The 72,089-nt window shown below is 34.5% G+C and overlaps 5 protein-coding genes across 7 annotated transcripts; 3 read left to right on the top strand and 2 right to left on the bottom strand.

Annotated features, from left to right (window-relative positions):
• Positions 1-2,229: 2,229 nt before the first annotated feature.
• Positions 2,230-7,415, bottom strand: LOC112033152 (protein WVD2-like 3). 2 transcript variants are annotated; one of them, XM_024065935.2, is made up of 7 exons: positions 7,257-7,415; positions 4,222-4,789; positions 3,931-4,019; positions 3,718-3,811; positions 3,529-3,600; positions 3,218-3,328; positions 2,230-2,721 (listed from the first exon to the last, which is right to left on the bottom strand). In XM_024065935.2, exons 2-7 carry the CDS (start codon positions 4,783-4,785, stop codon positions 2,416-2,418), a joined length of 1,236 nt encoding a protein of 411 aa, XP_023921703.2. In that variant the 5' UTR covers positions 4,786-4,789; positions 7,257-7,415; the 3' UTR covers positions 2,230-2,415. The 2 variants fall into 2 exon arrangements, with proteins under 2 accessions (XP_023921703.2, XP_065633370.1); XM_065777298.1 differs by lacking the exon at positions 7,257-7,415 and adding an exon at positions 5,786-6,310.
• Positions 7,416-24,927: 17,512 nt separating this feature from the next.
• LOC112033140 (uncharacterized mitochondrial protein AtMg00810-like) lies at positions 24,928-25,971 on the top strand. The gene has a single exon (XM_024065920.2). The coding sequence runs from the start codon at positions 24,928-24,930 to the stop codon at positions 25,969-25,971; it is 1,044 nt and encodes a 347-aa protein (XP_023921688.2).
• A 1,650-nt stretch (positions 25,972-27,621) lies between these two features.
• Positions 27,622-37,877, bottom strand: LOC112033150 (ureidoglycolate hydrolase). Of its 2 annotated transcripts, XM_024065931.2 has the most exons (12): positions 37,523-37,875; positions 37,251-37,336; positions 35,694-35,768; positions 34,752-34,880; positions 33,488-33,574; positions 33,097-33,299; positions 32,911-33,013; positions 32,345-32,436; positions 32,118-32,180; positions 31,654-31,894; positions 31,158-31,198; positions 27,622-28,022 (listed from the first exon to the last, which is right to left on the bottom strand). In XM_024065931.2, the coding sequence occupies exons 1-12, from the start codon at positions 37,727-37,729 to the stop codon at positions 27,925-27,927; spliced, it is 1,425 nt and encodes a 474-aa protein (XP_023921699.2). In that variant the 5' UTR covers positions 37,730-37,875; the 3' UTR covers positions 27,622-27,924. The 2 variants fall into 2 exon arrangements, with proteins under 2 accessions (XP_023921699.2, XP_065633369.1); XM_065777297.1 differs by lacking the exon at positions 33,488-33,574 and having other exon boundaries at positions 37,523-37,877.
• A 1,825-nt stretch (positions 37,878-39,702) lies between these two features.
• On the top strand, positions 39,703-55,262 carry LOC112033145 (DNA repair protein XRCC4). The gene is made up of 4 exons (XM_024065927.2): positions 39,703-40,128; positions 51,331-51,459; positions 53,263-53,385; positions 54,740-55,262. The coding sequence occupies exons 1-4, from the start codon at positions 39,853-39,855 to the stop codon at positions 54,983-54,985; spliced, it is 774 nt and encodes a 257-aa protein (XP_023921695.2). The 5' UTR covers positions 39,703-39,852; the 3' UTR covers positions 54,986-55,262.
• Positions 55,263-63,972: 8,710 nt separating this feature from the next.
• LOC112033155 (glu S.griseus protease inhibitor) lies at positions 63,973-64,565 on the top strand. Its single transcript, XM_024065936.2, has 2 exons — positions 63,973-64,065; positions 64,172-64,565. The coding sequence occupies exons 1-2, from the start codon at positions 64,050-64,052 to the stop codon at positions 64,363-64,365; spliced, it is 210 nt and encodes a 69-aa protein (XP_023921704.1). The 5' UTR covers positions 63,973-64,049; the 3' UTR covers positions 64,366-64,565.
• The last annotated feature ends 7,524 nt before the right edge of the window (positions 64,566-72,089 follow it).

Genomic DNA, 72,089 nt, shown 5'->3' with positions numbered 1-72,089 from the left:
AAAATGTTGAATTGGTTTTCTTTGGGTCACCATATTATGTGCTATTTCTTTGCTGTTATTTATTTTGGTGCACAATATTGGTTGTTTTACTCTAACCAAAAGTTGTTCATAATTGGATTAATTAATTACTTGGCCTTAAAATTGGTTAACCATTGCTTCAAAGGACTAAAAAAACTAACAACATACTTCACTTAAATTACATCTTAACTTTAGGCTTCATTTGGGAGTTTATAAGGGAATGGAATGGAAATGAATAATCATAAAAAAATAGAATGGAATGAAATATATTTAAGTAAGGGAAAGGAATGTAAAAGAAATAAATGAAATGGAATTAAGTAACCTTATTTAGATGTTTTAAAATAAATGAATGAAATGTAAGTAATCTTATTTGAGAGTAACATCGAGAGAAATTAATAAAATTATTTTATAACAATATTACTATTAAGCTCCTATTTTAAAATAAATGGCTAAATATATAAAAGTATTTTGAGAGTTTTAGTAAAAAAAAATTAATTTAATTTCATTCCCTCCTATTTCTCCCACTTTTAGAGGGAATAAAAATTTGAGATTTTAAAGGAATAAGGAGAATGAGTATTCTATCCTACTCATTCAATTCCATCCACTTAAACGCTCAAACAAGGGAATGAATTTTTTATTCCCTCCATTAAAACTCTCAAACATGGGAATGAAAGAGTATTCTAATTTTTTTTTTTTTTTTTTTCCATTCTCTCCTCCCAAACGAGGGTTAAGAAAAAATTGAATTCCAATTATTAATCCATTTTACATTGACTCCCTAAAAGCTGGCAATCTGCTGGCTTCGTAGCCAGTACTGGCGATGTTGATGGTAGGTGAGCATACAGGGAGTTAGGACAGGCAGTAAACTAGTGATGGAGGCTTGCTACAGCCTTTTGAGGGTGGGGTAGTTAACTATAGGCCATGCCTGCACTTCGTCTAGAGCCTTTCCCTTTCCCAAAGGTCGGTCCAGGGAGTTTAATAAGTCACTCATGCAGTGCCAAGTCGAATTATGGGTGCAGAGTCAGTTTTTTTTTCCATTCTCTCCTCCCAAACGAGGGTTAAGAAAAAATTGAATTCCAATTATTAATCCATTTTACATTGACTCCCTAAAAGCTGGCAATCTGCTGGCTTCGTAGCCAGTACTGGCGATGTTGATGGTAGGTGAGCATACAGGGAGTTAGGACAGGCAGTAAACTAGTGATGGAGGCTTGCTACAGCCTTTTGAGGGTGGGGTAGTTAACTATAGGCCATGCCTGCACTTCGTCTAGAGCCTTTCCCTTTCCCAAAGGTCGGTCCAGGGAGTTTAATAAGTCACTCATGCAGTGCCAAGTCGAATTATGGGTGCAGAGTCAGCTAAAGAGGAGGAGAAAGTAGGCTAAACGGCAAAATCGCTGCCATTCTCCAATCATCAAACTGTCATTTTTAAACAATTTAGCATCATGCACAACAGCACAACTCGGTTTCCATCTAATATTTAAAAATATATATATACATATATATATTTAAAAATTCCAAGATAATTGATTAGATTTAGCAAATTGGAGTTCCAAAATGTATTAAAAACATTAGAATCAAACACACCTTATCGGTGGGAATCAAGAGCTTAAAGTAGAGCGTATTTTGGAACCAGCATCCTTTTTGACCAACAATTTTGCTTCCACAAATAGGACATGGTCGGCTCAGAAAGTAATCTTTTGCTGTGTGATTGACCGATAGTAACTTAGAAGCTTTAAGTCTTAAACACTAGGCGCTTTACGCTCCATGGCATCTTTGTTTTTTTCTTTTGCTTTAAGACCTTTTCATAATGGGGCTTACCATAATTACGCAAAATAAGGATTTCCAACCCAGCAAAGCACAACTTTTTAAAGGGTCCCTTAACCTTAACTTTAAATCCCTCTTTCAATCATGGAACATTAAGCTAACATCACTTCTCGCACACTACCAAGCAAATTGCTTACACAATCTTCATTGAAAACAAAAAAATTCATCATTATGTTACAAGTACTATTTTGTACAATATCCCAAACCACCAAAAGAAAAAATTTCGAATCCTAGTCAGACCATCCCTTCTGTCCAGAAAAAAATAATTACACCACTCAGGGGGCCTATGTACGTAATGCCCTTGGCTGTTGTTTTTGGTGGATAGCCATTTGTACAATAACACTTTCATTTCCACTCAGGCAAATGAAAATTCAATAATTTTTACAGCCAAAATGAGGAATAACTCTTTATATATATAAATGGACATAACTTACAGAATTTACACATCATACATTAAAAGCACCGCAACAAGTCCTTGCAAGTTGAAGGAAATAAATTACACATTTTTGAGAGCAGTCACAAGAAAACTAGAGAAAATGAAGTCCATTTCCTCTTATAAATTATAAACTCACCAGAAACTCAAGACTGGACAGCAATGTCCACATTTCCCTGACCATTTATCTTGGTCACAATTGATTCTTTTATCTCTTCCACTTTGTTGGATTCATCTTTGAATTTGTAAATGGCATTACCATTGTGGATGTTGCTCTGATCCTTAATAATGCTGGAACCGTTGGTGGTGGTCTCTTGTTTGTAAATACCAAGACTTCGACGACTTCCCAGAGCACCTGCTGTTTTAACCTTGTCTCCCTGGGATGAATTGACCGCATCACCAAAGCTCTTCCTTCGGCCCAACTTTGGTGATTTTGCACGAGTTGGTGGCAGCTATCATTCATGCAAAGCAACAAAATCAAATTTTAAGCTGCCATAAAATACTCATTTTCTGTCTTCCTCTTTTTTTTTTTTTTTTTTTAAAAGTAAGGCTGGCCCCAAGGGAAGGGGGAATGTAAGATTCAAACTAGTAACCTCCACTTTATGAGCTGTGGTCCCTAGCCAATTATGTTACCCCTTAGGGTTTCATTTTCTGTCATTTTTATCCACTGAGAGTTTAGAGGTTCAAATCCTAGCTTAAAATCCTATATTTTCATGTTGTGACAAGTAAATTTCATTAGAACTGAACCAAGGTGACACCACTCAAAGAACAGAAGAGAGAAGAGCCAAGGACAAACCAAGAACAAAAATAAAGGAGCAATGAAAATTAAACACGTAGAGAATCTAGAGATTCTTATGAAATTCAAGAGGCCAATCTACATTCTGGACAAGAGCCGTACTTCTTTAGTTCTTTAGGACAGCATAAGAATGAGAAAGGTCTATGAAGTACCTTTTTGAGTTCAACCTTTGGTGGAGGTCCCTCATGGTAGAAGCTTGGCATTGGATTTGCCTTAAACGTTAAACTCTTCCTCAGTTGTTTAATAGCTGCCTCTTTCTCTTCCTTAAAATTTCAAAATTGATGAAGAGGACAAAGGCAAAGTAAATAATTTTAGACTTCAATGTCATAGCCATACAACATTAATAGCCAAAAACGAGTTGAGAGAAGCAATGGAAGAAGAAACACTATCAATTCACCATCATGAGAGAGGGGGAGAGAGTACTATATATTCTGGTAGACAGATACTTGAGAAAGTATCCTACCTTTGTTCTTGCTTCACTTTGAGATTTCTGAGCCTCCAATGCTTGGTGTTTCTCCTCTAATTTTGTATAAAACTGAAATGTGGCAACATGATAGGGGCATGCAGTTTTGCATTTAGGTTATGTCATCGACACAATACTTAAAAAATCAAACATAGAAGGAACTTCACATAGATATTTTTCATGAACTACCTCCTTCCGTTTTTCTGCACGTTCAGTGCATCTAAATGTTGGAGCTGATGAAGCAGTTGCCTTGGACTTAATTGCCTGCGTAGAAGCTGCAGTGCTGTGCATAGGCAAGGGAGAAATCAAATTCAAATACTGAGAGTGAGGGAGACAGTAGACAACTAAGAAAGAAATCAAAGTAAAACGAGTAACTCAAGACTGCAGGGTGTAAGAGCATACGAGGAAGCAACAGAACAAGAATCTTCTTCATCAGGATGTTTCTTGTTATCAGGCTGCAGTGGCTTCCTTGATACCATATGAGATATTTGCTGCATAAACATACAGAAGTTTCAAGATCATATAAAAACAAATTCTAAGCCTATTGTATAAAATCTATGTTTTACCAACCAGAGAACTACAATTTATTTATAATTTGAGGCTTGTGATCCTATGAGATTCCTTTTTTCAAATCCTTGGTGAAAAAGGAGAATCAAGAATTTTACAAGAAAACCAGAATCAGTCAGCAGTTACCTGACTGGGCTTTGCGGTATTTGGATGTCGCACATTGTTTGCACTAGACAATTTATTCACACCAGTGCTTGCATCAGGTTGAATGCCAGTAGGACGAGTTCCAATGGAGGCACGCTTTTCAGTTGCTAGGGCAAATGGCTGTGGAACAGTGTGTTTTGTTCGAACATTTGCAGCAACAGGTCTAGATGCTTGCTTGATAGAAACTCGTGACTTATTATTGTCCTTTTTATTTTGGGTTTCTGATTTTTCCTTTTCCTTAGGCAGGCAAGCCTTTAAGTGTGAGTTTACCGCATTCTCCTCTTCCTCATATTTCTCATTTTGATGGAGTTCAGATACCTCAACTGTATTTTCAGTGGTACATTCCTTCACTTCATATTCCTTTGCTTCAGTGCTCTCTTCTGAACTTTGGATTTCAGGAGCCTCATTAATATGCTCATATGTGTCTGAACCATCATGATGATTGGGAGCAGTTTCATGATTTGAATCATTGGAAATACCATTTGAATAAAATGTGATACAATCTGGCTCCTTGTCCATACAAACATCTGAAACTTCTACCCCCATTGCACTGCAATAAAGAAACATAAGTATTATATTCTCATTCATTTGGTCATGCTATTCAGTGACACAAATATCTCTGCACACCAAAACTCCCAATTATTTCTTTTCCTAATTCAATTTTGTTTTGATTTCCAAGTTACTATCTCAAGCCTATTTAGATCATAACATTTTATATCATTTCTTTTATATGCTATCAAAAAAATTAATCCTACTGACCGAGAAAAAACTTATGTTATAGAGACTGTAATTACAGGAAGTAGAAGCTATACTCAAAAGTTGTGATATAATTTATAAGATTACAAATTACAAGAACATACAAGGTGCACATCAAGTAATACACCAAGAAATTTAAGAAGGTTTTGGATTTCCATTTTTAGTTTAAATGACTTGAATAGAGCAGGAAATGACATTTTTTTTCGTTGATGAAATTTGTGGATGTATTTGAGCTTTATTAACATGGACTAGGTGTAACATGTCAACTCAAATCCATAACATGACTAGTGTTTTTGTTTGAGTAAAATCTTCAAAAATCATATAATTGTTAAATTTATATAAAATAATATACAAATTATTGTTCTTCAAATCCTTCCCCCCCAAACCAAAACCAAAGGTAAAGAAAGCAATCTACAAAGCATTATGTCTCCAGTTGATGCTTATGCACTAACTGAGGTTTTTTCTTTTATTTTTTATAGGTAAGTTACACTCATACTCTACACGATCCAAGGAGGTATTCTTGACAGCTCACTTCCCATGGGCTCTACTAAAGCCGTTACCATGGAGGAAGCTAACTCTTGCTAATACCACCCTCATTGCTAGCCCAGAGGAAAGAGAAGTAAAAAAGAAACTTAAGAATTAAAGCAAATCTTAAGAATTAAAGCCTCATAATGGAAAGTGGAGTTTAGAACATTCTTAAGCAAGATTCAGCACAAATAACAGACAACAGGCACACAATGAATTTTAAAAGCTAATGTGTACAGAGATAATAGGAAAATATGATATTCACCCAAGGCAACGAATTAGTGAGGTCAAAGGACCGTGTAGACAAAGAGAGTCTTGTGGCCCAATTGCCATATTGTGGTGTTTCCAACGAAGATGTCCAGGTTCAAATCCCCCCTACCCAAACTATTGACTTATAAAAAATAAAATAAAAAAGACTGTAGGAAAAAAAAGACTGTAGGCCACTGTCTTTATAAGATAAAAATCTGAAATCAGATTGCAAAATTGGAAAGAATGTACAAAGAAAGGACACGAGGAAACTCTATGCATAAGTAACCAAAACACAAAGACAGGGACGCCAAACTACAGACAACAGGCACCGAAATCCCAAAACAGTAGGAAAATCTTATACTGTTTAATTGTTTCTTGCTAATGTTGCCTGCATGGGCAATTGCGTGTGCATCTGTGATAAGGAAGATAAGAATGGGCTATTCACCTTGACAAAAGAGAATAGCATTGAGGAAAAAAAAAAAACAGATTATTGTAGAGGTGAAAATATTAAGAACCATCATGGCTTTACAAAACACAAAAAAAAAAAAAAACAAAAAAAAAATCCCCCCCCAAAGCTAAGGCAGATCATGGAGGTGAGTATGCTCAAACCAAAACTTCTATAATGAGTCTAATATAAGACTCGGCAGAGCATCAATATCCAATTATCCGCATGTGCCATCATGATCCAAAGTTATGATAATGAGTCTAATATAGATTCAACGGAGTATCAATGTCCAATTATCCAGGAACACCATCAAGAAGAAGTCAAAATTTTTGAATTTTGACAAGGTCAATGACTACGAGAAGCACTAATAGCTTAAAATATAGTCACAGCAACAAAGAAATTGCCGTATTACTGAATCCAATCTTTCACCAATTCTATAACTGACTAATTAAGAAATAGCAATCACCCATCCACTAAGTGCAACTTTAAATAAATCAATCTAGAAACTAATAAAAGCCACAGCTCAAATTTGTACCCGAATCTGAATCTCTACAAAATACACAACTAAACCAAATAGATGCATTTTCTTTTTTCCAAATCCAAGATTGATTAACAAACTTAATCAGAATTTAGAAACTTGCATTAGTTTCCCAATAATAGAAAATCGAATCACAAATCTTATATTATGTTAATAATTTAAAAATAATTAAAACCCACATACATTAAGAAAAATCTCAATACAACTAAAGCTAAAAAGCTTGCTCTCTTAGCCCCTAAACAATTCAAAATTTTTTTTTTAAAATTCACAATCTTTTTTCTCAGCAACCAAACAAAGCAATAAATAAACGTTTTTTTTTTTTCAAAACGAGAGCATTACAGATCGAACAGGCATTGAGGTTTGAATTTATAGTAAATTGAATTTAGAGCTACATTATTAGTAGTAGTAGTAGTGCATGCAAAGAAGATATCAGATCGGTAAAGCAGATCGAGAGGCAGAGGTAGAAGAAGAAGAAGCAGCAGAATGTAGTAAAAAACAACTCACGATTTCGGTTTCGGTATCGGTCGGATCTGTGAAGAGATGAGGTTTGTTCGAGTCTCTGACTCTCTTGTTGTTGTTGCTGCCTTATCGAGCTGTGTGAGAGAGTGTTTGTTTGTTTGTATCTCTCTTTCTCTGTGTCTTTTGTGTAAGTTATACTTTAATAATGTTTCTGTTTCTGGGTTTTATATGTGTGCACAGTACCTCGTCGGTGTTTCACGCCGTTACTTCACGGCCTAACCATAGCGCAATTATTTTCAAATTATATACAGAAATCGCTATACGGTAAAAAGAGAGGGATTTTCCGAGGGACGCATAAAATATGATTTTTTTTTTTTTTTTAACTGAAAAAATATGATGGTGATTAATAACTGTCCCCCTTGATTTTTTTTTTTTTTTAATTTAATTTGTTCTAGAATTTTTTTAAAATAAAAAATTGAATAAAAATATATTTGTAGCTTATAATTTGTAAAATCATAAGATTCTATATTCTCTTTTATGATGAAACCAAATTGGTTCAAGATTCTGTTTTATATATTTAGTTACAACAATAAAAGAAGTGGGAGATTTAAATTTTCAATATTCCTGTTGAATTACAGTGGTGACTCCAGAAATCTTTCTCAAGGTGAACCTTAAGAAATATAAATTATACAATCTAATAAAAAGAAAAATTCATATATTAACAACAACAACAACAATAAAAAAACACGTAAATACATAAAGTTTACAATTACCTTCTACGAGTTTTCATATTTTGAAATAATTGCATGATAGTCTCATTATCATTTATCAATATTATAAGCTACATCTTTTTCAATGTACATAATCAAGCAATCATTCATCCATTGAATGTAGAACAAATTATGGAGCAAAATTTGATTTTATTGGTATAAAAAAAATTTTTTTTTTTTTAAGGTCAGGGTGGTCTTGGGGTCCCAGGACCACCCTGACCTTAAGGTGGCATCGCCCATGTGTTGAAAATACTAAAAGATATCAGTTAATTTACAAAATTTGTTATGCTTCAAGACTCATTTTGATAAATGAAATAGAACTATAATGGACTAAAGGAGAGATCCTACAAATAATAGTTTCAAGTAATTTATATATGTTATTTATCAAACTAAGTCCCCCCTTATATAAAACAATAGTCTTTAAAGGTTAGTAGTATCTCATAAAAAAGATTAAAAATGTATCAAACAAATTTTATAAAGTCAATTGAATTTTTTTTGTTTGTAGAATTTAATAGTAAAATAATTTTCTAGTAATTCTTACACAATTATATTTATGATATTTGGCTTAAGAAAATTATTTTTTAAAATCCAAAATAAAATGATAATTTTTCATAGGTGCAAAGTCGTATGAGATGTTTTCTTTTTCTTTTTCTTTTTTCTTTTTTTTTTTTAAGGAAAAGTCGTATGAGATTTTTTTTTTTTTTGGAGGTCGTATGATATGTTAATTGAGAAAGAAGATCAAGTTTTGTCGGGGAAAAAAATCTTGAATTATATTAATTTTTTTAAATGACTCATAATTGGTGCATTGATTGTTATTTGTGGGGTCGAATGATTTGATTTTTTTTTTTTTGGGGGTAAAAAGAGGCTTTTCATTAACTAAACAAAATCGAAGGAGTTTACAAAACAATCATACAAAACATCTCCAGAATTTAAACTTAGCCGCAGAGAGACCTAAGAAGGAGGGTCACGAGCTCATGATAAATCACAAAATCTTGGGAAAGAAGAGCTCCACGTCTAACTAGTACGCCTCCGCTTGGATACCAATGAAAAATGAAAAATAAAAATTATTTTATTATTTAACTTATTTTTGCTATTATCCATATGTCATATTGCACTTTTTAGTATTATTCATAAGTTTCACTGTACTATTTTAGCTAACTTTTACTTTTATCTACAGTATTTTCAACAATAAGTTTTCAATTTTAGCAAAATAAGTGATATCCAAACAGACCTTACGTCTCATAATTATTGGCTTCCCTGGAACAATGCTAAACTTTGACCAATGAAATTTTTTTGAGGCCTTTCTTACAGTCCAAAAATGGTTGTTACATTACATATGGTGTATTCTATAAAAGATAAAATTTGACTATAAACTTAGTTGTAACTTAAGCATACAACGCACGGTAAAAAATTAATATGATTATATATTTTGAAAATCTAATCCATTGAATTTAATGTTTTTTGTTTTCTTAACAAATATGCCAGATTTCGTGTCAATTAAATATTATTTATTATTTGATCCATAAACTTATTTTATGTACAATTTTAAACTATAAAAACTTGAAATTTAAATATTTGATTGATGACATAGTTGTTGATTTTTTATCTTCTGAAAATTTTACAAGTATCGAGGATATAAGAAGAAATGTAATATAATGATGGATTTGTCAAAATTTATATCAAATAAAATTCAAAAAGATATTAAGTGAAGTTATAGCCTTAGACTATTACCAAGTGTATTGACAAATTTTGTCCTTCTATAAATATGTTAGTATTGTGAGTAATAAATGAATTTTATTTTGAAATAAATATAAATAGTTAAGAGGTTAAAAGTTTCAATAGAGCAAAAAATAAAAAATAAACACACACACCAAAAAGTGAATAAGACTAAATATCTTTCATGAAATACCATGTAAATGTTATTTTTATATAAAATTTATAAATCTTTCAATCACTTAATAATATATGACCTACTCAACTTTATATACCAAAAAAAAAAAAAAAAAAAAGCTAATCAGAATTTATGATATTAAAAAATCTTAGAAAAATTTAAATCAAGAATTTCTCTATTACTATTAGTTTAATCATCTCTCATAAAGTATGAAAATCTTTTACTCACAATTTCAAGTAAATCGCAAACACACACAAATATATTTTTATTTGAGTTTTATATGATTGCATTTAGTACTAGAGATTGGCCTATCAAAGAAAATTTTCTAGCTTCGTCTTTGTATTAAATTCTACTTGCAAAATAAAGTGGGGAATAAATTGGTCAATAAATAGTAAAAATTCATATATGTGGTTGTAATAATCATTTGAATCACTCATTTCAATTTTGAATTCTAAATTTGTATGTAAGGAAACGAGTATGAAACAAAAATAATATGTTCAAATAATGATCAAAAGAATTGTGAGAGTATAAAGAATTTATGATTAAATTGTACAATCATTAAAATATTTTTTTTAAGGTCATAAGAAATTAGGAAAAATAAAAGACTAATGCCCAGTCCATTTAAACTGTGAACTGATTTACAAAAATAAGCTCTCTTTTTTTCTTTTTTCTTTTTTTGCCTAACAAAGATAGAAAAAAGGTACGAAGTTACTGTTTCACTGATTTAGGCAAGGCTGGGACCTATGAAAGTCTCTTTAAGCTCCCAATGTTGGTGTCTAATAAAAGATGCAAAATTCTTCTTATTTATCTGATTGAGTTTATTAATAATGACATATAATAAGTGCTTTTAAAGTATCAATATCCTTACTTAATAATTACTATTACCAATATATATCCTTACTTACCTTTTACTCAACAAAAAAAAAAAAAAAAAAAGTATCTATATCTCTTTCAAGATTGGAAAATGTCAATTCTACGGAGCTCATTTTTCTATCACAAATTCACAACACATTTCCAATACCTTCTGAATCACATCTCATCCTCCAATTCCACCATAAAGATTTTAAGAAATTATTTTATTTCTTTTATTTTATTTTATATATATATATATATAAAGTATTTTGTACCTTTCTCGATGCTTGTCTTTTGGTTTGGTAGTCTAATATATTATTATATTATTAGACAACAAAGTTAACGCTACAATAAATAAGTTAACGATTCTAGTTGGAACGCATTTCTGCATTATAGTATATATTGCAATACAACCCTGGTGTAGTTGTTTTTTGAGAGTTGGAGAGCTTTGAAATTTGAACACCCGAAGTTCAAATTAATTCAAATGAAGAACCGCCCTTTCTTAAATGAGAAATTGGGAATCATATTCTTCAGGACAAAGTACAAATCATCATTCCAATGTCCTATTATATTATTTATCAGAATATTTTCTTAGTCCCACTCCCACATCACTTGTTATTATATAAAAAAGAAAAAGAAAAAAAAAGATTGTTTATTTTTCAAACTTTTGCTTATCTTTTCTAAGTTATATATGCCTGTTCGAGAATTGTGGGGCCACAACCTGAAAATTGTGAGCAGCTCTCCAACACAATTAGAGCTTGATTTAACATATGGTCCAAGATATGTGATGTAGTTATAACGGGCAATTTTCGCAATATTTCTGTTTTAGGAAATTATAGCCATGAATTGTGGTACTCGTGGTTGTTTAAACACAGGTTTGGCTTCAAATAGTAAATGACAAATGTCTAATTGACTGAGACATATATATTTGAAGTTTTGTCTCCCTTGGGTTGTGTAGGCCAGTATTTACCCCTTTAATTACTATATCTTAATCTATATTCAGGTTCATATATTTTTTTGATGTAATATGACCAATTCTAAACGGGACGGTTTAGGCGCTTTCACAATTAAAGTCAGATTGTCATGAAGATAATCTCATAATTATAGCTTAACCAAAAAGCAAGGAAAAGAGAAGAGGTTCCATCCAATAATTGCTTAGACCCCATCCTTGATTATTCCTGCAAACCCTTTTGATAAAGCCCTAACACCCTCTGATTAATATAATTACCTGTCCATTTTTTGTTACATGCCCAATTTACCCTTGCTCAGTCTCTCACACGACAATATAATGTATTCACCAAAATAAGTTAGGTACTTGTCCTCTCCTTATTTCGACCTCCAAATTTGTCCCATTTTTTGAGCCAACTCCAAGCAACAATACCACAATATTGGCCTGCATTTTTAGCCCTATAACCTATCACATGCACATAATATTAGTGGGCATGAGTTTTACGCAAACAGAAAAAGAAAACAGAGGTGGGTTAGACTCAATTAGGTCCAAAAATGAAACTCCAATCTAACAAGAACTATCTAGGGTAGACGTGATATTAGTGGTTAATTGAAGGGCTATTATGGATAAGGAAGATTATGGAGAAGATAATGTAGGACACAATGAGTCAATGAGCCTGTGTGTGTGTGTGTGTGTGTATTTGTGAGCTGTGAGGCTATGACATTGTGGTGGTGGGGTTGGATTGTGAATGGAGTAGAAGAAAAGGGTGCAATTTAAGGCATTGTATACGTGAACAAAAATAATAGGTGTATGGGACACAGTGCGGTTGAGGACCCCACCCATCCCTATATCACGCATTAATCTTCACTAAGAAGTGAATAATCAGGTCCCCCATCGAAGATTGTACATGCCAATGGCCAACGTTGATGTCTAGTGTCTACCATCATCCCACTTGTTTATTATACCTCATTTCTCGTCCAACAAAATTAAATACACAGTACTATTATTAGTGAGAGAACCATTTTGTATACTCATTCGGATCCTCTGCTCTGTAAGCCCAAATTCAGCGGATAAAGTGTTACTATGACCGCACTTAAATAGAAAACATTAACTCAAATTGCTATTTTTTATTCATAAAAAATAAAAAATAAAAACCACCTGTCTACCTTCATTTTTCCTTCTTTCTTTTTTCTTGGGTGATGAAGAATCAAGGCCATGTCAACTTCACACGTTTCTCTCATCTCATTTGTGTAATACATCAATAGCTATTTTGGTGCTGAGTTTAATCATGAATTAGACTCATCAGGGAGTTCAGGGTCAACTGTCTTTTTTTATATTACCTTTGAGACAAGCCAAGTGCTCCTGTTCATAGTAAATTTAAATTACTACCAACCAATGCTCGACACCAATCATTAGGGTTTTTATCTGTGATTGGTTATCAAAATTTAAAGTCTTTTTTTTTTTTTTCTAACTTTAGTTCATCTACCTACCCTTCAAGAGGTCAAACTATATCTAGAACCAAAAATACAAATTCAGGGGGTTTTGTTAAGTGTGGGGGAATGATAGACACCTCATAATGCCTAATCATAATTAGTACCTAATTTTCAAGATTGGTATATGAGATATGATATCAATGGTTTTTCTATATAGTATATAAGAAGACAAAATAGTCTTGGTTTTGAAAATTATTTTGAAAAAATCATGGGAAAATTACACTTTACTATCCTAAACTATATATCATATTACACTTTGCACCATAAATTTTTTGAATACACGTTTTGCACTCTAAATTATGATTCATGTTACACTTTGCAAGCCGACGTTATGTTTGCCGTTAACTTTGATGGAAATCCAAAATTTAGGGTTCAAAGTGTAATTGAGAATATAATTTTGGGTGGTAAAGTGTAATCTCTCTTTGTTTTTGAGGGATTGAGAAGAGGGGCAATTGAGACTTTAATGTCATACTTTTTATCCAAGTTAATGACAAACTTAACGTCAGGGTACAAAGTGTAACAAATGTTATAATTTAGGGTGCAAAATGTACATTTGAAAGGTTTATGGTGAAAAATATAATATGTAATATAGTGTAGGGTGGAAAAAATTAATTTTCCAAAAATATAGATTGGTAAAGTGATGGTATCACACTTGAAATCTCAACATTGCCCTTGGACCTATTTTCTCCTACATTGCTCATAATTCCAATAACTCTCCACAATATATGAAATTTTGCATTTATGTAAAATGATAATTTTGTCATTTGGTCATACTTAACCCTAAAAATGGGGGGTTTTATGGTTGCAAGGTGGAGAATTTACATAAGATAATTTCAATTTTGAAAGATTATAAGGATTTGAGTTCCATTAGGCAACCTCCCCAAACACCAAGGAAAGGTTGACTTTGCATCCTTGAAGCTGTACCAAGGAAAGGTTGACTTTGCATCCTTGAAGCTGTTAATATAGGGTTATATTAACAAATACCGCAATTATTAATAGACCATGTTAAGAAAGTTTTGACATCGTTATAATGGGAAATGTAAAAAGCTGTCAAAAAAAAATTAATTGCTTTATTATTTTTTCAATAAAATGTTTCTAAAATAGTTAACATATATATATATATATATATAACAAAGTAACAAACACGGGGGAATTGATGAGGTTTTAAGACAAAAGTATCTTACAAACTCCACTCATAAGTCATTGTAACTTTTAAAAGAATGTATATATAGAACACCCTTTTTTAAGTATCCATTACATATATAATTGATAATTGAATTGAATTTTTTTTAATACAAGATAGAAATTTTATTCTAATCTAATCTTAGTATATATGTGTATAAAACTCTAGACCTCCTAGAGACTTGAAATCCGACTCCTGCCCCTTACACCCTATACCCCACAAGTACTTATATTTGTGAAGTGATCATCACACTAATGGTGTGCAGTAATATGATTGAATAGAAATATAGAATTGATTTGCCAATGTAAATATTGTTTTTCATCGGATTCCCATTTAAAAAAGAAAAAAGAAAAAAAAAGGGACATTGTTTGACGGTCTTTGGACAAATCTTCCAAGGCTTAAATGAGATGCACTATAATTTATAATAAGTTAAGGCTAACAGTGGGGCAAGTTGTTTAACATAACATGTAGGACATGGCACTGTGCACATTGGCAAATTGTGCCATTGTGGTGTGTAATTATAACGTCCTAAGGATTCGAACACAACCCACGGTAGAGGACGGTCCTTTCCTTTTTTCCCTTTTTTTTCTTGTTGGGCTAAAGCACTCAGAGAAAACGATGGCGAGGGTCCAAGCCGCTTCACATTCACAATAATGACAAGTGACGACAGAAGAAGTTTGAGGGTTCCTTTCTGCTGTTGTTTCTTCCTTACCTTTACAAATGCTATAATGGGCTCACTCACCTATCAAATGTTCATATTACTCAGCCCAAAAAAGAAACGTTTATATAAACTTTGGCATGGACTGTTTGGGGGGAGCCCATTGAGTGAGTTTGCGCACATATCTATATTATCCAATTTTGTTAACTGGATCTAGATTCTTTTCCTACTGTGGCCCAGTCACACACATGATGACACTGTAGATTGACCACATTCACACCCTAAAAACTCTTCATTTTTCACAATCTTAGAGGGTGTTTGGTATATGCACTTAAAAACTGAAATTGAAAACATGTGTAGAAATACGTGAGTGAAAAAGTATGTAAAAATACATGCAATATTATTAAAAATTGAAAACATATTTTTGAATGGGTGCATCAAACAAGCCTTACACTCTTGGCCATTAAAAATTATTGCATTAGGTGCAATGCCCTAAATATTGGATTGAGTCTCAATCCTTATGATTCAAAGTACAATAAAATTTAGAGTCTAAATTTTTCCATCTCATTAAATCTAATTTAGTTTAACCATAGTTAAATTGTAAATGAGTTGACAAAAGCTAAGCCTAAAATTTATATATATGGAAACAACCCTAAGGAGAGGAGGAGCTCGATATTGGTAAGGAGAGGGTCCTTTTTTATTTTTTAAGCACTCTAAGAAAAAGAGGGAAAGGTACAAGCTGTCCCACAATCTACAATGACAATGAAAGGAGATCGAGCGGTCCTTTCCGCTGTCGCCTCTTTACCTTAACAAATGCCATAATGGGCTCACCTCTCAATTTTTGATATTATAAAAATTTGACATGGGCTATTTTAGAGGAGCCTATTGGTGTGGTTACGTATGGGGCTAATTTTTGTATTCTCCAAATTTTGCTAATCAAATCCGGATTCTCTTTTGACTATGGCCCTCAACCAAGCTATGTGCCTATTCCAAAAAAATAAGCCCAATGCATAGTGGCCCATATCAACAGCCATAGCAACAGTTAGAGCCTTTTTTTTTTTTTTGGATAATTAATATTGAAAAGATTTTATTGAGAGCGAGAAATGGATTACAGAAAGAGAGCCGACTGGGGCTGCTCTTTAACGATAACAACAACATCAACAAAAATATCTGGAGCTGCACCTAATACAAAACAATTGGAAAATCTATTACTAAAACATGAGTAGCTCTATCGGACTCATTGGGGGTCTACTTAAATTCCGTTCTGCATGCCCAGGACTCTAACCTTAACGTGTGCCGAGTTTGAACTGAAATTTTCCATGGGTATGCAGAAATTGGGTTTACTGAGAGCATCCACACATATCTCTTCATCACTCTCGATAATTGCAGCTTCAATACATGTGGCACCACTTGAAGAGTCGCCCAATTAATTTCCTTTACTTTCGCTTGGATAGGTAATTAGGTATGGCGGTTTTCAGTTTCCACTCATTTAAAGAAAGAAAAAAACAATGTCCCTTCTCCAATTTCTAGCGACAATCACAATATAGGACTAGATATTGCCCATGGTTGCATCACAATTGACTTCGACTCTATGAAGTATGAGTGCGTTTCTTGATTCGAGTGCAAGAGCAACTGTGCGGTAGAATGTGGTGATTAAAAAATTATTAAAAATATTTTTATATAGTGAATTTAATATTTTTTATATAAAAAAATTCAAATAAAGGGTAGAGTTTATTATTAAAAAAAATTATTTATGATTTTTTTTAATAAAATCAATATTTTTGGTAATTGTAAACAAAAAATCACATTTTAAGAAGGTTCCTTTACTTTTTTTCCAATTCCCAAGCCCACCCACATGAAACAATTGACTTTCCCACTTACTTAATTTATATTTTTTTGTTACATACCTTTATTTTTCTTCCTCACACGTTCTAACCATTTCTTTGTGTCTTCTCATCTTCCTCTTCCTTCTTCCTTTTTTTTTTTTTTTTTTTTTCCTCACAAGACCACATGAAGTAGAAAAATGGTGGCCAGCTGCCCATTTCGGTGGTCGTATCGATTTGTTTCGGCAGCCGTTTTGGGTAGAATCGAACCGATTAAGCTGTTTCGACTCTTGTTTCGGCCAGAATCGAGCCAAATCAGGTCGAATCGGTCGGTTTCGGGCCAAATTGGCGCTAATCGGAAAAGAAAAAAAGAAAAAAAATGCGAATCAGCGTGTCGGATGCTGTGACGGGACAAGTCTAGTGCACGTGCGACAACCTTGGAGCCAGACCAATTTTTTCTTGCTTTGACTACACCTTGTTTTTGGATTGGACTAGAGGGAAGATCTAATTGGGGATAATTTTTGATGGCTCAGTTGAATTGCCATTGAGAACTCCTAGCTACAAGATACTGTATTTTGCCTAGCTTGTATGGACATATATAACTGGGATCTCTCAAATAATGCCATATTTCTTGCAATCCATGGCTGTTATGCACATGACGGAGCTAGGACTTGGAGTTAGGGGGTAGAAGTATAAGCAATTTTTTTTTTTTTAATAATTTGAAACTCCAAATAAGCATTCATTTAGAAAGTTAAGGTTTTTTATTTATTTATTTATTTATTTATAAATTTTGTTTAGGTGTCTTGCTCTTTAGCTGCTTAGACCCTTTCTCATGTTTTTTTGGTGTCTTGTCAAATGTTTCTGGGTGTTCACTTAGACTAGTTAGAATTGGTTTAGGTATTTTTTATTTTATTTTATTTTTTGTTTGTGTCTTGCGTGGGTTTGTTTTAGGGTGTTGTTTGGGCTTAAGTTTGTTATTGGTAAATTTTGTTGTTGAGCTTGTTAAATTTATTTCAAATTTTAGATTAATTAAAATTTTTATAGCCTTTAAAAAGATCAATAATATGTTGAGGGGGGCAAAGTGAAAAATTATTGAAACAAATTGCTAAAATTAATATATATATATATATATAATTTTGAAAAAATTTGGGGGGCACTACCACTACCCCCGGTCCAAGTATTGTTCCATTACTGGTTATGCAATTACTGCACCCAAGGTTAAAAATTGGACCTTCTATGAGAGTTTAGGCTTTAGATGTATGTAGTTGGGATCAACATCTCAATAAAATCTTCTTGATTTTCATAAAAATAAATAAATAAATAAGTTATAGAGGTTCCTTTTTTGACCCAACTAGACACACAGACATCCATAAAAAATAAAAATAAAAATATGCAAAAAAAAATTGAGTATATTACATTTCTATACCTTAAACATTTTAGAACTAGTCAGGAGTGATAATTGAAATACAATTCTTCTCTCCCATTTTTTTTAATGACAATTGGAATTTAGAGATTGCTTTTTGATAATTGAGTTTCGACAAGATCTCCCTTTAACTCACTCTGATTCCCGATTAGCTCCTTTTCTTCCCCCAACTCTCCCAATTTACAAAAAACAACTTGATCCTGAAGTGTTTTGACTCTGAAGTAAATTATCTATGAACATAGCATTAGATTTTCTATCTAAAACTACCGAACTTTTTTCTTCCTCCTTCAACATGTCAATCCTCTAATGAGCTTAGACTTAGAAGTGGCTATCACCATTTTAACCGTGTTCATACGAATTTCATTCTTTCTATTATGAAGAAGTCTATGGACAATTCTTTTTTATTACAAATTTATCATCTCCATTTTCATGTGGAATGATGTCGCATCCTATATACTAATACACATTCAAATTTATAATATTTAATCTTAAATATGAACATTCAAATTTGTAATATTTAAACTTAAATATGAATTGAGTACATCTCAAGTGATGTTGTAGCCAATCAAAACCGGTCTTATGTGCTAATGTGGCGAGAGTTTGGAGAGGGACATTGGTTTTTGTTATGTCCAAAAGGGTGGTGCATTTCTCACAAAATATACAGTTTAACTGGGTTTCAAGAGAAGCAAATGGTCGGCAAGAACAGATTCTCAATCAAAATAGAAAGTAATTGTCATCATAAACATATTAATGGGTGGTTTAAAGATGGTGCAACCTTCTGAATTTTTGTGACATGCTTTCTACGAATCTCCTCAGTCTCCTTTTCACAATCACATAAGAGCCGCAATTTCTGCTCCAAGAAACAAAGAAGGAAATAAAATAATAAATAGTGTGATTATAACTAAGCAAGTAACTCGGTGAATTAGAAACTGACTGCTTCTTTTTTGGATTATCGTCTAATTGTCTATTTCTTTACATATTCTTTCCAACTCGTTTTGAAGTGGGTTAGGAAGTGAGCTCATAGTCCTAATGTTTGACAAATGTATTCCAAAGCCAATCATAGCTTGATTTAAAAGCTTAACAAGGTTCTCAACCGCTTGTGTAGGAGTTTGCGTGACGAAATATATCGTTACCGTAGACATCTGCGCCTAAAAATTTATTTGGCACTAGTTTTTCCATGGCATATAGTGACAAAAGGAAGTTTTGTCATGAAAATAAATTTTGTCACCAATTATTATATCGTCAGCGACGAAAATATGATTTAATTGTCATTTTTATATATTTTTTAATATTTGGTGACAAATATTTTATTTCCTCACTGAATGTTGCTATTTGGTGACTAAATTTGTTTTCCTCACTAGATTTCGTCACTCTAGGCCAAATTTATTGTAGTGGTGGAATCTGAATTTCTGCTTAAGAAGAATGAATTATAAGAGTTTCTACTTGAAGTTGAAATTGTTACTAAATTGTTACTTAGACATGACTACGGGGTGGCAACTTTGCTGAATAGGAAGACATGCTCATTGTAACAGCATGACTTAATACTAGTTTGAGTGCTCATTGTGAATAAGAAAATTCTTTTAGAAAAGGATATGCTTCGTCTTGAAAAATTGAAAGAGGTTGAGACTTGAGAGATTGCATACAGAAGAAGAAAGACTTTGCATTGAAAGTATTAAAGAGAATGAGAGAATTATGACTATAGAAACATGTGGCTTGTTCAAACCATAAGATTTTTATCAACAACTCCAAATGAAAATCCTTGCAAGATGAAACAAAATAAGTTTTCTATTTAGATCTTAAATTTTTGGAAAAATTACACTTTATCACCCTAAACTATACACTACATTACACTTTGCACCCTAAACTATGACCCTTGTTACACTTTGCATCCTAATGTTAATTTTACTGTTAAGTTAGACAAAAATTAATAGCACATGACTTGCACATGATTTTTGCTCAAGTGGCCAAAACACCCTTTTTACAATCAATTAAAAACAAAAGATTTTTTTTTCCAGCTCTCTCTCTCTCTCTCTCTCTCTCAAGCATACCCAACAACAACACTAACTTCTGAAACAATAGCCAATCCAAAGTATCCAAGGAGAAGAGAATTGGAGTATGTGGAAATGCAAAAGGCCCTAATTGAGAATAAAGCCCAGGCCTTGGTTTGTGGTGAACTATATTATGGATTGGGCTTTGTATTTGTCCAAACATTGGGATTCATGAGACTTACCTTTTGGAACCCATATGCCTTTTCGAAATACCCACAAAACAATTCCAAAGACCCAAAAAAACACCCAGAATACCAAAAAAACTCATTAAGCAGAAAACAGAGCCAAAAATATAGTTAAACCCAAAAAACAAATAGACCCAAAATCCCACTGCTTTAATTGTACTAAAAAACCCAAGACAACATATTCAGAGAATAGAATAATAAAAAATGGGTAAATACCTTTCTCATTCCTTAAAATAAAATCTCTCTGTACATGTTCATAGTTCATACATTATGCCTATGCTATATATAAACTTCTTTGTACTCTGTACACAATCTCACTCACTCAAAAGTAGAAAATTGCACAAAGACTCAATAACACTTCAACCCCATAACACAGAATATCCAACACGACTTTTACACGCCACTAGAAGCAATTTCCATGCGCCAACACATAACCCTCACCCACAATCTTCAATCTTCAAAACTTCCAATCTATCAGAGACTAAGGCAGGAAGAAGACTTGGAGCAGCAAGAAGAGGAACCAGAGCAAAGCAAAGCTATAAAGAGTCCTGGCTAAATGACTTGCAGCTTAAGTTTTTATATTGCTTAAAATGTATGTAGTTTAGTTAGTCTTGTAAATAGCATTAGTGGTGCACGTGTGTGTGCACGTGTATGTTTAATTTTCTATTAAGAAGTTTGTTATAGTTGTTAAGTTAGGTAGTTAGTGAGAATTTCACTCTTAACAAATCTCATATGGTATCAGAGCCTCATTTGCTCTAATTTTCTTAATTTCTAGGGTTTCTTTCTTGAAAGCTTGAAGCTGCTTCAATGGCTTATGCATCCAATTCTTCTTGTTCTTTATCTGAGCAAGATCCAGCATTGATAGAAGACAACTTAAATCCTCCGTTTCTTCACCATGCTAAAAGTCCTAGAGCTATGCTTGTGTCTGAGGCCTTGATTAGTGAGAATTACCATGCTTGGGCTCGATCCATGCAGAAGGCTTTGATTGTTAAGAACAAGTTTGGTCTTGTCAATGGTACCATCACCCTTTCTTCTCCATTGATAAAAACCCCAGCAGCAGTTGATGCTTGGATTCACTATGACAATATGGTAGGTTCTTGGTTGATGAAGGTAGTTTCACCTCAGATCAGAGTCAGCATCACTTATAGAGACACAACATTAGAAATCTGGAATGATCTTAAGGACACGCACTCTCAAGGTAATGGACCTAGGGTTTTTCAATTGCAAAAGTACATTGCATCAATTAATCAAGGTGATTCTTCGATTACCACCTATTTTACTCAACTAAAAGTTTATTGGGATCAACTTCATAATTTTAGGCCTCTTGTTCTTGTGGAAAATGCACTTGCAATATTTCACAAAAGATTAAGAATCTTCAATTTCAAGATTTAGTGATGCAATTCTTGATGGGACTTAATGATTTGTATTCTCAAATCAAAGGACAGATTTTGCTAATGGATCCACTTCCATCCATTAACAAAGTCTATTCCTTACTAATTCAAGAAGAAAGGCAGAGGAATGTGGGAAACAACTCCAATGTTCACATTGAGTCTACTACTCTTGTTGTGAAAGGTTCCAATTCCACTGCTCTTAATCCCAATTCTAGTTTCAATTACTCTAGAGGTTCTGGTTTTCTTGGAGGGAAGAATTCAAGAGGCAAAGATAGGCTTATTTGCACTCATTGTGGAAAACTTGGCCATATCATGGAGAAGTGTTTCAAGTTGCATGGTTTCCGTTCAAGCCTAAAGGAAAAACTTCCATGGTGAATCAAGTATGTATTCAAGATGATTCAGCAGAGAAGGGTTAACCATCCAAAACTGCTGCTCAGTTTCCTTTTACTCAAGAGCAATGTCAACAATTCTTAGCCATGCTAGGAAATTATATGCAAGTTGCTGCTCAACTCAATATGGGAACCAAGGAAGTCCATATGGCTAGAATTGTAATCAATCCTCATTCTAATCTTCAATCAGCAGCTTCTACAAGTGCTTTCAACAATTTAGATGCTTTCACAATGACAGGTATATCTCCTTTTGGGAATATTGATTTGAGGCATTCAATCTTTTCTGCCCATGTAGTAAATAGGACAGTCTTTAATGGAGATACTTTGGTTATTGACATTGGGCAACTAATCACATTGTGCATTCTGTTCATTTACTAACTGAATTCATTGCTATTAGTTGTGTTGTTAAACTTCCTAATGGTGAGACAGCCATGGTAACTCACATAGGTTCCATTTTCTTTTCAGCCACTTTAACTCTTTTCAATGTTCTTTGTGTTCCTTCTTTTTCCTTTAATTTTTTGTTAGTTAGTCAGCTCACAAAATCTTGTTCTTGTTGCCTTATTTTCTTGTCAAATTTATGTTTTATATAGGACCTCATTTGTTGGAGGACGATTGGTGAAGGTGAAGTTCATGATGGGTTGTGTTTGCTGCAACACAGCCCCTTAGATGCTTGTACCTTTCCAATCAACTCCAAGGCTCCTGGTTCATCCTTCCAATCCATTTTCAATTCTGTTTTCAAATCTATTTTCAATAATTCTCAATCACATGTAATCAACATTGTTGCTGTACCTTCTTCTATATGGCATCTTAGGTTAGGTCATCCCTTTGATGCTAAACTTTCTTCCTTAAAGAATGAACTCTTTGATATCGTTTGTACTTTCAATAAAGATTGTGAGATTTGTCCACTTGCAAAGCATAAGAGACTTCCCTTTCCCTTTCCTAATCACTTATCTGATTCATCATTTGATATTATTCATTGTGATATTTGGGGTCCCTATATTGTTCCTACTGTTGATGGACACAAATTCCTTACTTTTGTTGATGACTGTATTAGATCAACTTGGGTTTATCTTATGAAGTCCAAGTCTGATACTAGATCCCTTTTACAATCTTTTTATGCTGTGGTCAAAACTCAATTCAACAAATCCATTAAAATTTTTAGAACTAACAAATGGTGTTGAATTTCAAATGACTGACTTCTTTAAGACTCATGGCATCATACACCAACATAGTTGTGTTGCCACTCCACAACAAAATTCTATTATGGAAAGAAAACATCAACATATTTTGTGTGTGGCAAGAGCCTTACAAATTCAATCAAATGTTCCTATTGCCTATTGGGGTGATTACATTCTCACAACAGTACACCTTATCAATAGACCTCCATCCCTTCTTCTTCATAACAAGACACCTTTTGAATTACTTTATGGCAAAGCTCCTGATTACACTTCCCTTAGAGTTTTTGGTTGTTTGTGTTTTGCATCCACTCTAGCTCATAGTAGACTTAAATTTGATCCTAGAGCCATCAAGTGTGTTTTCTTAGGTTATCCTTTTGTTGTCAAGGGATTCAAATTGCTTGATTTGCAGTCTAAAAGAATTTTCATTTCAAGGGATGTCACCTTTCATGAGTCCATTTTTCCCTTTCAATCTATTCCTTCTTCCACGTCCTCTTCTCCTTTTGACCCTTTGTCTTAGATTTGCACTCCAGATGATCCACCTTTACCTATTAGTGATCCTATTCAACATTCAAAGTCTCTTCCTTTTGTGGATTGTCCACATCCTTCTTTTGAACATGTTTCTGATCCTGAATCTAACATTCTTGAAGATCATTTCTCTAATCTTCCAGAAGACTTGTCAATTTACTTACCTAATGATATAGTTGATGATCCTATCTTGCATCCTAATCCATTGCCTCCTTCTATGCCTATTCCTTCATATGTTCCTTCACTTAGAAGGTCTATCAGAGTGTCCAAACCACCTTCATATCTTCAATCCTATAAATGCAATACTCTTTCCACTAGATATCCTATTACCAACTATGTTTCTTATCAAAAATTGTCTCCTAGTTATTCTCATTTTTGCAATAGTATTTTTGCTTTCAAGGAATCTCAGTTTTACCATCAAGCTGTTGGTGATCTTAATTGGGAAGCTATGGCAGTAGAAATTGAAACTTTAGAACAAAATCACACTTGGTCTCTTGTTTCTTTGCCACCCATCAAAAGGGTTGTTGGATGGAAGTGGGTTTTTTGAATCAAGTACAAAGCTAATGGTAGTATAGAGAGATACAAGGCTTGTCTTGTGGCTAAAGGATATACTTAGTAGGAAGGACTGGACTATATTGAGACTTTTTCTTCGGTGGCTAAAATGGTCATAATCAAACTTTTCTTGGCTTTGGTTGTTGTGCAAGGCTGGCTTCTTCAACAATTACATGTGAATAATGCATTTCTTAATGGTGATCTCCATGAGAAGGTGTATATGTCTCTTCCTCTAGGCCTACACAGCAAGAGGGAGATGGTTTGCAAGTTGCATAAGTCATTGTATGGACTTAAACAAGCATCAAGACAGTAGTTTTCAAAATTTTCAACCACATTATTGCAACATGGGTTTGTATAGTCCAAGGCAGATTACTCCTTATTCATTAAGTAGAATGATAGATTTTTCATGGCACTTTTGGTTTATGTTGATGACATACTTATTGCTAGTAATGATCCTAAAGCTGTAGAAGATCTCAAGTTGTTTCTAGATAAGCATTTCAAGCTAAAGGATTTAGGCAATTTGAAGTATTTATTGGGTTTGGAAGTGGCAAGATCAAGGAAGGGTATCTCATTGTGTCAAAGGAAGTATGCTCTTGAAATTGTTCGTGATGTTGGGATGCTTGGATGTAAATCTATTAGAACTCCTATGGAAGTCAATATAAAGTTAAGTAAGGATGATGGTGAGTTGTTACATGATGTTGGGAGGTACAGAAGGTTAATAAGTAGACTATTGTTCTTAACCATTACTTGGCCAGATATTACATATTCTGTGCATAGGTTAAGTCAATTTATGTCTAAGCCTAGAAATCCTCATTTGAAAGCAGCATATAGGGTCATTCAATACATCAAAGGAATTGCAAGCCAAGGTTTGTTTCTTCCATCAAACTCTCCACTACATATAAAAGCTTTTGCAGATGCAGATTGGGCAACTTGTCTAGATTTTAGAAGGTCTATTACAGGGTTTTTTATATTTCTTGGTGACTCAATGATCTCTTGGAAGTCTAAGAAGCAATATATTGTATCTCGATCTACTGCAAAAGCTGAATATAGGTCAATGGCTGTGGCTGTATGTGAGGTGACCTGGATTCTATATTTACTTAAAGATTTGAATGTGAAACATGACAAAGCTGCTTTATTGTTCAATGATAGTGAGGCAGCAATTCACATAGGATCCAATCCTGTGTTCCATGAATGTACAAAGCATATTGAAATAGATTGTCATATTGTGAGAGATAAAGTACAAGCTGGGGTTATAAGGCTGATGGATATTAGACGTCAATCTCAATTGGTAGACTTGTTAACAAAAGCTTTAAATCTAAATCAATTTTCAGCCTTGCTTGTCAATATGGGGATCCTAAATATTCATTCTCATTGTGCTCATCTTGAGGGGGAGTATCAGAGATTAAGGCAGGAAGAATACTTAGAGCAGCAAGAAGAGGAATTAGAGTAGAGCAAAGCTATAGAGAGTCCTAGCTAAACGACTTGCAGCTTTAGTCTCTATATTGCTTAAACTATATGTAGTTTAGTTAGTCTTGTAAATAGCATTAGTGGTGCACGTGTGTATGCACGTGTATGTTTAATTTTCTATTAAGAAGTTTGTTATAGCTGTTAAGTTAGGTAGTTAGTTTCTGCACTGTATATAAGGAACAGACCATTGTATCGTTATGTAAGTTAATGAGAATTTCACTCTTAACAAATCTCATATAATCCTTGAATCCATTAGTTGGAAAAAAAAAAAAAAAACCTGAATAAATAAACTTTTGCTTTTAATTGCTTGCGGAAAGGGTGGTTTGGTCTTTAAACAGTGAGCCATCTAAGCAAAAATCATATGCTATTAATTTCTGTCTAACTTAACAGTAAAACTAACGTCGAGGTGTAAAGTGTAATAAGGGTCATAGTTTAAGGTGCAAAGTGTAATTTGAAGCATAGTTTAGGGTGATAAAATGTAATTTTTTCTAAAAATTTTATTCGATAATAATGAACTTTACTAATTGAGTCAACTACAACTTACATTTGAAGTGTTTTTATATGTTTAAAAACTATCTTTAGTTTTTTTATTTACTCCTCTTAACTTAAATGGGGAAATTACAATAAACCCACTTGTGGGTGGCTAGGCTCGTTTTTACTTTGCCTACCCGTGATTCAAAACTTAACACTTTGCCCACCTTAGGTAACTTCCGTTCGGGATCTGTTACCTACCTCTCTCTTTGGTGTTAGAAAAACATATTTTTAGGAAAAAACAAACATAACAAAAATAAAAAGGTTAGGGTTTTTGATTGCTTAAGAACTTCATCCAAAGACTTTTCATCATCTATTAAATCCACTTCATCCAAGGACCTTTCATCATCTGTTAAATCCACTTCATCCAAAGACTTACCAGTGCTACTCTCTTCCACATGTTCATCAACAACATTTTGTTTATTAGAAACCCTTTGTGATCGTCTATGCCTTACAACTTCTTCAACATTCCATTCAATTTTGAAGCTTCCCTCATCCCAAAACTCAAATTCCCACTACTGCTCAACCCAACATCAGATTTCCTTGTTTGCATAAAAACTCCATCTAATCAAGACCTCGGTCTCAGCATACCGCCAAAGAGCAATGCCAATGTTTCTAAGGGATTGTGTGTAAGAGACATGAGCAGTTGCTAGAGCATACCTTGAATCAATGGCTTGCTTGATGAATCTCTTCCGTTCTTTACAGAGACATAGACCTTCATTTTTATCAGTTTTGGAGTTAGCACAACCCATTTTCTCAAAATCCAAACACTACCCCCACCACAAGTGAACAAAAATCACTACATCAATAAGACCACCAAAAGCCATGGCAATCTAGTCCTTGAAACAAACCCCATTATCAGAGCCTTCACAGTGAAATGAATCATTCAAAAAAAAAAAAAAAAATTGAAGCGACCTGGGAAGTCCACCCCTTTCTTTGTTTCTCAAAAAAAAAAAAAAAAAAAAAAAGTGAAACTGCTACATCAAAACAGGGAACATGAGTTAAATTTTATCGTTCTGATATGGTTGAAGTTTATTGATCAATTTTTTTTTGATAGGTAGGTAGTGGGGAGGGAGAGATGTGGGAATGTGAACCACAAATATATCGCATTACAAATGATGTTATTACCATTGAGTTATCACTTAATTTTCTGATCAAACTTAATACAAAAGGACTAGCATTTCAGAGCATTTGGAGGCAATATTTCACAATTTTCTTTCTATGTCAAAGAGGAAATCAAATTTATCAATGACACTGTATGATTGGTAAGCTTATATCATATAACAAGGCTACTCTAGCATGGAATACATTCAAATGATTTATGAAAAGTATCCCTACTACACATCCTATGACGAAGGAAGTACATGGTGCAACCTGGTATTCAAACTTAACTATGGATAATGGCTCAGTTCAGGGACAACTTGGCAAGGGTCAGTGCTAATACCTTCACCCCATTTGCTATATCCTGATGGGAGGCATATTCTTCAGGCTTGTGGCTGTAACCTGCAAAATCAATTACTTATGTACAGGGACGGTACCAGGATCTAATTTTTTTTTTTTTTTGGGGGGGGGGGGGTGTGGGGGTGGGGAGGTGAAACAAAATAACCGTTTATTAATACATTTTACCTTAATCATTTAAAAATAGAATTCAACATTCTTTTAAATAACAAAAATCATCTATAGTTGATTTTGTACTAAACTTTGCAACAATCTCCCTTTCAATACTAATTTTCTTTTAATTAATGATACATGAATTTATAAAATTTATGTAGTAAAATTTGTAATACTAATGGCTATACAATACACATTAGCACCAATTTATTAACACAACTATTCAATTCCATAATACCCCACATAAACTTAAACTAATTTACTAATAAACAACCAACAACAACTAGTAAGTAGTAAGTTAAAAAAATTTAAATATTTTAAGTTAAAAATTAATAGCCAAACACACTTGCTATCCCAACCCACACACTGATTAACAACAACAACTAGTAAGTAGTAAGTTAAAAAAAATTTAAATATTTTAAGTTAAAAATTAATAGCCAAACACACTTGCTATCCCACCCCTCTCACTGATTAATGGCCACCCACGCACCCTACTCTCACTCACTACAAATATATTAACTTGGTTTGTAATTTGTATTCGTCAATCTTTCTTCATTTTTGCTTTGTGCATTTTTTTTTCTTTTCAGCAAAAATAGTCATATCTTAGTCACAAAAACTCAAATAGTCAATCTTAACACTCATTAAAAAAATAGCTTGGATCTAAGAAGAAAAAGTAAGAAACAGCCAACATAGTAACATAGATGTTGTAGCATAGTTGTTTGCTAGTTGGGTTTTATCATTTTCATGGGCCAAATTGTAACTAATTGGGAGGAGGGGGGCCAAAAATAATTATTTTGGGCTCAATTGTTAAACTATTCATTAAATGTGTATACTATTACTATTTNAAAAAAAAAAAAAAAAATTAAAACCCACTTGAACAAAAGGTAGTGAAACTAAAAATATGGACAATGAATATATTAAATCCAAAATTTCAATGCAATAGAACCACCAAAAGGCTTAAAAAACCCAACTTTCCACTCGCTTCATGAAACTAATAAAATGAAGCTCTACGTCTTTGTTCAGATGGGGTTTTTCGTGTTTCTAGGGCTTGTGAGAAAAAGTTTCAATGGTTTGTGTTTTTTATCTGTGTTATGTTCTGATTTGTATTAAAAAGGTGTTTTCCTAACGTCTAAGGGTGAGATGGGTAACGGAGAGCAAACAGATTGAAGTTCAGGTGGACAAAGTGTTAAATTTTAAACCACAAATAGGCAAAGTGAAAACGGGTCAAACTACAAGTGGATTTACTGTAATTACCCCAACTTAAATTCATAGAACCATATGGCGTGAGAGATGCTAAGATTTTGTGACTATTATCCTATCATGAATGAGGTAATATTTTTTAATGGGTTAAAAATGGTGTAAAATGTGAAGGACTGATGGAATTCTGACATTTACAACTTTATAAAATGGGTCCAAATTGTAAGATCATATGGTCAAACGCCTAAATTTAAAACTTCAAATTGCATTTTTAGCCTTTTTATTATCTCATTTCTCTCAAAAAAATTTTTTTGGTCTTTTCCTTCCTTTTATCATTAGACCCTAAAAATTAGACAAAAAAGTTAAGGCTCATAAAAAACAAATTTGACATTAGAGTAAGATCCAAAACACTATTGATTTAAACAAAAATATGAAACTTGTACAAATAGCATGAAAATAATTAATTAAAACATTTTTTGAATTACTTGTTCAAATTGAGAATTCTGACTAAACAAAAGTGAAAATTGATGTAAATGAATCATGAATCAAGGTGTGAGTAAAAACAAAATTAAGAGCAACAAGATGTAAATTTTTAAAAAAATTAATGACACATGAAAGAGAGATTGGAGCTTTTAGGTGTATTGTTTAATTTGAACAACATTGAGGTATCATACACGTAGGTGTACGCATCAAATTGAAAAACGAAAACAATGATGACAACACTTGATATTTTTGTATTAGAAAACTGTAGAAGTTAACCACTATGCTAAAAAGCGAAACACACTAACATATGTTCTCAAGCATAGGATTTGAAGCGACCTGGGAAGTCCACCCCTTTCTTTGTTTCTCAAAAAAAAAAAAAAAAAAAAAAAGTGAAACTGCTACATCAAAACAGGGAACATGAGTTAAATTTTATCGTTCTGATATGGTTGAAGTTTATTGATCAATTTTTTTTGATAGGTAGGTAGTGGGGAGGGAGAGATGTGGGAATGTGAACCACAAATATATCGCATTACAAATGATGTTATTACCATTGAGTTATCACTTAATTTTCTGATCAAACTTAATACAAAAGGACTAGCATTTCAGAGCATTTGGAGGCAATATTTCACAATTTTCTTTCTATGTCAAAGAGGAAATCAAATTTATCAATGACACTGTATGATTGGTAAGCTTATATCATATAACAAGGCTACTCTAGCATGGAATACATTCAAATGATTTAGTGTATACTATTACTATTTAAAAAAAATTCTGGTGGGGGTGGGGTGGGGGGAGGGGGGAGGCCCCCTCAGCCCCTTACTAGTTCCATCTCTGCTTATGTTCATAGCTTAAGACCAAGTTGCAGCAAGTTGGCATTCTTACTTGTGTCCATTGGTGGTTCTGTATATGCCTGTGTTACCCCATGCCATTGAGATGTGCTCGTGTATATTTTTTTGCACTTTTTTATCTTAGTTTGGAAGTTAAGTTTGTTAGCCTATCACATGCATAAAATATAGGCGAGCTACAATTCCAACACAAAACCAAAAGATTCAGTGGCAACAGACATGCTTTCCTCAATGACTATCTCAAATACATTAGCCGATGAAAGACGATGTAACTAGTTGTTTCAAATACAAAAGCAAAAGATTCAATGGCAACAGACATGCTTTCCTCAGTGACTATCTCAAATACATTAGCTGATGAAAGATGATGTAACTAGTTGTTTCAGATAGGTTCCTAATAATTTGAAACACTATCTTAAAGAAAAGTACCATTGGTTTTCTAAGAAAAATAAAGGAAATGTGGTATCATAGCATTTGATGTAGGAAAAGAGAAAACAGTCCATACCTTTGTAGCATGGGATAAATATCATGCCCATTGGGGATACTCTGCATGAATGTTAAAATGCACGATCAGCAGCTATTTGTAGTAAGATAAGAGCAATGGCATTTTTTTATCATCTGAATTCCCTAAAAAACACATATTGCACAATTATTTATTGCGTCTGTATCACATCTAAGTCATAAAAATTCGAGCACCTTTATTGCAGTGGCACATCTTTTGTAGCACACACACTCAAAGGTTGCCTCACATGGCATAATGTTAACAAATCTGGTATTGGCTATTTTGGACTATAAATTCCAGCATTTTTTTTCACCAGTCTTATAAAAAGATCCCTTCATTGAAAAAAATCTGATAATTGCATTGCCTAAATAAAATAATTCTGATTTATCTAAATGAGATATTGGAGATATCTGATTAATAAGGTACATGATTTTCAATATGAAAGCCATGTGTAGATAAAGTGTGGTGCCTCTCTCTCTCTCTCTCTCATAAGTCATACCTGGCCATAAATAGTGAATCATGGTAAGCTCTGCTAATCATCAGCTTGTGTGGTAGGTTTAACTCTTTTGACGCAGCTTCCATTGCCTCGGTTATTGATTTATCAGAAAGTGCTGGTGGATCCTGATTTACAATTTTAAATTCGGATAGCCTGACCCCACGGTCTTTTTCTATTTTTATTGCAGATTGATAAATCTTCTCAATTACATTGTTTCTTCGTTGTTCATCAATGTCTCTTGTGTCTGCCAAAACAAAGAGGGGGGGGGGGTGTGAATCAAACTAGGGATATCAAAGCAATTATATAAATTAACACCTAATGCAGTATTTGAGGCAGGAACAGCATGATTGGATCATATTTAATCATATCTATGAACACTTTATACCAACTAAAAAACCATTAAGAACAAGATAAGGTATTAAAAACCATGGACAAAAACATTCTCAATATACTGGTATAAATAGTACCAATTGCAAGGTGTGATTTACTCGGGATGCTGTTAATTGCTCCAGGATGCAGCTCCAGAATACCTTGGAAACAGGAAGTATAAATTTATACAAAGGTCTACAATAATAAATATAGCAAAAAAAGAGGAATCTGCTTTGCAAAATATGCAAGATGTACTTAAGTGTTTAAATAAAAAAAAAAAAAAAAAAAAAAGCCAATACCTAGTTACAAAGAAAGCGTGGCTTACCAACTGTACCAACAGTATCAATAGATCCAGATTCTAATACATGTTTCTCAACAGCAAGTGCCAACTCTGCTGCTGCTAGTCCTGCATCATTTCTGATCCAAGTGATGAACACAAAATTAGTCACTCTTGTTGAAACAAACAAGCATAATAATATATAAGATTGTAAAAATGATATAATTCTAGAATAACTCCAAATTTTCCAGCAGGGAATGATTTTTATCAACTCTAACCACACAATTTATTAGAATTACTTTCATTTATAAGGGATTGTTCAAGTGGACAGATAGGGGGGAGGGGGAATAAAAGGAAAGAAGATAGCAAACAAGGAACTACGTAATCAACAAATATATATTTGTGTGTATATATATATATATATCACTGAGGATCTCAAAGTGGAAAAATGCATAAAATATCTCTAGTTCTAGCTATTACAATGATAGAAATATCTTGCAGATGAAAAATTGAAAAAGAAAATATTTAGTGAACTCTGCCATGAGAAAGGTGCATAAGTTCATGGTGTTATTTACTGCAGCCAGGAAAGAAGCGGTCACTTCTAGGCAAATCACCTATTTGGCATTAGGACAGCGCCCGCATGGCCTCCATTGCCTTCAAATTCAACTTTTATACTTGCAGGGGCTGCAATGGCAGTTACTATCCCAATAGAAATACCTGGATTGAAAAAAAAATGGATTGATGGGAATTTAAAATACATAGTGAACATAAGGTTAACATCAGCAGTGAAATTATCTTACCTTCTTCTTCCAGAATTGGACCCTGCTCTATATGCAATTCCACAAAAGCAGAGTAACTTCCTTTCCTTAAAAACACACTGGATAAGTCATCTTGATCTTTAGCATATCCAGCAGCTCTAGCAGCATCTAGAAAGGATTTATTTTGACCATCAACTGTTGTTTGCAGAGCTTTCACAAGTACCTTGCTTCCTGCCAATAAGCGGCTGCACATTTAAGAGAATGGGATGATAAAATCAAACTTCCATCCCCAAGACATGAAATTTTTTTGTGGTTTTTAACAATAAATTTAACAAGTTAAAGTTGAGAATATATGGTGAAGGAAAATTCAGAAAAAAGGGTAATTAGAAAACATTAGCACAAGCATATAGAGAGATATTGTCAATAGAGTGACCTTCCCAAGCAGCCGATCCCAAAGCGAGTAGGCTCTTCTGAGGTGAATAAGATAATTTCCAGTGACCTTCTAGGTTTAAAACCAGATCTGTGGAAACTTCCAGTCAATAAATCATAGACCAAAATAATAGCCATAGATATTAACTTTCAAGGACCAGAAAGTTAAAAGGAACTTGCACATAAACTTAGCTAAGTTTGGAAGTTTTAAGAGAGAGAAGAGTAGATGATAAGAAGGGTTGGGAGAAGAGAAGAGAAGAGAGGGGAGGGAATAGCTGTCCATTTCCTTTGTTTGGATATTCTAAAAACCAAAAGGAAGGAGAGAGGAGTATGTATCCCCATCCTTGTTTGGTTGTAGGGCAAAAAACAGTTTAGAAGGTAAAATTATTATATAAATTGGCAATAGAATAAAACATGTGATAGAGGTTTATTTAGACAATATTGATATATATATATATATATATATATTTTTTTTTTTATATCATTTAAATTTTAATGTATTATTAAGGGTAAAAGGGAAAGGACATATCAAAAGTCCTCTCCCTCTAAAAGGGAAGGAGGTGGAGGGGAGGGTGTTTGAGGTGTTAAGGTACTCCTCCAAATCCTATTAAATTCTTTTCCCCTCAACTTAGAAAAACATCCAAACAAGATTGGGGGCACCCCCAACCTCTTCTCCTCTCCTTTATGGCTTTACCCCCAACTAAACACACTGTTAGAAAGAAGGTTATAAAATTTATAATATCAATAATTTTGCAAAAACATAGAAAAAAAAAAATTATCATTTAAAATTTATGAATTCAGATAACAGGACAGCTGTTTGCATCCTTGGGTTGTCCAGCTATAACTTCAAATGATAGTGGACAAAAAGATGGGCGGGCAGGGGGGAAGTGCCAGAACCCAATTTCAGGAGGCTTTTGGGTCATGTTTGGATGAATGGATAGGTCTGCCACCAAGTCAAGATGACCAAACTTTCAAATATCCTGCTGGGTACTTAAAAATCTAGGTCATGCTGTCATTAACTCTCCTTTTAGGACCCCACTTTTTCTTGTTTTGGTGATGTTCATGTAATTATCAGCTCAATCCTGGGATTACCATGGCACAGAATATATGTATATTAAATATGCATATCTTATATGGTTATCAGATTTGTGTTTTAATTCAAGTTGCTAAATCTATCAGGTTTGCCTGCACAGAAATATTCTTAAGATTATAATTGATATTTATTATTTTAGAAGACCCACTTTAACATCAAACAGAAAGTTACAAACCTCTTTAGTGAATTGATAGCTTCTATAGCACCTAAAACACCAACGACTCCGTCATACTTTCCAGAGTATGGGATAGCATCAATGTGAGAACCTGTTGCTACTGCAGGAAGGTTTGGCTCATACCCATCCCTGCATTATATAGCTTAGTCAAAGCCATTTAATAAATGGAAAAACTTAAGTATGGTAGCTTAGGTGCATTACATTTGGTTCCCCAATAAAATGTAGACAAGTGGTTGTATTGACCAATGAAACACAAACAATATTTTCTTTTCTAAAGACAATTAAATTCAATGCAACTATTTGTTTTTATTTAACTGGGGAGCCTAATGTACTACACCCATAGTATTGTACCTAAGTTTGACCCTTTAATAATATATTATGATAATAAACAATTTTACACAAGTAAATCAAGGCAGAGATGCAAATATGAGCTTAAATATGCACCTAAAAGCTAATTATAAAACTCTGATTTCAGTTTTGGGTGTGGAGAGAAGAACAACCAACCCTTAGTCTGACAATTTTGGGGTTGGCTATCTGTGGAGAGCGACTTAAATTATAGTAAAGCTTAAGTATCATGAAATACCAGCAGATGGAGCTAAAAGTTAGACCACTTATAAGAAAATGGAAAATAAGTGACAATGACATATGCTGATGACTTTACATTTTTTGGTGTCAATTTAAGATTCCTACTGGCCAAGAGACCTGAAGTAATCTCAAATAGAAGAAAAATAATGCTTTACATATGTGACAAGGTGGTGCCGTTCTACACTATTAATCTGAAAATAGCAACCTGCTTGTCTAGCCAAACCTCAAGTAGTAGGAACTTAGTAATTTTTTTTAGTTGAATTGAGTTTAGATGAAGCCCTACAATATATCTTTCACATTTTAGCATGGAAAACAGTTAATTACAACTATCTTCTAAAGATATAGTCATACACTCACCAACGGCCAAATATGTTACCAACGGCATCTTCTCTGACAGAGAGTCCAGAGATCCCCATCAAGTTTTTGATGTATCTGCAGTTAATTGTTACAAATAAATCATATGAAGATGGATCCTAGGTATGAATTTCAAGAAAATTTCAAGAAAATCCCAAGAAAAAAAAAAGTAGAGGGAAGGAAAAGCCCCATGACAAGAAGAATCTAGAATTTTGATTACCATGTAAAACACAAAGTGTCTTTTTGTTTTCTTTGTCCCCAATGTTATCGATATTGAAGAATATGTATTCACTTTGATTACATGCAGAGTTTAGTCCTAAATAAACTTTACCATGTATGTAAAAAAGACCTACCTAGTAAACAAGGCTATTTGTTGTACAGTTATACTCATATACACTAATATTGCTACAATATTCCACATCTAGTGATGCTAAATAATCAATCTATTAAATTGTATACACAGTATATACATCAAAACATGCTCGATATTCCAAGACCAGAAAAGACTCCTCTGCTAGGGTGCATTTTGTGATACCCCAGATTATATGGATTGGATCATATGAGTGTGTTGTGCGGGTGTGTGCTAAGTCTGACATCGGGTGTTTACAAGATGGATCTTGGATATACAAGTGACTACAAAGAGCCCCAAGTACAACTTGACCAGTCCTTTTGGGGAATAAGTACAAATGTGGTTGACGCTTTCCTTGAGTCGTTACACATTTGGTCATCCTATAAACATTTACCTCATTCATCAAAAAACAATAATGAAATTGAAATGTATGAACTTATCATTTCTAATTAAATGACTCAAGGAAATTGGAATCACTACCAAAATTAATAGCGTGTGATCATTTTCATGGAAAAAAAATGTTAAGGTCAATTATAATTGATTGCCCATTGCACATTGATTGGCCACATGTCACATGCATAACCCACATCTTAACATGGTGCCAAACACAACATGGTGTTAAGTACAGGGACATGTATGGACCAATCAGCATGAGAGATCATGATTGCCGGAGGGAACTATAAATCATAGCACTCCTGTTTTTATGATTTAACTAGGACACATATCAAGTTCTTACTCAGGTAGTATGTAAGTGGCTGCTGTTTCAGAAATGGCCCAATTCAAGGTGGTGATCACAAATACCTACTACATGAAATAAAAATGGGGCAATTCAATCTTCATGGGATCCCAACCTGCCCTGAGATTTTCTGCTTAGGCAACTCATCAACAAGCCAGTGGCCTGTAGGCCAACTAGCACTTCCTAATGTTTCCAACGAATACATAGATTCAAGTCCCCCTCCCCCAACTAAGATGTATCAAAATTATAAAAATAAAAAGCAATAACAAACGAACTATTTCCTCACACATACTTAACAAACAAACTACAACCTTTTGTAGCATGCCAGACTTTCTAGTATACGTTTAGACAAAACAACTTAGTGTCTGTCATTTAAAGTGAAATTCATTTGTTAAAATCAAAATCAGAAAATGAATTTCTTATTCATGCATTTGACTCCTTGTATATCAAGGCCTTGTTGTGTTAAGTTGCATACCTGCGTGCCAAAACATCCTTCTCAGTGTACAGGATCCTAGTCACTGATGGGGCAGGAGTATCCGAGAAAGTCGCAAGTTCATCGATCTAATGAACATATTTTGCATCATTAATAATTCTAAAGACTAATCAACAACACACACACACACACTATGAGTGTCACGTCACACTCATAATCATATAAAACCCCTCAGAAGAAAACCCAGAAAGTTAAACTGTGAAGCAAATGAAAAACCATAGCAATGAACCCATATACAAATTTCCGTTCCGTACCTGGTTCTGTAAACTTTCAGTGTCAACAGACAGTGAAGAAGAAGTAAAGTTTTGGATGAAAGAGTGAGGCTCATGAATTGGGTAGCCAGAAAAATCCTCCATGGTTTGGGTTGTGGAGTCCTCATGTTGATGAGCTATGCCTATGATTGATGCAGAGGAGCAAAGACAGAGCACAAGAAATGGAAGAAGAGGGAATCTCTGGGCCATGGTTTTTGGGTTTCTGGGTCGGTATTATTATGCACTGATTATCAGCTATAATATATTTATTAGGCGTAATTAAATTACATACCTGCAGGGCCAAGGTGCGCCCATGAACATGCTGAGACAGATATCCTCGGTGCAAATCTGATGCTGGCGTTATTTTGTCCTTTTTTGCGTGTACATAAAAAAGGATTAACTTTTTTAGTTTTGTACTTTTGTTAAGTTATCTTTATTAAAAAAAAAAAGCATTTCACGACTTTCTAAGTGAAAAATATATTTGACAAAAAGGAAAAAGAAAGAAAGAGTGTTTGGTATGCAATTTTGGGTTCTTGAAATCTATTCGTTAGAATACTTTTTTTTAATCTCATTTTCTGAAACAAAAATGAGAATACCATGAGGATTCTCCTTTGAGTTGTTCTAAAACCACACAATTTTTTTCATAATTTTTTTTATCACAATTCTAATATAGCAAACTATGAGTAGTTGTCTATCATTTACACACATATCTACTTTTTTTCCTTCACTACTCACACTCTACCACATAGCAGTTGTGACAAAAAAATTGATAAATAAATTGTGATATTAGGGGGTGTTTGGTTTGTGTTTTCAAACAATCATTTTCAGTTTTTAAACAACATTTTATGTATTTTCACACACTTTTCCACTCACACGTATTTTTACAAATATTTTTAAACAATAATTTTCAGTTTTTAAACTTATGTACCAAATGGCCCGATTTTCTCTTCTCATTTTTAAGTTATATTCACATTTGTGCTGAAGTTTCGTGGGACTCATATGACAACATAAAAATTCATGCCCAAAGTTCTATATTTCCCCTCTTTCCCCTTCGTTGTGCTCCTTCTCCTTTTTGTGCCAATATAATAAAAAAATCCTTTTACCAAATACGCTTCTATGTATTTTTTTGTCCACTCCTGAGCAACCTCTTCCACAGTTCCACTTTGAACCCTTTAGAGAACTTTTATATATTGAATCAACCTAAGATCACACTCAAACTTATACCTAATTTCATATGCTTAAGTATTAATCTGTGATTGGATTTAAGCATTTACACATGCAACTATCATGAGTTCTTGTTGAAAAAAAAAAATTAGATGCACCTATCACAAGGTGACATTTAAACTTCTTGTGGAATTAGATATGCATTTAGGCATGTTTCTAAACTTATTCTTATCTGCTACCTCTTGGGAGAGTTGAGTATTTTTGCAAGTAAAATGAATGAAAAAAGAAAAAAAAAGAAAAGGGAATCCCATTGATGAAGTCCTACAAATGGTTTGAAATAACCATTATGAGAGCATTCTTATCAAAGTTTTTAAAAATTTTAGCATTTAGCATATCAAAAAACCACTTTATCAATTTTAACAACTCATTTTAAAATACATCCAATATCAAATGTTCTATTTTTTTATCATTTCATTTAAAATAATATAAACTACTCATTAAAATAATAAAGAACAACTACACAAACCACCTTTTCCACCACAAGCATTCAAATAATAATATTTTTTAAAGATTGGAGCTACAATGAGCTTTCAAAGGTGAAAGCTCACTGTAGCTCAGTTGTTTTTTTTTCTTCTTCTAAGTTTAGCATGTTTGTTGTAGCTTGCTTTTTGGTGCTTTTTACAAATTTAATAGTATTTATAGCATTTAGCATTCTTAATGAGAATGCTATGAGAAGATCCATTTAGCAAAATAGAATATGAATATAATACGTAGTAGTCTAGTACATGGTAGATAGGAATTGGAATCGTTCATCCAGAAAAAAAAAAAAATCATAAAAAAAAGTTCATTATTTTGTCATTTTTATTTTTAATTTTTACTTTAATAACTCTAATAATAATCTCAATTTTGAATTGGGTTGTTTTATTTAAACTATTTGTTTTCCAAAAAAAAAAAAAAAACTATTTAATAGAGATTTTTCCCCCTCAAATACCACCACAAAATGGTTTTAAAAACCACGAGTAGGACCAAATGAAATCAGTTGTGCGGAAGAAGCTATTGCTACCTAGTGATTGAAAAGGCGGGAAAGACTCCAGACCCTCTCTCTCTCTCTCTCTCTCTCTCTCTTTCTCTCTCTCTCAAAATCTGATTACCACATATATAGAACAGAAATGGAGGAAGAGAGACACACATGCCTAAAGCTGGTGCCCCAAGACAGCGAGCCAATCTTCGTGAAGGGCACCTGGTTCCCCTCCCATTTCCACCTCTCCATCACCGACGGCCTCCACTCCTGGATCTGCCATGCCTCCCAAGACGACGTCCGTGACCGAGCCGCTCTTTGGGACCAACCCGTCTCCGACTACGTCCTCTTGGCCGAGCGCTACCTAGGGTTTCAGCAACCCGGCTCTGTCTATCGCTTCACCGATGCTGGAGACTCCAACAAAAGGGTTAGTCACTGCTCTCACAACACAAACAATTTTTGTTTTTATTTTAAATTTTCGAGTTTATATATGTATGGTTGTGGATGAAACATATTGTAATTCAAACAAATGAGATTGCAAAAAAAAAAAAAAAAAAACTGCACATAATTGATAATACAAGTAAACCAACAGCTTGGCTGGGTTTGAAGAGAACGTATATTTCTATGATTAAGAACACTCTATTGAGCCTGCCTACTTACTATCTATCCTAGCGAGTGTCGCTTGGCTTGGCGTATTGAGAAGTTACGATGGGGAGGGGTGGGAGATGAGTTTATTTATCACTTCGTTGGTTGGAGGAGGGTTTGTGAACCAATTCAAAATGGGGGTCTAGGAATATGTGATTTGGTCCTGTTCAATTAGGCTGTGGCAGTTTGCAATGTGAGAGGGATGCTTTGTGGTGAAGGGTAGTGGATGTTAAATATGGTAGTATGTGGGGGTGGGTGCTCTAATACTGTGCAGGGGCCTGATGGAGTTTCCAAACAAGAAAGGGTGGGACACTTTTCTTGAATTTGTTAGTTATTACTGGAATGCCAGTTTTGTTTGACCAATACAAGATTGGGAGTTGGAGTCAGTTGCCTCCTTCTTGGATATGATCTATTCTGTTCTGATGAGACGGAATGAAGTGGATCAACTTTTCTGGAAAACCTCTTCCAGGCTGGTTTTTGATTTTAGTCTTATTATAGGGTTTTGCATTCCACTGCTCCAACTTTCTTTTCCATGGAAGACTTTATGGAAGCCAAAAGTCTAACAGAGGTTTGTTTCTTCCTTTTGACTGCAGCACTGGGGAAGATTTTAACCACCGATAATTTGTAGAGGTGTCAAGATGCTGTGATTTATTGGTGTTGCACGTAAGAGGGATGGGGAGACTACTTATCATTCTACTTATACACTGCCCTATAGCTAGAGAGTTGTCGAATATGTTGTTTTCATTGTTTGAGGTTCATTGGGTTATGCCAAGTGGGGTTGTGAACTTTCAGCTAGCTGGTCAAGCAAGTTTAGGCATGAATCTGCGGTGATTTGGGGCATGATCCCTCATTGCCTCATGTGGTGTATTTGACGAGAGAGGAATGCTTGTGATTTTAAAGGATGTGAGAGATCTATTCCTGACTTGAAGTTGTCTTTCTTCCTGACTTTGTTTGAGTGGACAAATGCTTCGGGTGTTTATAGTTTTAATTCTTTGGCTGATTTTCTTGATAGTTGTACTTTTCATATATTATACTTCTTTTATATTTTTGGTTCTTTAGTACACTGCTTGTGTGCTTTGGTTCCTTGTTTATTTTCATTTTTTTTTTCAATGAAACAATATCTACTTATCAAAAAATACAAGTAAACCAATAGTGAAAGGTGCAAAAAACAAAAATTACTAAGCTAAACTAGCTACAATGATTGTTATATTTTGTTAAGTTCAATCCATTTTGGAATAGTTTAGAGGTTTCTTAGTTGGTTTTGGAATTTCATATTTTTTCTTACTATCAAAAGAAGAAGAAGAAGAAGTAGAGAAGTGCAATAATCCCTATAAATAGTGTGATGGTGTAGCCTTTGTAGGGTGCATGAGAGTTAGAAGACAATTTTGTCCAGTGAGAGTGTTAGAGACTAAGTTTTGTCAAGTGTGTTAGTGTGAGGGAACTTTTGGGTGTATTGGGATTTCTAGCTATTTTTTTTTTGTTTTATTTAGTTTATGTTTGTGAGTTTTGTAAGAGGTTATGCCTGGTTGTAATTCTTACTATTCATAGTGGATTTTAGTTGGCATTGCTCATAGATGTAGATATAGAGTTTGTCAAATCATGTTTGTGTGCTGTGGTACTTGATATTTTATAGTTTGCGTGGTTTTTCTTTTTTCTTTTACATCAACTTGGCATCAAAGTTATTGGTTTGAGATTCTAAAGATGAGTTTTTGAGTTATGTGTTGTTGTAATTTTTAAGGCACTCATCCTGAATTTTTGAGTTAGGCAACTCTGATTGAAAAACAACTTTTTTTTTTTATTTATAACGAAAGAGTCCACACTCCAAACAAGAAAATAACACACCAAGGAATGTTATGATGCTGAGAACAAGAGGGAGAAGTTCCATTTAAATGCAACCATTCAATAACATGCTTGAAAAGGCAAGAAATTAACACAAAAGGAATCTCAATTCTATTCCAAAATGTCTTAAAAAAACAATATTTTAAGACGCAAGTGATAGACAAATCTCTTTGTTGTAGCCAAGAGTCTTGTAGGTCAATTGGTATCTTCTGGTGTTTCCAACAGAGACGTCTAGAGTTTAAATTCTCCCACCTCCAACTATTAAATTTTATATAAAAAAAAGGCAAAAGAAAAAATCTCTCTATTGTAAAAGGAGTAGTGTTGATCAAAACCCCTTGTACCCAATACTTATCTAACTGGAATACTATTAAAAGAGCAAAGCTAAAGAACAGTTCAGATTCTCTCAGTCGTGTTAGCCATCCAAATCCAAAAATATGAGAAAGGAAGAGGATTGGAAAGGATTTAAACCTTTTGCAAGAGGGTAGAATTTAAAGAGAAATTTCTATCTTTGCTAAGAGACCAAGCAAAAGCATGATTTCCTTTGGTTGATTCAAAGGAATGGCCTGAATAGTTTGGATGATGTTGATTGGTAGTACAAAAGAGAGTACAATCCAATCCAACTCTTGGAATCATTTGACACATGATTTACATAGATGTCATCTTCCCCTTGTTAAAAAGCCCAAAATTATGCGACACGAAGAGACCCTTAGACAGACCGGTGATCTCTCCAAAGAAATCAGATTCCCCATTTTTTACTATCCTTCTTAGCCTTTTTTCCACTAAAGGATTAGCTGCCTTGCAAGCAGCCCAAGTTCTTGAACAAAAGCTGTTTGTCTTCCAGGGGCCATGAACATACTTAGCCTTTAGCACATGGGTTCAGAGGCATCCTCTTCATTGAGTAACCTCCAGTTGTGTTTGGATAGAAGAGCCACATTCCAGGGTCTTGAGTCTCTTGATGCAGCTAAACCCAGACCCCCACTCTCTCTTGGCAAATTTACTTTATCCCATTTAACCATATGTAGCTTTCCTTTCTCTTGTGTAGAGCCCCAAAGAAAGTTTCTGTTTTCACTATCAACTTCCTTATGACATATTCCCGAGTGGAACTTGTGGTAGATTGGCTAAGAATCCTCCTTCCTGCCAAGGAAAGGGGATTTGCTTTCCATCCTACCAACTTGTCTTGGACTTTTTGAACTGCCAAATTGAAATTCTTCTGGCCACAGTCAACTTATTTTAATGGAAAGCCCAAACACCTATTGAATTTCCTTGTTACCAAAATTTCCAAAGCTGTACAAACAGCTTCTTATACTGCAGTGGAGGTGTTTCTAAAGAATAGGTCACGAGACTTGTCTTTACTCTTTGACATAAGATCATCTGCAAAGATCTTGTGCCTAAATTTTCACATCTTTCTAAGATCCATTTGAATGCTTTTCATAAATGAGAATGCCCAAATATTCCAAGCTCATGATAAATAGGTAAAGGGATAGAGGATCCTTTTGCCTAATACCTAATAGGAAGAAAAGATTAATGTCTACCCCCGTTAAAAAAGACGGAAAATGAGGTTGAAGAAATACAAATCATGATAATGGTGACTAACTCAGCTGGGAAATTGAACTGTAGAAGGATCTTTCTAACAAATCCCCACTCCAATCTGTCAAAAGTTTTTTCAAGATCAATCTTCAAAGCCATAGTCCCAATCTTCCCTGTTTTTTTTCTTTTGCATAGTGTGTAGTATCTCTTGAGTGATAATCATGTTGTCAAGTAGTTGTGGGAGTGTGTCACATGAGAAGAATGATAGGGAGAGGTTATGATCAAAATATGGACCTAGGAAGGATATTAATGACGTGGAGTGCTACATATTCCTGGGGCATTATCAATATCAATGCAAGAAGTTTTCTAGTTAAGTTAGAAGGGTTCAAGAAAACTCATGATTGTCAAAGGTCCCCAGATGCAACAATTGTTGTAGCAAATAGTGAGGATGAAGATTGTGTTGATGTTCTTTTATGTTGGTCAGTAATATAGAACTTGTGGGGATCTTATAGTTACAATTAAAGTTAAAAAGATGTTTGATGGGAGTGTGAAGACCTTGGGTAATGTGAGACACGTGCTTGAGCTTGGAAGAAATTTGAATTCTTTAGGCTGATTGGTTTTTTTGGGTCATGGATAATTTGCAAAAGTTGGAATTATGAAAGTAAACAGAACTTTCAAAGCATTGGTAAAGGTTGAGGACCGAGAAGCACACTCCAGATTCCCCTTTTAAAATGAGAAATTGAGATACAGGCCAAAATTGAAGATAAGACGATGAAAACACAAAGGTAAAATACTCATGATCATAGACCTCATCACAGGGAGGGCTTATTCCTCTACTGGTTGGTAGTGTAAATAATTACTGGGAAGAAACTAGTTCTAAAAATCTTTGAAAATATTTCCCAATACTTGTTCTAACAACTATTTTTTAGAAACTAGTTCTTTGGTTTGGTAAAGTATTTTTTTAGATTCAGCATGGTGGGAGTTCGTAGCTTCTTCATTGAGTCCAAATCCTTTAAATTAGTTTTAGAGGAAGGGGGCCGTTACTTCTTGCTAAGGATCTTTGAGAGGGGCAGATTCTTTATGAGATCAGTTTTCATGGGTAAGAATGCAGCAATATGGCTGATGAATAACATTGAAGACTTTGTTGTTGGGAAGAGTTCCAAACAGTTTTTCAGTTTTAGAGATGGGGACATTGCCTTTATTCTCCAAAGGAGCTTCAACTCTTTTGGTCAGTTCTTGCTACTGACTGAACTCAAAGTGGGTGGATGTAGGAGGTCAGTTATTATCCCTGAAGGCAAAGAGAAGTTTGGTTGGAGGTCCTTTGGCCTTGAACTCAGAAAGCTGCTGAATCCCTCCCATTATGCATTGGCTGGTTTTGGTCCTCCAAGTTTTTTTCCTCAGGTGCAGAGGTACAACTTGGAAGCCCAAAACTTTAGAACTTTTGCTGAAGTTGTGCAAGGCTTCCATGGAAGAACAAAAGTTAGCAAGCGCATTAAGCAGCTGGATGAAAAGAAGGGGGTGACTCTGAGACTTCAAGGTGCCAAAGTGGGGGTTTTTCCGGTGGGTAAGGCTGAGAAGATGGAGGTGGGGAGAGGGGACAGGAGGAAGCAGAGCATTAATGTGGAGGCTGAGGTTGGTGAGCAATATCTGGCAGACAGGAGGTTACATTTCCCAAGCTCCAGTTTAAATTCAAAAGATTATGAAAAGATGAAGAAGAGTGATGCTAGGACATATGGTTGGTCAGGAAGAGGTCTTATCGTGGAGGTTGATGTGATAGGGAGGAGGCGGGTTTCTTGGGACAGAAACAAAGTGGGAGATATGAATTTCAGAGGGGAATCACGTGCACTGGCGTCGGATTGCAATATAAGAGGTACTAAGGCCCTAAAATGGGTTGCAAGGGAAACCAAACAGGCTGAACAAGTCTTGGGCCTTGCCACAAGCCCATTGCTGCACGACCCAGGTGTGGGTTATTTTATTTGCTCTAGCCCAAGTCAGTTTGAAGAGGGAGAGAGCTCTCGGTCAGGAGAAGAGAGACCAACTCAGAGCCTGATGAAGGAGGCGAGCTCCATGGCTTGTTCCCAGTGCTCCGATCTTGAGCCGGAGGTGCTGGGCCGGGGTCCTCAGCCTCCGACGGTGGCCGGCGGCCCATCTTTTGCCGGAAACAGCTCCGATGAGCACTCTTTTTCACCGGGTAAGTCTGAGCTGACGTTTTCGAGGTCACCGGTGGAGTTTCTCTCTTCTTTTCTCTTCCTCTCTGGCTTCTTTTTGTGCTTTTCAAGGGCTGGGTTTGTGGACACACCCATGAAGGCTGTGGGTGATGCCCCTAGGGAGGGAGTTTTGGTGGTGGAAGAATTGGAAAACTTAGAAATGGGTTCGGGTGTGTTTCTCACGAAGGCAGTGGGTGAGGTCAGCGGGGAGGGTGCATTGGTGGTGGAAGAGTTAAACAATTCTGATTTGGGTTTGGTGTGATACCCACGAAGGCAGTGGGTGATGCCCTTGGGGAGAGTGCTTTGGTGGTGGAAGAGTTGAATAATTTAGATTTAGGTTTGGCAGGAGAGGATAGCTTATCAATCCCTCTGAGGTCTATCACTCCCTTTGGGCTGCCTTTGGCAGCTGAGTTGGACTGTGATTATGAGGCATTGGAATGTGTGGATACGTTAGATATTTCTAGTTGGGTGAAGATCAGACTTCCTGGTTTTAGTAAGCTGGTGGGGCTTCCTCTGAGTCGACATGAGAAGTTATGTATTGCTCTGTTACAAAAGATTGAGAAGGAGACGGAGGATGTCAAAGTGTTGAACAGGAAAGCTGCAATTCCTAGAAAAGCTCTCATTAAAAAGAATAGAGGGAAGAGAGAGTTGAGGAACTTGCAATCTTCGGTTAACTATGATGGCAAGTAGAGTGTAGGTTGCTAAACTATTTCATCAGTTGGGATTTTCATGTCTTTATGAATTTAAAATTTTTTTCTTGGAATGTTAGGGGTTTGAATGACTGTCGGAAACGGTTAGTTGTGAAAAATTTATTGCGTGAGTGGAAGTGTGATGTAATTTGCCTTCAAGAGACCAAGCTATCTGGCTTGGACAGACAAATGGTTGGTAGCCTGTGGAGCTGTCCCTTTGTGGATTGGGTGGCTTTAGATGCTGTCTAGACGGCGGGTGGGGTTTTGTTGATGTGGGATAGGAGGGTATTGGAGAGGTTGGACTTTCTTCTGGGTTCCTTTTCTGTGTCTGTTCTGTGGAAAGGGGTGGGGGATAGCTCTACCTGGGCGTGTTCTGGGGTTTATGGCCCAATTGATAATAATGCGAGGGGACTCATGTGGGACGAGTTGGTTGGTACTCACCAATATTGGAACGTTCCTTGGTGTTGCATTGGGGATTTTAATATTGTTCGTTTCCCTAGTGAACGGTCGGGTAACTCCCGTCTTACTCCGGCTATGGATCTTTTTTCGAAGTTCATTGAGGATCTTAATTTGATTGATTTGCCTTTGGAGGGAGGGAGTTTTACCTGGTCTAGCGGCTCCGATCAGCCTTCGATGTCTAGGATAGACAGAGTGTTGGTGTCTCACGATTGGGAAGAGCAATACCCGGATGTGATCCAGCGGATTTTACCTCGTTCTGTTTCAGATCATTTCTCAATTCTGGTGGAGGTAGGGGGAATGGCGAGGGGGAACAGTCCGTTTAGGTTTGAGAATATGTGGTTAAAGATGGACGAGTTCATTGATAGAGTTCACTCTTGGTGGAATCGGCATTCTTTCTCTGGTACTCCTAGCTTTGTGTTTGCCAAAAAATTGAAGGCCTTAAAAGAAGATATCATTCAGTGGAACCGGTCGGAGTTTGGTCATGTCGGACGCAAAAAGTCTCAATTATTAGAGGCTTTGAAATTGCTTGATGCCAAGGAAGGGGAGTTTGGCCTCTCTGATGCAGAGTTATGCGAGAGAATTGTGGTGAGATCCGAAGTAGAGAGTCTTCTCTCTTTGGAAGAAATCTCATGGAGACAGAAATCAAAAATGTTATGGATTAAAGAAGGAGAAAATAATACGAAATTCTTCCATAAGATGGCTAATTCCCGTAGAAGGTTTAACTATCTAAGAATTTTGGAGGTGGATGGGGTGGTGTATGAGGAGTCGTCTGAGGTGGCTGCTCAAGTGGTTCAATTTTATAAAAATTTGTATCAGGAGACAGAGGAGTGGAGGCCTTTTGCGGAAGGTTTGGAGTTCGATCAGATAGATGGGTCGGAGAGGTGCTGGCTTGAAAGGAGGTTTGAGAAGGAGGAGATTCTTCTAGCTGTTAATGAGTTGGCTGGGGATAAAGCCCCAGGTCCAGATGGTTTTTCCATGGCCTTCTTTCACCATTGCTGGAGAGTGGTGGAAAGAGATGTTCTAGCAGTTTTTGAGGAGTTCTATCTCCACAGTAAGTTTGAGAAATCTCTGAACGCTACTTTCATAGCTTTAATTCCTAAGAAGAATGATGCTTCCAATATTCGAGATTTCAGGCCTATTAGCTTGGTGGGGAGCTTGTACAAGATTTTGTCTAAGGTTTTGGCAAATCGCTTGAAGACGGTTTTAGACCAACTGATCTCTGAGTCCCAGAATAGTTTTGTGGGAGGTAGACAAATTCTTGACTCAGTTCTCATTGCTAATGAGTGTGTTGATAGCCGTGTTAAGAGTAAGACTCCAGGGGTCATTTGTAAGCTTGATATCGAGAAAGCTTATGACCACGTAAACTGGGAGGCTTTATTAGATCTCTTGAAGAGAATGGGCTTTGGGGAGAAGTGGTGTAGATGGATCCGGACTTGTATCTCAACCGTTCATTTCTCTATTTTGGTTAATGGAACTCCAGCTGACTTCTTTAAGAGCACGAGGGGTTTGAGACAAGGGGACCCGCTTTCTCCTATGTTGTTTTTGGTTATTATGGAGGTTTTAAGCAGAATGCTGAAAAGAGTTGAAGGTGCTGGTTTGATTAGGGGTTTTAAGGCAGATGGTAGACGGGGTGAAGGGGAATGTGTCTCTCATCTTCTGTTTGCGGATGACACTATCCTTTTTTGCGATGCGGAAGAGGAGCAGATCCTTCACATTCGGATGCTTCTCCTCTGTTTTCAGGCTGTGACAGGTTTGAAGGTTAATGTCCTAAAAAGCGAGATGGTTCCTATAGGAGAGGTCAATAATGTGCATGTCTTGGCAGAGATTCTGGGTTGTAGGATTGGGACTTTGCCTATGACCTATCTGGGTATGCCGCTAGGGGCTCCTCATAAGTCTCCCTCTATTTGGAATCCTATTTTGGAGAAAATTAAGCGAAAGCTGGCTGGGTGGAAGAAGCTGTATCTGTCGAAAGGTGGAAGATTGACGTTACTTAAGAGTACGCTATCTAGCCTTCCTACTTATTATTTGTCTCTTTTTACCATTCCATCGCATGTGGCGAATAAGATTGAGAAGATGCAAAGGGACTTCTTGTGGGGGGATTCGAAGGCTCACTTGGTGGGGTGGGATAAGGTTTGTGCTCCTAAGGCGAACGGTGGTCTGGGTGTTAGGAAAATAACCACTTTCAACAAAGCCTTACTAGGAAAATGGTTATGGCGGTTTGGGGTTGAGGAGACTCGTCTTTGGAGGAGGGTTGTAGTTTCGAAGTTTGGGGAAGAGTGGGGGGGTTGGTCTTCTAAGCTGGGCAGGGGTGCCTATGGGTGCGGTTTATGGAGAAGTATTCGAAAAGGTTGGGAGGCGTTTAGTAAATGCATTCAATTTGAAGTAGGGGTGGGGGATAGAGTGAAGTTTTGGACAGATAGGTGGTGTGGGGACTTACCACTCCATCGATCCTTCCCATTAGTGTATGGGATTGCTTCTAATAGAGAGGCATCGGTGGCCTTGTCTCTCGAAAGGTTGGGGATGGAGGCTCAGAGAAGCTGGAATGTTCGCTTGTTAAGGGATCCTAATGATTGGGAGATGGGTGAGGTGGATGAATTCCTCCGTACCTTAGGTTCTAATTTGCCTCGTTCTGAGCTTGGAGACCGTATGAGGTGGATGTTGACAAAGAATGGGGATTTTGACATCCGCTCTTTCTACAACAAGTTTCGTTGTCCTTTGCCTATTATCTTTCCTTGGAAAGGTATTTGGAAGGTTAAGGCTCCTTCGTGCGTCTTTTTCTTTGTTTGGACTGCAACTTGGGAGAAGATTCTTACAGGAGACATTCTGAGGCGTAGAGGAGTGGCTTTTGTTGACCGGTGCATTATGTGTCGTAGTAATGGGGAGACGGTGAATCATCTACTTCTTCATTGTGAAAAAGCTTATCTGCTGTGGAGCTTGGTTTTTAGAACTTTTGGATCTCTTGGGTTCTGCCAAGATCGGTTGCAGATACGCTTTTTGGTTGTTGGAATTGGTTTGGAAAGCATTCTTCTAGCATTTGGAATTTAGCTCCTTTGTGCCTTATGTGGTGTATCTGGAGGGAGCGGAATTGGAGAACTTTTGAGGATACGGACAAATTCGATAATCAGTTGCTCGCTTTCTTTAGTGGTTCTCTTTTTGATTGGACTAGGGCTTGGGGAATCACCTCTAGTGACTCTCTCCCTTTGTTCCTTAATTCTCTGCTCTGTACTTAGTTCTTATGTTGGCTTTTGTTTGTTTTGTTGTTTTTTCTTGTTGTTTGTTTCCTTCTCTGTACTCCTTGCTCTACCTTTTGTTTTTCATGAGGTAGCTCTTTGAATATACATCTTTTTACTTTAAAAAAAAAAAAAAAGTTACCAAAGGAGCTTTAGTAGTGATGAAGAGAGAGAAGGTTTTCACACCCACAAGGGAGGATGAGACAGTTAAATTTGCAGTGCATGGTAGAGAAAAAGCAAAGATGAGCTTTTGGTCAAAGCACTACAAAGGAAATATAATCATGGATGGAAGAGTGTGATATTTACTGAGAGCGTGATTAATACAGTTGTGAAGCCAAGTTCAAATGACAAGTTCAAGCGCTGCTTGCACTCAATTGATCATATTTCTTGTTGAGGACGTGATGGAGCACCCCTACACACAAAAGAGGTGCAAGGAGAGTACTTAAGGGTTGCAAAGAGAGTACCAAAGGACTACTACGGTTGTGACACTTCATGGGCTGGGGGTGGAGATTTGTTAAGTTCAACCCAAGTTGGAATACTTTATAGGTTTCTTAGTTAGTTTTGGAATCCTATATTGGCTAGAAGAGTAATAAGGAGGTGCATAAATTCCTATTAGAACTGTTTATTTATTTATTTATTTTTATAAGAATTCCTATTAGAACTGTCAGTCCCACATTGATAAGAAAAGAAGCAAGGAAGTGTAATAGTCCCAATAAATAGAGTCATGTTGTAAATTTGTAGGGTGTGTGAGAGTTAGAGGACAAAAATTTTGTCTAGTGAGAGAATTAGAGATAAGTTTTTTCTAGTGTGTTAGTGTAAGTGCCTTTGGCTATATTGGAGTTTTGAGTTAGTTTATGTTTGTGAGTTTTGTGAGAGGTTATGTGTGGTTGTAATTCCTATTATTTGATTGTGTTTTTTTAGTTGGCGTTGTCTTTCAATGTAGGCATAGAGTTGCTGAACCATATAAAATTTTATGTGCAGGTACTTGCTACTTTATTTTTTTGCATATTTTTTACAACATATTTCTTTGTAGTTGTCGTGGACTTTCGAGAAAGAAGGGACCAAGCTAGAATGGCGGTGGAAGTGTCAGCCGTCGCCTAATAGTAAGGAAACTACAGCAGGGATATTGGACTTTCTCATGGATGCAAATATAAGGCTAAGTGTATGGTTGCACATATTTTTCTTATTGTCGTACGCAATATTGCAATGTTATTTTCATATAATTCTTCTTAATATTTGAAGTTTACTTAGCTGCTGAGACTTTTGACTAAATTCAGATGTTACCAGTTAGTTATTGTAATTGATGCTTTAGATATGTGGCTATTGTTGTCAACATGGATAAATTTTCTAGGCTATCTTAGTAATTTAAGTTGACATGATATGAAGATGACTTTCATTATTCATGAAAGAAATTTAGCATCTGTCAAGTATAGAAGTCAACATCTGCAATACTGACTACTGAGAGCATTGCTTTAAAAAATTTGATAATTAAAATGAAGGATGTAAAAGCAAAAGCCTGAATAGTGAGGTTATCAACTGCAGTTCTCTTTAAAGTCTTGCATCGAGTTTTTTAGAAATGTGATTCATGAGATATCTGTAGCTTGTTGATTTTTTTTGTAATTAAGTATATTAAACCGAACAATTGTGTCTAGATCTAGAATGTTGGGGAGTTGTGAAACAAGCTATAGAGTCATGATATACCTCAGGTAGTATGTGTCACAATAATGAAGGTCCATCTGCAGTGCTGCACAAACGACGAATAAGTAGCTATATACAGGCTGCTTGAGTAATTGAATGAGCTAGACACTTCTATAGTTATAAGTTATGGAAGATAAAGAAGGCTAGGCAGGATTGATGTTCCTGGCCCAAATATATACCAAAAGCTAAGCTCCTTTTCTAGCACTGAACTTCCTTATGGATCCTGCAAATGAGCCTATGATTTGAACCTGTTGTGCTGGTGGGTGTGGTCTAAAATTGCCAGTCATACAGGATAGGGGTTTGTTCAAATCTGTGGTAAGGGTTCTTTGGGATTAGTAGATACAATGCTGAGATTTGTTGAGATTCAATGCTGATTTATACTTTCTCTAAAGCTCTTTGTTCAGCATAACTTTCCCCCCTCTGGTGCAAAGTGGAGATCACTATTACTTTCGTGCAATATTTGGGGGAAAGGAGTGAAAATTTTTATGGAGATTGGAAACATCACAATAAGTTGCTTGCATTCAATTTTTTGTTGATTGAATCGTGAAACATTATGGAAACTATGAATTAGCCTATATTTGTGGGTTTTTCTAAGCAGTCATACAAATTCAATGTGGCATAAGTGCCTTGGTAAGATGTTCTTGAAATTCTGGCTTTGTCATTTGATACAATGCATAATGAATGAAATCATTTATTACTAGATTGATGGATAACTTTGAGACTATTGTAAGGAACTAAGGATTCCAAATTAGATTGTGGTATGTCTAGATCAAAATAAATCTGGGTTAAACGTGTTACAAGAAATTTATTTGTGTCAGTATAACTGAGTCCCTTATGATTGGTTGTGATGCATCAATTTACAGTTACGTATTCCATGTTACACAACTCAAAACTTCAGAGTTTGATAAAAGATCTTAATTCACTAGCTATTGCTTGGAATGTTTAATTGACTCTCAGATAAGTTGGGATAATATCAGACTAAGGAGTCACATGGGATGATGAAAGCATTGTCATATATGAGATGCTGCTGTGTGTTGTAGCGTTGTTTGAATGTTTTCTGTTTCTTTAATAAATTTATGCTCATTCATCAAAAAAAGAAAGGAAAAAAAAAAAAATCTAAATTCAAATTGAAATTTGAAGCTTATTCCATGTTAGAAGTGATTACTCACTTTTTTCCCTGGTTTCCTTTGGTAAAATGAAATTGGTAGGTATCTTGCATAGTTTAGTAACTTGTTTGTTTGATATATATGATGGTAATGTATAATAGGAAGAAGTTGTCAGAAAAACTCAATCTTTTGAGATGCTGAAAGTGGAAGCTGAGAAGTGTTTAGCACAGAGTGAGAGAATTAACAAAGAGAGGGTGGATTTTGAATCTGAAATATATGCAAAGGTGTGCACATTATGTTATCTTATAATTTATATAGCGTCTTTACTTTTTACTATTTAAATTTTTACTTGATTTTGCAAATTGAACTCCAATTAGAAGTTATCGTATAATTATTCTTTTCAATATATTTTAGTTGAATATTTTGTTGATTGTAATGCTCTGGAAATTGATTTAATTGATGTGACCATGAGAGACTACTATCAAAGAAAAAAAAAGATATAATTTTTTGAGACTCCATTGATTATACTGTTTATGAATTATGAGTGAAAATGTTTGTTAACATTTTAGCTCTATTAAAAGGTGAATCCAATGTTATGCTTTGTTAGGCAACATTTTGTTTTTCCTTTTTCATTTCTTGGTGTAGCAACTTTGTCCTCAGAATTTAAGTCTCCTCAGTCCTCTACCAGTTGTGTTTGTTTAACAACAACACTTCTACCAGTTAATTTGGTTTACTTTTTATTTATAATTCAATAGTTGGGAGGGGGGGATTTAAACCTTGACCGTCTCCATTTGAAACCCAAGGAGGTCCCAACTAGTTGAGCTACAAGGCTCTTGGCAGTCAATTTGATTTTTTGAAGAGAGATTAATTGCACACACTATCCAATAGGTATAAATGTGATTTTCTTTTATTTTTAGATAAGGCTGTATCTGTCATGAAGGAATTGAAAATAAGCACAAAGCCAGGAACAGTGGGATTAAATATACTCTACTGAGATTGAGTTGGTGAAAAAAAGTGGCAAACAGCTAGAGTTATTTTAAAACCCTTGAATACCTAAAAACTTCAAACCCTCCCTCCCCCCTCCCCCCCCCCCCCCCCCCCACGCCAAGTTTTCCTTCTTTAACAAATATATAAGAGCACTTTTGTTTGGCATCCAATAGGCTCATGTTTAATATTTTTATCAGAAAGAATTGTTCCTCTTCCAGGATTAATAAGCTTTAGATGCTACCTGATTTATTACTGTATCAATCTAGTACATAGGCAATGAATTAATTTCCAAGATTTCTGCCTCTTATTCTTTTTTTGTAATATGTAATATTTGGTTAAAAGATAAAATATTGGATGAATGCCATTTTGTGGTTAATGCTTGGTTCTTCTTGTTATATTGGATGAATGCCATTAAGGCAATGTTTTGGTGAAATGGGAAAGGTAAATAATAGATGCAATGTTTTGGTTTAATTGTTTTTTACATAATAAGTGATTTTTTAACCACATATTTATCATGATGTTTTGATCAATATCATCATATAAATCATATGCAATGGATTTTTCCTAGCTACGTTTATTAACTAGAGAGAATCATCATCTTGCAATCTTTTTGCAAACATTAGGAATGACTTTGCCTTTTTCTGCTTCTAGTTTCTTGGGGTCTTGAATTCAAAGAAAGCAAAACTAAGAGATCTTCAAGATCAGATTTCAAAATATAAGGCTGCTGGGAAATTGCCTGAAGAAGAGGAAGAAGGATCCACTGATAAAACTGAAAGTTTTGATGATGGAAGTGACGATGAGACAATTGAGGAAGAACCTGCAGAAAAAGTTTCAGGCACTTCAAAGGATATTCTAGTGGGTAAGCCTCGTGGCCGAAAGAGGATTGCACGCATTTAGTACCTCACAGGTCAAGTGTATATTCTGCCATGTTAGGCATTGCCTTACTCCCTTCTCTGCCATTTCTGTTTTATATACCATTTTTTTTTAAAGGGTGGGGAGGGCGGTTGTGCATTGAATTTTGTAAAGGTTTTCAACATGTATTGAGATTTTAAGGTAGTATACAAACTTATCCGCATGTCATTAACATACCACAGGCTACTTTTCTTCACAGCCGTTTCTGCTACTGAAGAGGATTTAGTAACAACAGTCACACCACAAGAATTAGACGTAGGCATTATTTGGTTATAAACTGAATCTCTGCCAGTGTAATGCTACAGTTATCTGCAGAAGAATGACCTCAGTAAGAGTGATCTGGTAGAACTAGATGCTAGAATTGCTTGAAAATAGATTGTTGTAGGACAGGTAAGAGTAGGAGTGGTACTTGGGAATTTAAAATGGAAATTTAACCTATTAGTGTAATTTTCGAATTTCTAAATATATTTGTTGAAAGAATGGAAATTTAAATTGATGGTACTAAAATTTCTGTCTATTTAAATTGATGAGATTGAAAATAGCATCAATTTAAAATATAACTTCCGTTAGTTTGAAAATTTTAAGAAGTATCATCCAAACAAAATTCTAGAACTTTATTTCGGGTTCAAAGAGTTCACTTGCTACTGTTTGGTTGGCGTGAATTTGGATTCCTGTGAATCTAAAGATTCCCATGAGTTTTTTTTTTTTTTTTGAAATAAAATTTCCATGAGTTTAAACTTTTGGTTCTAATTGTTTTGATTCTTGAATGATTGGTTGATGATCCTGAGAATTTAGTTTTAGAATTCTTGAAAGTTTAATGTAGGTTGTTAGGCTTAACTTGGATTTTATTGAAAAGAAAATAACTGGGCATTTATATTCGTAAGCATGTTAAGACATTCATACATACGTACAAACATTTTACGTTTGGGTATCTATTAATTTTTGGTAGCTTATTTGTATATAATTTATTAAAAAACTAGCCTTATCACACGCGTTACGCACGTGCGATGAGTTTTACTTTTTTAGCCCAAAAAAAAAAAAAACGTGTGTTTTTATTTTACATATATAATTTTTATTTTGAGAATCTAATTTTAAGTGGATAAAGTAAATTTGAAAATTAACAGAAAAATAGTCATATTTTTTAGGCAATGTTTTAGTGAGTGTTAGAATTGCATTTTTACCGGATTGTCGTTTAGTTTTGTTTCTACTTAAACATAGAGGTATAGGGGCATTTTTGAACAAAAAAATGAGAAATCCAAATAGGGGAAGTTGGTTAAATAGTAGTATTTTTCTTAAAAGAAAAAAAGTAGTATAAATATAATTTTTGGTACCTTTTATATTAAATGTGTGACAAAAATCTAAAACTTAATTTATTATTTAAAAAATAGTTTTGTTATTTAAAAAAAAAAAAACTAAGACAAAAAGTAAAAAGAAGATACTTTTGCCAAACAAACACTCAATTGCATCAATAATGGAGCAAAAAATATATAATTCATAAAAGTATACAGTAGATATCCAATGGCGACGCCATGTGCAACTTAGGGTGTTCTTGGGAACACCCTGACCTAAAAAAAAAAAAAAATTTACAAAATTTTTTATATTTGTTCTGTATTAGGAGCACCCTCAATCACAAAATTAGAAACACCCTCAAATTAAAAAAAAAATAAAAATTTTGTTCTACTTTCAAGCAAAAAGAAGAAGAAAAAAGCCTAAAAAATTTTTTTTGAACTAAAATCTGAAAGAAAAAAAAAAAATGTAATAGAGCCAAGTCCATGGCAACTCGGCGAGCCTAACAGATTACAGAGGTAACAAACCCACGGATTCTCCAAAAAAAAAAAAAAAAAAAAAACCAACCCCAATACAAAGTTACAGAGCAAATCAAATAAGAAATCGCTTCTAAATCAAAAATCCCTAAAGGCCTAAAGCAAACCTAAAGAGTAAAGACAAAACAAGTAATGCCTTAGGCTCAAGCCAACTGCCAATAGATAGAGTCACAGAGATCGAATCGGTCACATCGCTCGTCGTCGGAGATCGGTCCATTCCAGATCGTTGTTGTCGTTAGGCTCGCTTGCCCCTCATCATTGTTGCTCGGCTCGCTTGCCCCTCGTCGTCGTAGCTTGTTGCTTGCCACTGCCCTTATCGGAGATCGCTCATCGCCTCGTCACTGCCTCAGCCTTCAGGCCTCCCTGCTCGGCTGCTCTAGTGCTCCCTCCCTCAAGGTATTTCATTTTACTAAACTAACTTTTCTCTCTTTTTCTCTCTATCTCTCTCTCAGTCTCTCACACTCTCTCTATTTGAATCATTGAAATGAAAATTATGAGTCTCTCTCTCTCTCTCTCTCTCTCTCTCTCTCTCTCTCTCTCTCTCTCTCTCTCTCTCTCTCTCTCTATTCTTCAAGTCTAATTTTAATACTTTGTCTTTATCTGATTCTGTGATTGGGCCGCTGAACTGCTAAAGCTTTAACTTTATCTTTATTAATATTTGGCTATTTTTTGACTTTTTGAATTTGGCTTTATCTTAATATCTTATCCGTTGGTGTTGGTGTGTGTGTGTTTGTGTTGGTGAGATATTAAATTATTAATTGTCTTTTAGTGTGTATTGTGATTTGTGATTGTAAAATTTTCTGATTGGTAACTGGCTCTTGTGATTGGGGAAATTTTCTTGAGGCTTGACTGGCTTGTCTATTGAGTAGGGTGAAGGGTGGATGAACACATAGGGCCAGGTAAACAATAATTAAAGCAGTGTAATGTGCACATCAGCCCATGGGATCTGTAATGTGCACATGGCTGGCTCTTTTAGTGTAATGTGCACATAGATGTGTGCTAGTGTAACTAATAAATAATAATTTAATTAACCAATAAATAATTGGGAAAAGCAACTAATAAACAATAACTAATAATTTAATTAACTTATATATTATAAAAGAAAAACAAATTAAATTATGTTAGGCTAAACAACAATTAATAATTTAATAAACAAAATTGCCAAATGCCCTTTTTGGGCAAAAATAGCAGCTTTTTGCCCAATTTTCCAAACTAATTACGGAAATGCCCCTCTTTTGTAACTCGATTTGTAATAAATCGAGTTTAAAAAAAAAAAAATTTCAGGAGCCCTATAGTGGCGTTTTTAAGGACATATAATGATGTTTTAAGAACATATAGTGGCGTTTTGTAACTTGACCTCCATGGAATTGAGTTATAGGCAAATTTTTTAATTTTTTTTTACCTATAACTAGATTTCATAGAGGTTGAGTTACAAAACGTCACTATAGGTCTTGAAAACGTCACTATAGGCTCCTCAAAAACGCCGCTATAAGGCCTAACTCGATTTATTACAAATTGAGTTTCAAAATAGGGGTATTTCTCTAATTAGTTTAGAAAAGGGGGGCAAAGAGCTACTATTTTTTCCTTAAAAGGGCACTTGGCAATTTTTTCCATTTAATAATTAATGAAACAACAATATAACAAATTATAGTTTATAAAAGACAAACAAATTAATGAAACAACTAAACAATAATAATTAATAATTTTATTAATATTTCAAATGAACTTATAGTTTATTGTATAGGTACTTTTGTTCATTTCATTTTTTTTTTTTTTCCTTTTGAGGTTTTTTAGTGTACAGAATGCAAATTTGTTTTGGTTTTAAGAACTTTTTTTTTTTTTTTTTTTTTTAAGCACAAACTTCATGCAGGCCAAATCTTGAATTTTGGCTGGTATTTTCCGAAACCCCCGAAATAGACTAAAATGACCTGAAATTTTTTCAAAGTAAAATAGGAACACCTTGGACAAAATTCCTGGAATCACTACTGAGAAACTTTATCAAAACTCAAAAACATTATTAAAAAATAAAAACCGTCAAATAAATTGATACAATTAACAACAGGTATCTGGCATTTCATGGTCATATAATGAAATATATATCTAAAGAAGTTATCGAGCTTATCATATAAAAGAAAAGAGCAACGAAGCCAAAAGAAAAGGAAAAAAAAAAAAAATCAAAGAAAACTGCAGCTAAAGTCAAAGCACCTCATGGTGAAAGACTAAAAGTTATGTCAATATATGACAACTTACCTGTCCTTTGAAGCTATCTCAAAGAAAAAAAAGGGGGGAAATTCAAGCGGCCTCTTAGCTTGATATATATCTAGAAAGTCAATAATGACAAACCACACGCAAATGTAATGATACTCTACTCTATAAATACTCCCATCTCTTCACCATTTCAATTCATCACAAACACAAATAGGCATTAACAATACAAGAGAGTGAAAGAAGAAGGAAGAAAAATGTCATCAGAGTGCAAAGGTAATGAGCGTATACAAAGAGTTAGTGAATATATACATATATGCATGCCACTTACATTACATATTATATATCTATGATCTATCTTTGATTTGATACAAGTTTTATAAATGCATGCATGGCTGTGTAGGTAAGAGTTCATGGCCCGAGCTTGTTGGAGTGCAAGGGACAGTTGCAGAGGCAACTATCGAGAGGGAGAATTCTTATGTTGATGCTGTGATTGTACCAGAAGGATCAGCTGTCATATTGGACTTCCGCTGCGACAGGGTTTGGGTTTGGGTTGATAAAAATGGCATTGTTTATAGGGTCCCTACCATTGGTTAGAGGCCATTCCTACTCAAATGAATAAGGAGTTCCTATTATCCATTCATGCGTGGCATTGTGTTGGAAACTAAATAAGAGATCATATTCTTCGTGATTGTAACTTTTAAGTGTATTCGAAGTTAAATAATATACAAGTTATTCGTCACCTTTGGTAATTCTGAGATGTAACTCATTGGCTAAATATGCTGGCTGTGCAACGTACGCTAGCATCTAGTATTGGCATTTGCGCATTGAGTATTGAGTTGAGTCTGTTGACTATCTAGATAAGGTGACCGTACTTTTTGAAGTAAAAACTGGTCTGTCTCTATTAACATATCCTTTTAATTAGAGTAATATGAGGAACAAAAAGAGTATTTAATATTATTTCTAAACGAAGATTAAATTTATTTATTTTTTAAAACCCGGACTTAGAAATGATAAGTACTAGATTGTAAATTATTGACATAAGTTGTTTTAATTTTTATCGCTTTTATTTATAATATATTACACTTCATCCTTTTATTTTTTGAGGTGTCTTTTGATTTTGGCACCATCCGATGGAATAGATTTTGAGTCTCAAAAAGTTAAAAATATTTATAATTCCATCATTTAGTAGTTCATATCCCTTGTGCCATCATCTTTATTTATAGAATGTTTAAGTTTCATTTTTTTTTTTCTATTTTAAAGTATACATAAGATGTTAATTTATGGCCTTGTAACTCAATAATATTGCTTCATTTTTTTTAAGAACAAGAGTTCAAATTTCCAATTTCTACTTGTTATAATAATCAATTAATTATCAAAAAAATGAATTTATAGATCAAATAATGAAATAACATTCGATTAATACAAAATTTAACTTGCATATTAGAAAGAATGAAAACATATGATCCAATTGTTAATATATTAAAATATTAATTGAACAAAAAATTATTGAGTGGTATTATATTATAAAAGAGTTACAGTAGTTGTAAATATTGAACTCAAATTCAAGCACTCAATTTCAGACCAAAGAAATATTTAGGAAAAAATATTTTTAACACCATATATATATAATGGTATGTTTTGATAGTGATAGCACCCATCAGTAGTTTCTTCTATTCATACGTATGAGTTTGACCTTTAAATTTTTATTTCCATAATAATTTTTTGGAAAAAAGGGTAAAAAATATAAATTATAAACTCATTAAGTTTAATTGATTGTCATTTTAGTTATTTAAGTTTACATCTACTGTTTGGTTATATCTATCCTTCTGTCATAAACTGCGGTTAACAACTTAAAAATAAAAACATTTTTGAACATTAAAAACGATTAATTTTAATTAAAAAAAAACATAAGAGAACAAGAGACTATCTAGGGGTTCATAAGCAGCACAATAATGATCAGTTACCTCTAAAACCCAAACCCATCGGATAGAGCTGTGATTCATAGCAATAGGTCAGCGTTTTTGATGCAAATGAAGCCCGTTGACTATGACATAGTTGTTTGAAATGGCGATACGTACAGGATGTGCAGGTGGTGTTGTGGGCTGAGAAACTCCACCCGAACTATTTGTAGATTTTTTTTTTCTTTTTTTTTTTTAAGGTGAAGATCATCATTTGAAATTTACCTTAATAAATAATCTCATACTCAATCAACTTTATGCTGAGAACCCCTCCATGTGAGAATATTTGATTGACAACAAGCACTATAGGGTTGTGGGTTCTAGTTAGCTCAACTGGTAAAGTCTCTGATAGTTAAATAAGAGATCCGGGGTTCAATCCCCGCCTACACCAAAAACTGATTGGTGTCTTGGTCTGGAACGGACGCCATAGGTGGAAACTTTCTCTAAAAAAAAAACAAACAAGCACTATAGGGTCACTAATAAATGTTTTATTTATTTATTTATTTATTTAAACACAAATATGAGACGACATAATTTAAAAAAGATGTCATTATTGTTAGACTATCATTAAAAGCATATTGACGACCACTTTTGTTAAAAACCCTACAAGACTGCATAAAGCAAAGTCCAAATTCTTGGTTGGCAGATATTTCTTGATAGGTTATAAATTGACCACAATTAATTAAATAAATTACCCAAGTTGATTAATTAAATCAAATTTCATACAATATCATGGAAGCACGAACAAATTACCAAATAATCTAGAGTGCAGAGGTAAATAAATTTGACATGGTGATTTGTTAACTAATGGGAAAAACCTTCATAACGCAAAAACCTCATTAGGAGAATTTCAAGTCACCGCTCTTAGGAATCCATTAATCAAAATCAAGTGATTACAAGTACAATAAATCTTATCGTCTTAGCCTATCCCATGGTACCTACCTACGGTAAAATACCCTCTTAGCCTATCCTATAGTACCTACGTACAGTATAATACTTACACTCTCAATTGAATTAGATTTTGTAAAGACTTTTTCCTTTTGTATGGATCACAGTACATGACTAACTCCCAATGATTTGAAACTTGTTGTTGGATGCAAATTTCTTCACTACACACATGTAGAAAGCTTGGTCTCAAAACCCTAAGGTGCATAAGAACATAGTAGCTTCACAATGAGTATATAGAATCTCTATATGTCTCTTTGTGTATGATGATGACTATAAAATAATAATTTTATATCATCTAGTGGGTTAGAGAATGAAACCCTAGAAAGCCAAGTCATCATGAGCCGAAAATTAGATCTAAAAATTCTGGATTTGCGAAACTCGATAGATCAAGAGGTATCAAGATTCATTAATTTTGATAGATACGTGTATCGTGTTAGGCCACCAATTTTCAGCATTTCGCACTTGTTTCTTTGTGCAGTTTTCATGTCTTCAATACTACCACTTGTAAAATTTATTTAACATATTTCATGATATTTTTTAATCCACTTAAAACTACCTAAATACAAGTAAAGTTCATTTTATCAAAGGATATATCAACTATATAAAAATATGACTCTAACATCCCTATTTGCAACATTTAAAGCCTAGGATCCATGAGGAAATTTATGTGCTAGCCACAAACACAACATTTGGCCTTATTTTATTTCCCACAAAATTCGAAACTATCATAAAACTCGAAAAAAGCACCTTAAGCTAAAAAAAAAGTTTGGCATTTATTTAATGTGTTCTGATAACATCCCACAAATTTAGCAGATTCCTTAGGAGTGTTTCTCTTCAATAAAACCTAGAAAATGAGATTGATCATAGAATTACCGGAAATAATCATTAAAAGTTTAAACAACTAATTCTATTATCCAACCATGCTGGCTCCCCACGCTTGCTTCTTACTATTTGATGAGTGATGACCGCGATTGCACGAAGAATATCTCGTGCTCGCTTTTTAAGACTAAACTTATCTAACCAGATTTGGATGGCTCAAATGGACATATACCTCTTTTCCAAGTTTGACATTTCCTGTTGTTCAAAAAAAAAAAAAAAAATTTGACATTTCCTACTGTATTGTTTATAAGATCCACCGCCGGCAAGTACACATTCCGTACGCAATATCTTACAATTATACACCATTGACTTTGTTCTTAAGTTGTGTATGAATCAAAGTTATCTTTAGACTACATGTTTTGTACATATATAGGCCTTTTAGAATGCATTGAAGTCTGAAGAATAGAGCACCTTGGCGATAAGGTTTTGTAATCTATAAACAAAGAAAATCCTTCGGTGGCCAACTGGTAAACTAAAAAAAAAAAAAAAAAAAAAAAAAAAAAATTGACATTTCCTACTGTATTGTCTATAAGATCCACCGCCGGCAAGTACACATTCCGTTCGCAATATCTTACAATTATACACCATTGACTTTGTTCTTAAGTTGTGTATGAATTAAAGTTATCTTTAGACTACATGTTTTGTACATATATAGGCCTTTTAGAATGCATTGAAGTCTGAAGAATAGAGCACCTTGGCGATAAGGTTTTGTAATCTATAAACAAAGAAAAATCCTTCGGTGGCCCGCTGGTAAACGAAGATAAATTGATGAATGTCCTTCCAGTCATGAATATTATTGGGTTGAAACATCGCTTATCTTTTGTTTTCTTTTATGCGAATTCACTAGATCGTCAAAGCTTGTGAGCGTGTGTATATATATATATATATATCATATATGAAAGGAGTACGAATCACATTTTTCTTCTTTTATTTTAATTTTTAATGTTTGAACGACAATATTTTTCTTGAATTTTCCTTGAGCAAGCAAACCGTTGCAATCAGTGACCTCAAAAAGACAGCTTAATTATCTTTGAAGCCACATTCAAACAGGGGACCGGAAAAAAATAAATAAAAATCAAACCCAATGCATGAAATTCATTTAGTCAAAAATGATCAACCACAAGCTATCGTAATGATGCACTATAAATACCCCATCTCTTCACCATAGCAATACATCACATATTGAAACACTGACAACAAGTTAAAGTGCTAAAGTGAAGCAAAAAGGAAACAATGACCAGTTGCGAAGGTAAATAACATGAACATGTATTAAGAGTTGTGAATATATGCCAGTTACATCAGTATTATGGTATTGTCTTTGATCTATTATAATTTTTTTTTTGGTCCATGAGTAGGTAAGAATTCATGGCCGGAGCTTGTGGGAGTGCAAGGGACGGTGGCTGAGGCAACAATTGAAAGAGAGAATCCTTCTGTTGATGCTATAATCGTTGAAGACGGCTCGGTTGTCACAGCAGACTTCCGCTGTGATAGGGTTAGGGTTTGGGTCCGCACAGATGGCACTGTTTCCAAGGTCCCCGTCATTGGTTAGGACTCAAAGGGCTTGCACTACTTGATGGCTACAACTTACTATTATTCTCATAGCAATGTTATTCTTATACTATGAATTCCTACTCAAATAAAATGTTATTATTATTATTATTATTATTTAATCGAGTTCAAAGGATCTTTGTGCATTTGTATTGCTTATGAAGTTAATTAATAAGACTGGTTCTATAAAGTTGATGGCCATGTTTTTGGATTTTGTTCAAATCTCCTATATTGCATGCCTGTTTGAGGAATAGATACGAATAAATATATATGCCTTCTCCTGATCTAGCACGAAGTGAAAACATTACTTCATTCTTTTTTTTTTCTTTTTTTATATGCAAGTCAAAACATTACTTAACTAAAAGTGAATATGGAAAAGAAAAACGAAGTTAAGATGTCACAAGTATGAGCGGAAACATGTAATCTGTATCATTGACGTAAAAAATAGCCATTCGCTTGCAACAATCTTGTAATATATGCAACTTCACTTTTAAAAGGTTCAGGCTTGGCTATACTGGTTGTATTGCCTTTTGCCTTTTGGCCGTAATCAGCCATTAACCAAACCAAGATGTCTGCGATTCCCTAAGAAACAACTGCCTGTAGAGGTTGACATTCTATCTAGGACATCCGTGTAGTTATAATGTATAAGGTTTAAAAAACTTCACTCAAGCAACTTCTCCTCCTCGCCTCCATTGCTACTGTGCTCTTATTAGGGAATATGTCACTTACATTCTCTCCACAAAATAACCTTGATCTTGTTGCCACTCTAAGATTCCACTAATGCTTCCATAAATGATGAGTGCCTGCATGCTTGGTTTGAAGTGATGTAGAATGGACGTACAGCACAAAATCCTTGAGCAAAGAGATTATCAAAAATCAGCACACAAAAAATCTAGGAAATAGAGAAAAGTACTAATAGAAAGCATTAGAGCCAATGATGGAATCACATGAAAATTGGTGACCTAAGGGAAATCATCACAAGGATCAAAACTCATCACCTTTAGCCATGAACTATGCCACTTTTAGGAAAAATTCCTTCTTTTAGCCTTTATTTAATTAATTATTTTTGGCTTTTTGCTATTTCTAGTAATTGTTTCTTGTAAATTTTTTATTTAAATGTCAGAATAATGTTTCGTCTATTCTAGGACGTCTTCTAGAAATCGTAGGATTTGATTTTACAATTTTCTCAAATTTGAAATTTTTTTTTTTTTGGCAATTTTCCTATTTTCTAGCCTAATTTCGCGCCTAATGCAAATTAGGAGTTTTAGTCTCTTAGCTGCCTTAAGAATGCGATGATAGCTCTAGGGTTCCTTTTCCTATTTAATAGTATTGTAGCCTCCAATGTTTTTCATTAACAAAATTTTAGAGAGTTTTCCCTTTTATTTTACTGGTGAATTCTGGAGTTCCTTATGGATTCAAAGAACTCTTTAAAAATTTAATTTTAAATATTTTCTTTTTCTTGTGGCCTTCCACATGCATCACAAAGATTAGCCACATGTAGCACAAAAGTATTCCGTTTAGGGCATATCATAGACATTCCTAACCGAATGCGTCCATGAAGTATTTCCTTTCCACATTAGAACATCATTCAGTCTTCAAGACTTTAGAGGTATTCCTTTGAAGTCTTGGAGGTATTGTTGAGTGGTTTGATCAATGAGTACCTCCCTTGACTGTGTTAGGGAGCATTGTGCATGGGGAGGGATATATATGTTTTAATACTAGCTATTATCTGTCACACAAAATTTTGGCTCTGCCTCTATTCAATGACTAGTAAGTTACTCGTGCAATGCACAGATAATAATATAATGTTTTATGTAAGATGGTTTTAGAGAGTGTTGAACATATATTATAACATTACTGTTATAGAACTTTGTTAGTAATAAGTTCATCATAAGAAACAAGAATTATAAATTACACACACATATTCATTATATTTTTTCAGTTCAAGTAATGAGAAATAAATAAAAATAAATAAATAAAAATTTTGGAGGAATATTGTAGAATAAAAGTTGATATAAAATATGTCTTTTTCTTTGTCCTTAATTCTAAAACAACATACACTTCCCAAACACTCATGGTCAATCACGGCCTTTACAAAACTCACTAGTGCACAACATTCAACCTTAACATCAAAATCGTAATTACCACTGTCACTCAATACAAAATGCGAACCTCGTTCCTTAGTTGTAGCCAACTCATACAAGGTAGGAATAAATTGGACAACAATGTTAGAGCTAGGTATGTGTTGTCGAAAGATTGAAGATAAATGACATCATTTTTTTTTCCATGTGTATTTGACATGGGATGACATGAAGGGTTATGGGTAGGTATATATATAAAATAGTAGAAGTGCAAGAGGTGAAAATTGTGAATTGAAATGCAGAGAATTTTGATTAGAAAAGTCTTAGTATATTGAATCTAATGAAACAAAAAGTTAATATTTAAGTTGTTCTTATCTCTAATGTGGCACTTGTGAATATATATTTCAATTCTCTTTGCAAATAATGCGCCAATTGGCAGAACATCATGCTTTCCCTTATGAGTTCTCTACTTTTATATATATTAGTCGCTAACCCATGCGATGCACGTGAAAGCTAATGAATATAAAATTCAAAAAATAATGTCATGCACTTGACAAGTTGTCAAATTAAACAATGTTAATGACACATTCTATTTTAGACGTTGCTAAGATAGAAAGTTGTGATTGGAGAAATAATATTGTTAAGGACACATTCTTATGCACCAATCACAAGTTCAAAAGTTTTATATTCCTAAACTTATTGATTAAATGGTGTCTACTACAGCAACTATGCTCAAAAGGAAAAAAAAAGATAAAAGACAACTCATCCTTATGTTCTCCAAAACGAAAATCACATACAATACTTGATTATATCATCATCGATGGCTTCCTTTTGGTCAATTTTGACACTGTTCATGATCTTTATGTCCTAGCATTCATCATTAGCCTTAGCATTCTTCAAAGTTCTCTAAATAGTTATCATTCAATGTTTTTCAAGCCTAGTTAGAAATTGTGCCAAGATTTATCATTCAAAGTTAAATTAAATGTATCACCCTAACCCACATCATTAAATCCACCTATTTTCTTCTCCACACCCAAACCTACAATCAGTTATTGACCTAAAACATTTGTTGCAGAATTGATGAGAATGCAAAATTTCATATTTTTCTCTCTTAATGTTTAGTGTTCTACAATCATTTGGTGCCTAAATGCATTTTTCTTATATTTTGATTTAGGATGCAAATGGAGGCGTTAAGTGCAAAACGAAGCTAATTGGGTGATTTTGGACAGTTTCCATATTGCTTTGTAATCTGGGCATAACTCTCTCATCCGAGCTCCAATTGAGATGATTCAAGATGCTATGGAATGCTAAGAAAAAGCTCTACAACTTTCTTGTTTTGAGTTTTGAGAGATACTGGCTGCATCAAGGTCGAAATCTGGCTTGAAGTTGTTGTGCCTGCACTGCTGATGTTCTGGAACATTCCTTAGCCTGCAATTCTGATATGCGGATCTGATGCGGTTTATTTTTGAAAGTTTCCAAATCTGGTGCACGAAAATTCCAGCTAATAACACCCTTTCCTAGTTATATTAGGACTTTATTTTATTTTTAATATTTTCCTTAATTAGTCAGATTTGGAAATTATTATTTAGAATATTTTTAGGAGATTTTGTAGGCTTCTCAAAGGGGGAATTAACGTGTAAAAGGGGGAGGAAAAATCAGACTTCAGACGTTTCTCTCTCCGCTCTTCTCTAATTTTCTCCTTCGAGTTTTCATCATGGCCAACTTGGCTAAACTTTTATACTTGGTCGAAGGAAACGGAAGTCTCGGAATCAATAAAACTATGAGATCTGATTTGTTTTTATTTTTATTTTTATTATTGTTCAATTTATGCTTTGAATATCAGATGTTCTTCTGTGCTTATTTTCATGGTTTTCTCGTTTAATTTCTAGGAGGCCTACTAGTTTATTATTCATTGCAATCTACTGCTAGGTTAGATATCAAATCCGTAATAGTTTGATCTCTCTAATTTGTGAAGCAACCAAGATTTAATGACTTGTTGCATCAGGAATTATTAGATCTTAGGAAGAATGCTCAACTAAATTAAATGCAACCGCTTGTGCTTGTATTGTTTAGCTTCATTGATCTCTCTAATTCTTAAGGCTGCTACTAGATTAAATCTTTAGCGCTTGTCTTGGGTTGTTCAGTAGTTAGGGTTTATTAGATCGCTTGTTTTCTAATTAATTGCGACTAAGGAGAAATAGGAAAATAGTTCTAATGGTAAATATTCAAAGTATGAACTGATATATACTTGCATCAATGATTAGTTGTAAAATTCCGATGGTGGATGTTGACCTAGACCAAGGTTTGTTCTTTTGATTGATTTTGATATTTAAATTTGAATTATTCCTTAGTTGTTTTTCTTAAAATTGTTTTCGTTATACTCAAACCCCCCCCCCCCCTCTCCTTGTTCACGTAACATAAAACTAGGCTAGACACCATAAAACTAGAATTTTAAGAATCTGTCTTAAAATTCTGAAACTTAAGAACAAAATCACAATATATAATAGAATATAAATGCATTTGGCTTACTTATTCTCTTTTGAATAATTAAGACCTTAAGGGATTGGACAGAGTCTACAAATTAGGCTTAAATATATTTATTATGCAATACCCTACTTAGATTTGGCTTACATGATAATTAGTTAGCAACATCCTAGTTAGAAAATAGAAATAAGTCAAATAACCACTGGATATCATTGAAATCGTGACAATTCTAAACCAATCAATTAAATAGCTATACGAATTAATTAAGGAAAAAATCAAATACAAAACACAATCACAACAAAATTATAACAAAAAAGAAGGTGGAAAATTTTAGAAAGCCAAAAAGTAGAACAAAGAGTAGAATCACTCACTCACCAAAATCAGAAGCAGAATACACGTTAGTAGTAAGTTACGAAACAACAAATAAACAAGTTTTATATATATATATATATATAGAGAGAGAGAGAGAGAGAGAGAGAAAGAAAGAAGGGTTCAAGTTACACCTAGTGTAACTTCACAAGAGTTACATATTTTTTGGACCATTGATTTGTATTAGATCTAAGGGTGAAAAAAATACTCATAGTCATGTATTTTATTGTTTTCTAGAAATTAGTAACTAAGTCATTAATTCTTTTTATTAAAAATAGAAAAATAAAAAACAACATTAACTCTCTACTCTCATCATCATCTTCATCTTCTCTCCCTCTCTCTCATGGTCTTGTGTTTTATCTTTTAAGGCAGTATTTGAAGTTTGCACAATTTGTTTTGGTGTTTTTCACTTCAATTATTGGAATGACAAAGAAATTCCGGTAAAAAGAAATCTAAGGGTGAAAAAAATAAATCACTGTGTCAACCATAAAGCTAGAGCATATATGCTACCTTTAAGAACTTATTTCTAATTTTAATAAGATAAACAAAAAGGATAAAGTTACCACAGAACTGAACATCTTACCGAACCCCCACAATGAATGCTCAAAATACCTACCCGCTTGATTGGACCATAAGACTCAAACTCCCTTTTGATTCTGCTTTCAATTGTCTCATAACTAAGTCTAGCCATGAACAAAGGGACTTCACAAATTTCAAATACAAGCTACAATTATATAGGACAGAATGGATATAATATAATAAATAAATGAACGAAGCAATCAAACACTCTATCACTAGTGGTGCAACACGAAAAGCATGGCCCCATAAAAGAAAAGCTTCACAAGTGGTAGCAAATGAATGAAGAAATCAAATACTCCCAGACATAAAATAATAATAAAAATTTCATTTGTTTCTTGAACTTGCCCTTAATTTCCATTGATGAGGGTGAAAGTACATAGAAGATAGAACACAAGACCATGTGAGAGAGGGAGAGAAGATGAAGATGATGATGGAGAGCAGAGAGTTAATGCTGTTTTTTATTTTTCCATTTTTAATAAGAAGAATTAATAGCACCGCACACCCTTGGTGCGATGGTCACTCTACAAGTATAAGTGCTTGTGGGGTGTGAGGGGTTCGGGCCGGGGTTCAAGTCTCCAAGAAGAAGCTTCACACACATATACACTTAGATTAGGCTAGAGTAGAATTTCTATCTTGTAAAAAAAAAAAAGAAGAAGAATTAATGACTTAGTTACTAATTTCTAGGGAACAATAAATACATGACTATGAGTGTTTTTTTCACCCTTAGATCTAATACAAATCAATGGTCCAAAAAAGATGTAACTCTTATGAAGTTACACCAGGTGTGACTTGAACCCATCTCATATATATATATATAACAAAATATTTTGTAAACCTAACCCAATCTGTCTTGTTTTCACTTTTAAGCCAATGGCTAGGCTAGACCCAATTTGGATCATTTTTTCGATGTAGCACATCTATGATTCCAAAGCTGTGTTCGGGAATGGAGGAGCTGCTACAGTTAATGATGTAAAGGAGTTTGGGTAGTTTAGTCCGTCCAGAAAGAGGCTGAATCTCATAGTGCTAGTCAGAGTTTGAAACTCTTCAATCAAAGTTAATGCTGGAATGGTCAAAGAACCGGAAGATGGAGTGGTGTTTGGTTTTTTGGTTCAATCGTGATAGGGAAAATATGTATTGACCCCTTGCAAATTAGTTAATTACCCAAGTTAATTAATTAAATCAATTTAACATGCAAAGCGTGGTAGCACAAACAAACTACTAAATAACTAAATGCAGCGGAAGTTAAATTTGACACGGGTGATTTGTTTACGAATGGGAAAAACCACCAAAGCAAAATCCCGTCAGGTGATTTTAAGGTCACCACTTCCAAGAATCCAATATTATCAATCACAAGTGGTGACAAGTACAAGGAATCTTACCAAACTCTTTGGCCTATCCTGAAATACCAACCTACAGTTGAACCCTTACTCCAATACCCAATTGGACTTGTATTGTAGCAGCAATTTTTTCGTTTAATGCACGAATCCCAGTACGTGATTAACCAATGTGCATAAATCTCAGTACATGACTAACTTCTTTACACGAATCCTAATATGTGACTAACTCCACAATAACCCTTTGATTGATATAGTTGATTTGCAACAGCTTCACATTGAAACACCAATAAGATCTTCAATGATGGTGTGAGAGACTTTACTGGGTTACAGAACACAAAGGTGTATAAGAAATGCAGCAAGAACTCTTTCTTTTGTAAGAGGAGGCTAGGGTTTCAAAAAAAAAAAAAAACCCTTATGAAGCTCTCTAGAGTTAGGTTTTTCTTTTTCCACCTCCTTGTTTAAATAGGAGTTCAATGGGCTCTCCTATTCTAAATAGGTGTATACAAACCTTGAGCTTTCCTAGTCCAATAAAGATTATACAAACCCATAAACAAAGAGCCTTTTAGAATAAAAACGTTGCTGGCTATAGTTTGAATCCCGTAAGCTTGAAAGATCAAGACATGTGTCGAGTTTTAATGAATCTCGACAGATCGAGCTTTTGTCGATGAGGTATCGAGACCTGTAGATTGCACTTTTTTTGAGCAGTTCTTGAGTAATCTTCATGTCTTCAATGCAACCACTTGTAATGATTATCTTGAATCTACTTAGATTTACCCAAATACAAGTAAAGTGCATTTTGTCAAAGGATATGCCAATTACATAAAAATATGTCCCTTATACATTTTTAGACGCCTTAAAACACAAGTTGTTTAACC

This window comes from Quercus suber, unplaced genomic scaffold (assembly GCF_002906115.3).
Source record: "Quercus suber isolate HL8 unplaced genomic scaffold, Cork oak 2.0 scaffold_152, whole genome shotgun sequence".
In the NCBI taxonomy this organism is placed as follows: domain Eukaryota; kingdom Viridiplantae; phylum Streptophyta; class Magnoliopsida; order Fagales; family Fagaceae; genus Quercus; species Quercus suber.
This window is presented reverse-complemented; position numbering and strand designations above follow the sequence as displayed.

Coding starts and splice junctions, on each gene's coding strand:
- LOC112033152 (XM_065777298.1), bottom strand. CDS start 5,853: ATGGCAATTGGGCCACAAGACTCTCTTTGTCTACACGGTCCTTTGACC. Junction 3,812..3,930: donor TCTTGTTCTGTTGCTTCCTC/GTATGCTCTTAC, acceptor GCCTATGCACAG/CACTGCAGCTTCTACGCAGG. Junction 3,329..3,528: donor AAAGTGAAGCAAGAACAAAG/GTAGGATACTTT, acceptor TGAAATTTTAAG/GAAGAGAAAGAGGCAGCTAT.
- LOC112033140 (XM_024065920.2), top strand. CDS start 24,928: ATGGCACTTTTGGTTTATGTTGATGACATACTTATTGCTAGTAATGAT.
- LOC112033150 (XM_024065931.2), bottom strand. CDS start 37,729: ATGGCCCAGAGATTCCCTCTTCTTCCATTTCTTGTGCTCTGTCTTTGC. Junction 35,769..37,250: donor AAGGATGTTTTGGCACGCAG/GTATGCAACTTA, acceptor AATTAACTGCAG/ATACATCAAAAACTTGATGG. Junction 33,575..34,751: donor GCTATCAATTCACTAAAGAG/GTTTGTAACTTT, acceptor AAGTTTCCACAG/ATCTGGTTTTAAACCTAGAA.
- LOC112033145 (XM_024065927.2), top strand. CDS start 39,853: ATGGAGGAAGAGAGACACACATGCCTAAAGCTGGTGCCCCAAGACAGC. Junction 51,460..53,262: donor ATGCAAATATAAGGCTAAGT/GTATGGTTGCAC, acceptor AATGTATAATAG/GAAGAAGTTGTCAGAAAAAC. Junction 53,386..54,739: donor AATCTGAAATATATGCAAAG/GTGTGCACATTA, acceptor TTCTGCTTCTAG/TTTCTTGGGGTCTTGAATTC.